At 29.4% G+C, this 60,710-nt stretch overlaps 4 protein-coding genes and 1 non-coding gene across 11 annotated transcripts; 2 read left to right on the top strand and 3 right to left on the bottom strand.

The window, feature by feature from the left end:
* Window positions 1–2,140: 2,140 nt before the first annotated feature.
* LOC145191155 (U2 small nuclear ribonucleoprotein auxiliary factor 35 kDa subunit-related protein 2-like) lies at window positions 2,141–15,933 on the bottom strand. 5 transcript variants are annotated; one of them, XR_016444870.1, is made up of 16 exons: window positions 15,755–15,933; window positions 13,890–13,981; window positions 13,064–13,097; window positions 12,240–12,302; window positions 11,759–11,867; window positions 11,489–11,563; window positions 7,658–7,705; window positions 6,810–6,932; window positions 6,281–6,336; window positions 6,040–6,160; window positions 5,405–5,497; window positions 5,180–5,235; window positions 4,975–5,084; window positions 3,552–4,864; window positions 2,721–3,462; window positions 2,141–2,637 (listed from the first exon to the last, which is right to left on the bottom strand). XR_016444870.1 is itself a non-coding variant. In XM_090066361.1 (16 exons), the coding sequence occupies exons 1-16, from the start codon at window positions 15,871–15,873 to the stop codon at window positions 2,373–2,375; spliced, it is 1,728 nt and encodes a 575-aa protein (XP_089922487.1). In that variant the 5' UTR covers window positions 15,874–15,932; the 3' UTR covers window positions 2,141–2,372. The 5 variants fall into 5 exon arrangements, 4 of the variants coding, with proteins under 4 accessions (XP_089922487.1, XP_089922489.1, XP_089922490.1 ...); XM_090066361.1 differs by having other exon boundaries at window positions 2,721–2,849; window positions 4,630–4,864; window positions 15,755–15,932; XM_090066363.1 differs by lacking the exon at window positions 15,755–15,933 and adding an exon at window positions 15,193–15,483 and having other exon boundaries at window positions 2,721–2,849; window positions 4,630–4,864; window positions 13,890–13,983.
* A 3,414-nt stretch (window positions 15,934–19,347) lies between these two features.
* On the top strand, window positions 19,348–24,379 carry LOC145191313 (uncharacterized). The gene is made up of 7 exons (XM_090065828.1): window positions 19,348–20,049; window positions 20,689–20,782; window positions 21,034–21,273; window positions 21,585–21,708; window positions 22,068–22,241; window positions 22,540–23,657; window positions 23,871–24,379. Exons 1-7 carry the CDS (start codon window positions 19,889–19,891, stop codon window positions 23,907–23,909), a joined length of 1,950 nt encoding a protein of 649 aa, XP_089921954.1. The 5' UTR covers window positions 19,348–19,888; the 3' UTR covers window positions 23,910–24,379.
* A 309-nt stretch (window positions 24,380–24,688) lies between these two features.
* On the bottom strand, window positions 24,689–41,825 carry LOC145191255 (mediator of RNA polymerase II transcription subunit 14-like). 3 transcript variants are annotated; one of them, XM_090065826.1, is made up of 36 exons: window positions 41,583–41,825; window positions 41,290–41,461; window positions 40,814–40,840; window positions 40,593–40,698; window positions 40,333–40,427; window positions 39,969–40,047; window positions 39,627–39,756; window positions 39,510–39,550; window positions 39,009–39,096; window positions 38,821–38,849; window positions 38,600–38,678; window positions 38,275–38,318; window positions 38,021–38,109; window positions 37,689–37,717; window positions 37,141–37,497; window positions 36,921–37,002; window positions 36,140–36,299; window positions 35,381–35,596; window positions 34,665–34,820; window positions 33,266–33,611; window positions 32,757–32,851; window positions 32,409–32,552; window positions 32,122–32,196; window positions 31,892–31,968; window positions 31,695–31,741; window positions 31,532–31,599; window positions 31,260–31,374; window positions 30,989–31,120; window positions 30,798–30,903; window positions 30,400–30,598; window positions 29,913–30,060; window positions 29,102–29,157; window positions 28,852–28,959; window positions 28,606–28,731; window positions 28,191–28,389; window positions 24,689–25,008 (listed from the first exon to the last, which is right to left on the bottom strand). In XM_090065826.1, exons 2-36 carry the CDS (start codon window positions 41,403–41,405, stop codon window positions 24,953–24,955), a joined length of 4,020 nt encoding a protein of 1,339 aa, XP_089921952.1. In that variant the 5' UTR covers window positions 41,406–41,461; window positions 41,583–41,825; the 3' UTR covers window positions 24,689–24,952. The 3 variants fall into 3 exon arrangements, 2 of the variants coding, with proteins under 2 accessions (XP_089921952.1, XP_089921953.1); XM_090065827.1 differs by having other exon boundaries at window positions 41,674–41,825; XR_016444748.1 differs by having other exon boundaries at window positions 31,532–31,617; window positions 41,290–41,822.
* Window positions 41,826–41,855: 30 nt separating this feature from the next.
* Window positions 41,856–41,927, bottom strand: Trnag-ucc (transfer RNA glycine (anticodon UCC)). The gene has a single exon. It is a non-coding gene; the product is annotated as a tRNA-Gly (tRNA).
* Window positions 41,928–46,415: 4,488 nt separating this feature from the next.
* LOC145191405 (uncharacterized) lies at window positions 46,416–47,732 on the top strand. The gene has a single exon (XM_080068495.2). The coding sequence runs from the start codon at window positions 46,528–46,530 to the stop codon at window positions 47,281–47,283; it is 756 nt and encodes a 251-aa protein (XP_079924621.2). The 5' UTR covers window positions 46,416–46,527; the 3' UTR covers window positions 47,284–47,732.
* Window positions 47,733–60,710: the final 12,978 nt, after the last annotated feature.

Here is a 60,710-nt window from a genome sequence, read left to right as displayed (position 1 = left end):
ATTTATATTTGGTGCTTTTTTTAAACTTGCATCCAACAGACTGTCCTTTTCTAATAAATCATGAAATATTTTCCATGATATTTCTCCTGATTGAACATGAATTTCATCTTTGAAAGCTGAAAAATTAAATTCTGGAAAAATTAATCTTTTTTTATTAAGTAAGTTGTTTCGAATATTTTTAATCAGATGCACTGTGTCAAAGAATAAGTAAACTTTTTGTGATAGTACATTAATAAACAAACCATCTTTTTTTTCACCATGCGTATCAAGTAATTTTGTAAAAGAAGAAACATTTGAAGCGTGATTGTCACAAACAACACCTCGAACATTAAAATTATTTTTTATTAAAAATTGAATCAGGTTAAGAATTTCAGACTTTAACCAGTCACTGTTCAATTTTACAATTGGAATTGCTTTGACAATACAGGAGATACTTTCTTTCAAACCAACTACCATGAAAGAGACAATGCTTCTATAACATTCATTTTCCTCACTAATCCCAATAACATTGCCACCAGAATATTCAGCACATTGTTGCAAATACATTTCATCAAAAATTATTATAAGATCTTTCGATAAGTTCCCATTTTCATGTAGCAACTTCAAAACTTTCATAGAATCTATTTCACCTGATTTAAGCTTGCCTAACAAAGATATAGATGGGAGTGGGAATTCCTTCAGCAGTAAATGATAAGTTTGCAGTGAAGTGTACCGCAACATTAATGCAAATTGAAGAACATTTGAAGAATAAATTTGTTTTTTTTTTATTTGGTGACTTTTGAGTTCTTCAAGAATAGAAGACAACTTTTCTTTTTCTGTACTAAAATGTGAATTGAGATTTTCCAGCATACTCCTTCTTTTTAACATACATTGGTGGGTTACTCTGAACCATGATGGTAAGGAAACTGGAAGATTTTTATAAAAAAGTTGGACATGTAAATTTTTGTCGATACGAATAGACTCAGCAACTTCAGGTATGTGTAGTTCATTTTGAATAATTCTATGGAACACAACACAATCATCAAATTTTGAAAATAAATATCCTGCTGGTGAATCAGCAGCTGAAAGGGAATCAACATCTTTAATAATATCTTTTAATAAAAATTTCTGATATTCATCTTCTTGAAATATTCTTTTAGCTGGTGATTTTCTTGGTCCAGATATAACTGGAAGAGAAGCAGTTGCTATGCTAGCAGGGTATATTGTAGGAACAGGCTTTAGGTTATACAGCAAACGAAATCGTTTTTCTGATGCTCCTTTATGTACAAACTTTTTCTCAAAGTGTTTTAAACAGATCACAGATGATTTTGTGACAGTCCAGAAATTTCTATTTACAAATCTAATCCATAACTTTCTTAAATCATCATCTTTTGGAAAACTGAAAACTGGAACTACTTCACCACCTAGATAATTGGAGGTACAACCAACAACACAGCATTTATTAACCATAATTACTATCTATTTATAAAAAGAAGCTATAATCAAGTATATGAGGTTTAGTTGATGTGAAGATATAGAAAACGCTGAAGTTTTTATCCTATGCCGGATATACTTATTTAAAATTTATAGCGCAATAATTAAAATATGTTAAGAAAGTTTGTCCATCCTACAGAATATACGTTTTTTAAACTGGCCTTCTATTTTTTTTCGATTTAAGCAGAAAAGAAGGCCGTGTATTTAAGTAGGCCATGAGAAAACTTAAAATTTCAACGCAAAGAGTTGTTTTTGTTGATCAACTATTAACAACGTAATATGACAGAAAATCCATAGTTTTCTAACCTGTAAACCAGATCTGGTATCTACATTTACTACACAAAGCTAAATAAGGAAAGATTTGGTAATGATTGAAAGGATTAATCAAAATATGATCGAAAAACTTGTAATGACGTTGTGCAATAAAGTAACGACATTGCTGAAGGTGATTGCGAATTACAGTTAAATAGAAGAAAATAAGACGCACATAAAGTATACTATGTTCAGGAGGTTAGAGCTAAACAGCGGCTAAAAGTTGGCATTTAACTTGAGAAAACACTGGGGATTTTGTTTCAATGTTAAAAATAAACATAAGCATAGCCTTAGTTACCAGGGAAAGAGTGTGATACGTACAAACATCTCAGTTTAGCTCAAAAAAAAAAAAAAAAAAAGTTTAAAAATATATTGGTTTTAAACATTTTTGAGAACATTTTTCGCCATTTCTCAGCGGCAAAAAATCTCATTAAATAATAATCTTCAAATTAAAGAGACAAACGTATCTACGATAATTTTACATATGAAGTATTCAGCATCCTTCTATTTTAAACTCGGGTTTTGATGCTACTTGATTAACACGCCTGACTCCACTGGAGTACACAGTTAATGCGCCAAATAGAAGCCTAAACTGGATCGTCACTTAAATCAGACCACTCTGTTGATGTACTAGAATTTGAGGCTCTTTTGCTTCGTTTACTTCGATTTGATTCTCTGCTACTATTTGAGCTCTTAGAATGTCCTCTTGAATCTCTTCGAGAGCGTTTATGCTCTTTACTCCGAGACCTTGATCGAGATCTTGAGCGTGTTCTGGAACGACTGTGGCTACGCTTGTGTCTTCTGGAGCGTGACCTACTCCGACTGTGAGAACGAGATGAACGTGAGCGAGACCTTGAAGAAAAAATTTTAGAGTTTAAATAAAAATAAATTTTAACCTGGAAGTTGTCATTAAAAACTTCAAAACAAAAGTTAACCTTGATCTTGACCGAGATCTTTTACTTTTCTTCTTATAATCTCTATCTCTATCTCGAGAGCGTGATCGTGATCTTGTACTATCCCAAGCACTTCGCCTATGTGATGATGAGCTTGATTTAGAAGAATAACTGAAATAAATAAAAAAGTAGTGAAATGAATGAAATCCGTCTTTGTTTCAATGACAGCTTCGATTCGAGACCTAAAACGATTTCAGACACGTCATAGATGGTTATCTATGTTGCCCATGGATGGTTATCTATATTACTGAGACAATGGATGCTTTCAGAGAACCTTTGGTGCTGTGGGGAAGTTTATTAACATCTCTCTCAATGACGCTCCACATATAATAATCCAAAGGATGCAGGTCTGAAGTGTTTTGAGGCCACAAGTTTGAGGTAATGTAATCATAAAAATCGTCCACCAACCAAAGTTTTCTTGAGTGTTTTGAACTTTATGTGATTGTGCAGAGTCTTTTTGAAAAATGTAGGGCCTTCCAATTTTTACTCTATCGATCTATAGCTTAACAACAGTACTCAATACTTCAATGTAAGCAGCAAAATTGACTCCTTAGTCCTTCTTGAAAGAAGTAGCACAACAAACCTCTTATTGTTCAAAGCCCCAAAATCACAACAGATGTTGGAAATTTTGTTTGCATAACTGTTGGAACTTCGAAAAGGTCAGCACATAGCCATCTGTCATTTCTTCTGTTCACCTTTTGTTCTTGGTCAAAGATTTTTTCGTCTAAAAAAAAAGCAAAACCTGCTTTTCTCATCAGTATATTTTGTCTAACAGCCTTTAGGGGGTTCTTGTTGACAATAGTCTGAACTTACTGAATCAACTCAGGTGTTATGGTGCAGTCAGAAAGTTCCTCGTGCTTTTTATGTTTTGTAAATTTACAAAAACCACCATCATTGTCTTCTAATTCCTTACGAGTTGTAAAAACGAAAGATCGGGCGACTTTAAGAAGCTATGCAATTTGTAAAAAAAAAAAAAAAAATTCTAGGTATTAAGAACCAGCCTCTACAAGTTTAAATTTGTTCTACTTTATCTAACTATTATATTTGAAATTTGATACAGATTGGAGAAGTCACCTAAGGTCATTTAAGGTTCAGCACTTCCCCAATATCAGCTGTAGCATTAATTGTCATGTTGTCAACTTGTCATAGTATTTAATTCAAATTTGGAGTTTTATCTTGAAGGCCATTTTGAAATTTCCAGAATAATTTCAAAAAATTCTCTTTTTTGATATTGTGATGAGTGATGCATCAAAAACCATAAAAATTGAGAAAAGTAGACAGTTTCCCATCTTCAAAAATACAGTTTTCTATCATTAAACACATCTCCTCAGAAGTCTCATCACATAGCCTTTGATGAAATATTTGATGCACATACTTCTGATCTTTGAGCATAGATGATTAATTTTTGAAAATCACTCATGGAAGAACCTCACCCAAGAGATGACTATGAGGAAAAAGCCCAAATATTGATTTTTTCTGTAAAGCATACCAAGGTTCCAAGCTGCTAGCAAAACCAAAAAGAGCAATTATGCTTTAGTAAAAACACAAGTTGCACCATTTTTTCAAAGGCCATTTAACAATTGCTTTTAAGGTTGATTATATCAAATATCTTCTTACGGCCCAATTTAAAAGTTAATTTATAATAATTTTTAGATTTTACAGAAAGAAAAAGTATTTACTATTAAAGAATCTGAAAATTAATTTTATTCATAAATTGTAAAAAACTGAAAAGCCTGTAATTTTCAGTCATTACTATTTTTTTGAAACAGCTGTAAACACATACGCACACACAATCATGATTATTCCTACATTTAAAAGCAATTCAAACTTCTTATATGCATTTATAATTATTTAGAAATTGAGATTTACTTATAATCTTAATCCCACTTACTCATGCTTCAGTGCATCTTCCCTCCTATATCCATAACCACTATCTCTTTTACTATAATATGCAAAAACAGGATGATTTGGGTTAACAAACTTTGGATCATAACCACCGGTTTTTGTGGCACGCTCAGGGTCAAAATCAGTACGATTAGGAACAGAATAAGCATTTCCTGGATTTCGAAAAACATGTAGAAAGTTGCAAGCTTTGCCACGCGGACACAACCGCTTGTCAAATAATCCTAATGTAAATGCAAGTAAAGCAAGTCTTAAAACTGAAAATCAGAATTATTATCACTGAATGAAAAATTATCAGCATTTAAAAAAATTTTCTAATTTAAAATGAACTTACCACAAATTGACGATTTCCAATTTGTAACAGGAGAAAGTTCTACTGATAGTTGTCTTCCTGCATACCACCGACCATTAAACATTTTAAGAGCTCTCATGGCACCATTATGGCTGAAAAAAATAAGAAAAAAGTATTTTAAAAATCACTACAACAGAATTTTTATATCATGGAAAAAGATAACAATTTTCTAAAAAAAAAAACTTACTCTTGATATTGTACATAAACATTTCCTCTTAAATGCGGAACATAGTTTTGACAACACTATATTAATTAGAGAACAAAGAAAGGATAAAATCAGAATGATTTTTTGAATGCTATTTTTTTAAAAAAGCACTAACACTGAGACACTCATTCATTTATGAGAACACTAATTTACAAAACACATCAAAAACAAATTTTTAAAAAAGATTCAATAGAAGAAATATATTACCTTAAACATTACAACAGTCCCTGCAGCTCGAAACTCCCCAATAACATCATCATAAAATTTCTCAAATTCATGAATCAAATCTACTTCATCATACTAAAGCAATAAAATTAAAATTTCTGTTTTTTTTTCTTACAGAAAATTTTCACAAATAATTAACAAATATCATAATTATTTTTGTTAAAGCTTGAGCATTGCTGTACACTCCCCAACCCCCTAGAATAATATGCTTTGGGTTCACATCTTCCACCTCTGAATATTTTAATTTATAAATTACTATGACCCTCTGATAAAATTTAACTTCATTTTCTTAATGCTTTTAAGGTATACAGAGTTTAATAAATATATACAGATTATTAACTGAAAAAGTTATTAAACATAAAGTAATTGTTTAATGGGTGCCTTCTTTCTTGAACAATTTTGCAATATAAAAATAAGCACAGAATAGAGCTACAAGAGCTCTATGCAGTTGAACATGTTTTTAAGCACCTTTTCTATAACAATATTTGGCCGTTCTTTAACCAAAGGTGCATTTTACCAGAACTAAGATTGTAATGAAGGTAAAAGATGTCACAATCAAACAAAAGTACATTTCATAATAGAATTGGTTCAACTATAGTAAAAGAATAAAATTATACCTCTAATCCAAAGTCATTGCCTTTCTCATTCAACATTGGTATGGCTAAGCGTGCATCAGAAAAAAAATTTTGGATCAAAATGGTGGGACTGTTTTCAAACTTTAAATGTATTCTTGAACATCTAAAACAAAACTGATATATTAGTTTTTATGCAAGAATGCAAAAGGATATTTGTGTCAAAAGAAAACAAAAACAAGAAATCATAGAAAGAGCTAAAAAGATTTAGCATTGTAAACATTACCTTGGACCAAAACGACAAGCACCAGTTTTAATGTAGAACTTACAATTGCGAGGGTCCTAAAATACTCTTTACCTTTAAAATATGTTTAAAATAAACAAGCTAAACTTAAAAAATGTTTAAATCAAATCTAGGAAATACTTTAACCTAATCAATGCTGGGCTTTAAATATTCTAATCTGTATTGTTTGGGCTATACAAGGAATTTACTCCTTCTTTTTAAAGTATTTTTAATTAAAAAATACTGTGAATTTTAAAGCCTTTGAACACATAGCTGGAGTATTTTAGTGCCTGTAAAGATAATTTCCAAATTTTGCCAAACCTGTACCATGTGTAGATATTAGTTTTGACTTAATGGTTTTGAAATTAATATAGAAGTTACAATAAAGTATTTTTAGAGATATTTAAGTGCTTTTCTTCAGGTGTTATCAACAGTAGGTGACTCATTTTATACAAACTTTAATACATAGAAATCTACACAACACATACATTAAAATGAAAATATCATGATTATAAAGAATATTTAGTTTTACCATTTCTGTTCCAAACAAATCTGAAGGCACATTATTCCAATTTGTTGGAGCAAGATTTTGATTGAAGGCTTCTGGGTTGTATCTGTCTTGATAACCGGCAGTGCGAGGTTGTTCAGGGTTTGACTGTGAATTAAAAGTTTTATATTTAGTCTTAAATTTCAAAAGCCAATTAAAAATCTGAACTAAGATATAAAAAAGGTCATTAAAATGAGATATTATACATTTGCACATTTAAAATCTAACATTTGAGAAATCATCCATTTTTACATTTTAAGAGACACTCTTTTTCTCATTGTAAAAATAGTAAATAGTAATTAAGCAATCTTAATAAAAATATGAAACTTTATATGTTTATCTTTTAAAAATGTTTAGCATTTTATCAATGAAACAGTTAGCCAATTCAACATTTGAGTGGTTTATAAAATTCTATTTGATAAGTTTACACAGTTGGTCAATAATTTAATTTCGATGAGTCCTCTAGTATTTTAATTTTACTTAAGACTTTCCAATAATAAACTTACTTTCATAATTAATGTGGATAGTTTCACTTAAAAAGTTGAAAATCCAGACCAAGAGATAAAAATCTGGTAACAGTTTTATATGAATTTTATTTGCAGTGTCTCTTCTAACATAACACCACCACCAGCAACAAATGTTGATTCTACCAGGCATTCCAAGTTTTAGCTTACTTTATATTTTATTATTTTTTTTATTTTATTTAACAGCTAATTTTGAAAGTAATGAAATTATAAATAGAAAAAAAACAAAAACAAAAAAAAAAAATTATAAAATAAAAAAAAAATACCAGAGTATAATGAGAAAAATAATAAAAAGGAAAAGAATATTACATGTGACTGCTGATGCTTCAAATTGTTCATTTCCTTGTTTAACAGTTCCTAAATAAGAATTCAAATTTCAACAGTTGTTACTTAAAAAATCAGGCAAATAAAAACAGAGAACAGTTTGCCATTTTTGCCTTGCAATTAGATGGTTGGTGTCACTTTTTGCCCGTTCAATTATTATTTACTATTTTTATCCTAAGTTAAAGAAACTAGCACTGCAAGTAATTACAAAGAGTAAAAATATATATGTAAGAGTACATTCATACATACATACATACATACATACATACATACATACATACATACATACATACATACATACATACATACATACATACATACATACATACATACATACATACATACATACATACATATATACATACATATAAATTTATGCATAAAATAATTAAAATGCAATAATAAAGAAGTAAACATCATTTGTAGGAATTGAAGAATTGTGTCTTTATTTTGCAAAGTCACTGTTGTACCATTACCCTTGAATACCATTACTCTTTATATCTTAGGGCTATTTGTAACTCAATATAGTTTACAGTTTTTGATTTTAAAAAAAGGTTTTATGAGCTATTTAGTTTTGCTACAAAATCTAAAGAAATTAAATGAAAGAGATAAAATATCAGAAAAAATAAGAAACTTTTAGTTTCTTTGTCTTTTTAAAACATGACATATAAGTGAATGGTAACAAATAAATTAATGCTTCACTTATAACCCCACCTATTTGTAATCTAAATTGGTTTCTCTGTTTGAGCTGTTATTTTAATATATAGCCTATAGACTAAATACAAGCGAATAACATTTTATTACAATGTTCAGATTTAAAAATGAATTGAAGTAAAAAAAACCTTACAAAATTTAACAAGTGGAATGGGTAGATTGAGACAAATTTCAAAGTCATTTAATTTTATAACAATCAAAGCTCTTTATTTGAAATTTTAGGTGATTATTACTTATTAACAGTTATTTAAATTTCAATGTTTCTAATTTGATTAGCACACCATTACCAGCAACTTTGCGCAATTTTCCCTTGATCCCTATCATAATGTCTTGTAAAAAAATATCATCAAATTCTTTTACCTGATTCACAACATCAACTGTATGCCTTTCAGTATGCCATCCATCCTCCCTCATACACTTTTTGAGCAGAACCTCCCCAAAAGTTTTCAATTGGTCTTGCTGGAGGAAGATATGGCAGGTTTATGTAATGAGGTACATAACTAACATCATCTAACCTGCATAAGATCTTTGTAGCATAATGGGTAATTGCTAAATTTGGCCAAAATAGATTTTTCCATTGCTGTGATACTTATCAATAAATGGCTTAAGCCTTTTTATCAAACATTCTCCAAGATATATGGCCTGATTTATTGCTGGAGCATTGACTGATTGCACAAATACCTCAAAATACAAGCATGTGCTTCAGATATTTCTCTATACATTTGTATCTCACTTCATCTGGGCATGTATTATCTGTGTATATTATTATCAGTGTAAAATCTATCATTACTATATTATATGTGTAAAATCTATCATTACTGGGTATTCTATCACAATCGAATATGAAATACTTTTCATCATCCATAAAAATCATATTATCTGACCCACATAGATGATTTACCAGCTTTCAAAATAGGTTTTTTTGACTTTTGAGCCAATTTTTCATTGTATTTAGGTTTTTTTTCCATGTGTTTTATAATGAACATCTGCTTGAGCTGAGTTAATGACAAATGGTTGTGACTTAATGAAAAATTTCGTGCTAGTTTATGCAAACTTACACCAACCTTATTTTTATGCAACTCTTTCAAAATATTGAAAGCCTTTATGTTGTTGTTTAATATCTTTGGCTTTAAAGGTGTTCTCTTGATATTATAGTAAATAGTAGCCATTTCATAACCTTCTTACTTGAAATGATTTACCACAATAACATCTGTAGCATGTGGATTTTATAGAAGAAAGTTTTTGTTTATTCTTAAAATTTTTTCTTTCTTGAAAACTAAGATAGATTTTTATTTGAATTTTTTCAAATCATTAATGCAGGTTTGGTTGGGAAAGGTGTGCGATTACACTCTAATCTTGACCACACATAAAATACTTATTTGCGAAAACTTGGCCACGACTCTTAAGATGTTTTGAGAACATTTCAAAAAATAAAAACATCTATGAAGCTATGGGCAAGTTGTCGCAACTAAATATTGTATACATGGTCAAGATTTGAATGCGATTGCACACCTTTCCTGACCAACCCTGTTAATGCATGATTTAAATGATTACAAATCATTAATACATGATTTAAATGATTACAAATCATTAATGCATGATTTAAATAGTTACAAACAATTCCACGATATTTAAAAGTGTGGCAAAAAAAAATTGTCTCAATCCACCCGCTCCACCCGCTGTTAAACAAAGACAGTTGGATTTATTAAAAAACAAAAATTTAGCACTGAAAAGATACCATCCATCTTGAGATCTCTTATGCTGCCAAGCAAACATGTATACCATCCAACAAACATATTAGCAATTTTTTTGTATTTTAAAATATTTATTCTTTAATAATTATTTTTTTAATCATTGTTTATCTGCAAAATTAGTTTAAAAGTAAAAATCTCAAATAACAAAAGCAATAACAATAGTTCATGGGAGTAATGATTTTCAGACCAAGACATGGATATAAGTACATACTCCATAATATATATGTATAAAGAATGTGGTAAAGTAAACTATCAGTCACTTTTAAAACCAACAACTCTTGTGACTTTATGCAAGTACTTACAAATATGCAGCTTTGAAAGTCAGAAAAATTTGATTTAAGTGAAAATCATTTTTAGCAATAATCTTTGAAGAATAACAAGTTAAAACTCTTCACTTGTTATTCTTCAAAAATTTTTGACTTTAAATATCTTCACTACAGTTGAATTATCAACATCTAAAGTCATATGTATGTATGTATGTATGTATGTATGTATGTATGTATGTATGTATGTATGTATGTATGTATGTATGTATGTATGTATGTATGTATGTATGTATGTATGTATGTATGTATGTATGTATGTATGTATGTATGTATGTATGTATGTACGTATGCATGCATGCATGCATGCATGCATTCAAGCAAGTATAAAAGAATGCATACCCATTTGTGTAAGTATATATATACTTACAACTTAAAAAAAAATGTATCATACTTTACCCTAAAGGAATTTAACCAGGAAAACAATTTACCAAGCCAAAAAATTTTTATTATAAGAAAAAAATACACAAAACAAGGTATTTAAGCAGGAAATTGTTATAAAACAGCATATTCTTTATGCTGCCATCAGCATGTCAAAGAAAATGCAGATCCATATCAGTTGATGACCTGTTTCCTCCACTGAAAACAATTTCTTGATCAAAAGCCAGAAAAATACTTAAAAAAACAGCTATGAAAATTATCTTAGTTAAATAGGTCTGATATTTTCTTTGAGTACAAATTATACTCTCCAAAAATATTGCACACCTCAGTACACACAATTCTCAGAAGAATCTTAAGATAAAACAATAGTTGTCAGATTAACCACTGTTGCATTTAAAATTTTAGAGAACAAATTATAAGCAAACCTAGATTGTTCTTTTATTTTAGGAGTTGTGTTATGAAAAAGTTTTAAAAGTTTCTAAAAATACTTAATTTGTGGCTTGTTGTTATACCAAAATTTACTAAACTGAATTCTAAATGTCATACTATTATAGTTAATATATTTTAAGAATCTAAATGCTTTGTTATTTTGGCTTTGATTTTTGGCACAAAAAAGACAGTAAAGAACTAAAAATATAACTTACATCTTTTTCCTCTTGACGATCCTTTGCTTCTTTCTCAGCTATTTCCTTCTCTTCCCATTCTTGTTTAATTTTTTGCTATGAACATATTAGACAAAACTCAAACAAACTAACAATCGTTTCTGTAGTTTTTTTTTGTTTTTTTTTAAATATCAAAACTTTTAACATTTTTCTTATGGAAGTAAAGTTAAGAGATACAGTTAGAAGTCATAGGTTATTTTCAGAAACTTATGTACCCACTTTTTATATAACTTATTTTAGTAAAAACCAAACCTCTCTTTCCTCTTTGATTTTCAATTTCTCTTCCTCTTCTTCTCTTTTCTTTTTTATTTCAACAATAGCATCTTTTTCTCTTACCATCCAATCTTGATGATCCTTTTCACTGTATAAGAATTTTAAATTATTTTTTTAATATAAAAATAAGAATCATATATGGACCAAAACAATGCAGGTGAGAGTCATAAATACAGGTACCAATTTTAATTAGTTTAGTTTAATTTTTATTTAGTTTTTAATTTTAGTTTAATTAATTTAGTTTAGATTCTAAACACCATGAGCACATACTTTTTTAATTGAGCAGTATTAAATCTACTTAAATATAGAAATTAACAACGTGTAATAAGTAATAGCAATTAAATTAAAAAAGCAATCCAAACATATAAACAAAGCAAAAATTATAAACCACAAATTATAAATTCTAGACATCTACTTGTACAAATATTTCTCACAAATTTAAAATATCATTTAAACATACCGCTTTAGCTCATTCTCTTTTTCTTCTTCTTCCTTTCTTTTTGCTTCAACTTTTAACTGCACCCTAGGTGTAATCAATAGTTGTTAGATAATTAACTGCACCATGGGCATAATCAACAAAACTAATACATATTAAAACAACTTCAGAGTATCACTTAAAATATCATCTTACAGCTAAATATTATTGTATATGAAGCCTAAAATTTACCTCTAACATTTATCTCACAATATAACAACTCTAAATCTTAGAAAATCATAAAGATATGATCAACCCTTAAATATCAATAAGTAAGTTGCAAGGTTCAAACTACAATAAAAAAACCTCATTATTAGAAATTTATCAGAATTCTATACCTCATTTCATGCATTTTTACAGCAAAGACATTGGAATTAATCCAAAATATTTACATTTTATTATCACAGAGTTTTTTTTTCAATGTTTCTTCATACTCAGGCTAGTTTAGTAATACATAAACTGAATTCTTTGATAAATCCATCTTACAATTTGATAATATAAGTATATCAAACAACATCAGGCAAACATTTTATTGCAATAAAGGCTTTCTAAAACCAGTTTTTCAGTCAATAAAAATTTTCTATACATTTAAATAATTAAACATATGTGAAGAAATCTAAGGTCATTGTACTAACAAATGTCACTGATTAATAAACACTCATTACTGAGTATATGGTATATGATAGTCAACAATGAGTATCTTTTAAAGGGTTTAGTTAATAGCACGTTTTAAAATGAAACTGTAATTAGAGACTTTTATCAGTACAATATTTTAGCATAAATTAAAAAGAATAATAAACAAAAAATACTTATAGTAGTCATCCTCTGCCTTTTTTCGTTCCTCTAAAAAAAAAAAGAAAATAAACCTAAATGTAGTTTTAAAATGTAATTTTAAACTAATTAATAGAGTACTTTAAATTTGCCTTGGATGAGCTGATGCTCAGGTTGAAAATCATATCATACAATAATTGAATTAAAATTTTACTTTTAACTATGTGAGTCATGCTAAAAAATTTATCTCATGTTTAGCTATATGTAACTTCTAAAAATATACATACAAAGACATACAAAGAAATTTTAGAAGTTTTCCTATTATGAACTGAAAATATATAAAGTTATAATAAACTTTCAGTGGCATGAAACTCTCTACTAAGTTTATCATTGAGGAACCTTTATTTACATGAAATGATTATGATTTTATTTATTTTTTACTTTTTTTTACTTTATGAAGATTAATACTTCATAAAGTATTAACATTTGATCAGTAATCTTGAGAATTTAAAATAATACACTGATCATTCATAACAATCAAATATTTAGACAACATGTGAACTATAATTAACAATGAAAAGAATACTCTGTGGTATTCAATTATTAAAAATTTGCTAACCAACTTTACTTATGCCACCATAGAAATTAGGCTACCTAAAAGTCACCTACAAATCAACTCAAAGAATGTAAATGTAGCCGTTTTTTCTAACTTTCATGTGTCTAGAATTGTAATCATTATTATATAAAGTATAATTTAGTATAAAAAAAAAAATAAATCATCTAATGTGGTGCTAAATAACTGACTATTGCAACTGATATTCAAACAACTGTCAAACAATCAGGGTAGACTCAATGAAATTATACCTTCTGCCTCTTCTTTTTCTTTTTTTCTTGCATAATCTTGCCTCATGTCTCGTCTTCTCATTTTTTTCAAATGCCTTCTCCACTGCTTATGGCTGTGAAAGGGAATAGTCAAGGTAAAATTTTTAAAGAAAAATTAAAGCATTAATAACTTTAAAAAAAAGAAAAATTTGTTGTTAACAGTTAACTAAATTATTGTTAAGATATCTTGCAGTACTTTGCTGAAAAAATTGATGGCATGTTAACTACCATAGTTCAAAGGCCATAATGGAGACATGGAGCCCTGCTTTTTGATTGACTTATGAATATTCTTTTTTAATTTGTGCTTTGGTGTGTATTCTGTTGTAATTAATTTTGGCTTTTGTCACAAAATCTTTTAAAAAGTATGATTAAACAAAGAGCTAAAGGTTGGCTTCATTTCCTAACAAACTGAGCTACTATCTTCCGTTATTGGGAATAAATAGGAATTTCAAAAAAGTTATTTGATCATGTTTTGATTTCACTAGATTACTTGCATCAAAACTAGTGAAAAAACAGTTTTAATCACAAACTGATCTTTTAATGATGCATAACCTTTAAAATTAATGAAAATTTATGATAAGTTTATGAAAGCTAATTTGTAATCATACATTTAAACCATGTGATTATTTTTCTAAACTTTTTTAATCTTTTAATATCAATTAGTAAAATTGAAAACTTTTCATATACTTATTAAGAAGATTCTTAAAGAGTATCTAAAATAAATTACCTACATAACTAGATTTTTAAGAAAATTAGTTTAAAGGAATTTCTATACAACTTACTTTAAAGCAATATTTTAAAACTTACTTTATTTTATACTTAGAGTAACTTCAGTATATAAAATTTAAGTGCATAATGCTATTAGAAAAATTACAATACTGAAACTGCTTACAACAAAAGCAAACCAGGTTTTTTAAATTTAAAAATAAAAAAAACCTCATGATCTTTTTAAAAAATATCACTCAGTTTTCTTTACAAGAATAAGGAGAAAATTTGAATTTTCATTTTTATAACACAAATTTGTACCAGAATTCAACATCACTCATAAGAAAGTAGGAAAAATTACTTATAAATTTAATTCATGTCAGGAGGATAATTATTGCTTAATTAACTCTTATCAAAACTAAACTGAATAAAGGGAAAAAAAAATTATTTTCTATTGACTAGTTAACGTGACCAGTTAAATTTATACTGAAAAGAGTAAGAACAGTATCACAAGCTAAAGGTATTTTATTTTTAAGGATTAAATGCCATATTTATAATATACCATACAATGAAAAGATATTGTTTACAACTAGATAATGTTGCATACAGCAGACTTTTCACAAGTTTCCACTGAATATTTGCCCAAAATAACTTTGTTCCTTGATTTTTTATTTCCTTCTTCAAAGATACCTTGTTCCAAATCTTTATACTCCTTTGATTTTAGATGGAAATCTTTATAAACAACCTGAAAAGTATCTTTATATCGCAAAGTAATACTTTTGTTATTATTTGAGGCACATGCCCATTCCATTCAACATCAGATAGTGTAGTTTTTTTTTTTAAAAAAGCGATAAGGATTCTGACTCAATGTAATTATTTTTTAAAATATTAATTCAGTTTGTGCCCCTTTAAGAAATTATAATATTAATATGAATTGTTATATACACGTCTGTTATATTATACATTATGAATCCTTTGATAACAACTATAATTATATGGGTTTAATAAATATAATTTAATATCAGTGTGAACAATTGTTAACACTATTCAATTAAAAAAATAGCTTATATCGGTAATAAAATAGGATGGTTTACCAAATGCCAAAACTAAGATGAAAAATCCACAAAATCTCGAAAAATCACCTTAATTTTTTAGTAACAATAGTAGATATCTTAGAAGCTGATGCTGGTGAATTGTGAAGAGAAAGAGAAATAGTTGCTAAATTTTCAGCTGATGAAACAGTTATTGGATCATCATCCATAACAGTAACTCCATTACGGTAAACGTGACTGTTTAGTATCTCGGGTTTTAGCGAGAAGTTGAATAGGTTTTATTCCGGTCTGTTCTTTACTCTTAACAAACATCCTCTTTGGGTAGAGAAAGGGGGAAGAGATTAATCTAAGAAGGAAATATTAAAAAAAGCGCAAAAATAAGCATGTTTTTTCTGGGAGTTTCTAAAGATTATTTTTTTAATTAAAAAATAAAGATCTTGCCTAGTTTTGCCATTCTTCATGTGTTATAATTCCTTTTTGAAGAATACTGCGGAGAAAGACTCACAATCCTTAATTTATCAAATTAAGGAATTCAGGAAATAAAATGAAAACAATGAAAAAATTTGTATCATATTATCAATATAAAATTATCGCTACCAAATCACTTGAACAGTGGATAAATCTTCAATGAAACCACTGATGACTGAAAAACTAATGAATCATTTCTATTTCCAAGACTTTCCTGACTTTTTATAAAATTGGCCTTTTGAAAATTTTTCTATGGTCATTATTATGCTTTTTATAACATCTCTAAATACCCTTGTTATTATCTGAATATATACTTCAAAACCTGCATAAAACATAATATATAGAAATAAAAAGTAATAAATACAAAATTCAAAAAAAAAAAATGTAATACTTATTTTCTTTATCTTACGATGTTATCTTACGATTAAACACATTTTCTTTATCTTTTTAACAAAAAAATACTTCATTATGTACAAATGTAAATCAGGAATTTTATAGTTAGTTAAACATTAATCGTCAATGTCCATATTGCAATTAATGCGAACATGTTCTTGTCGCCAAATGTCTTATTCTTTAAACGCGTCACTCGTCACAGTTAAACGTGGCTAAGTATAACGCATACTTCACATAAAACAGCTGATAATGCACTGAAGCAAGTTGTATATAATATCATCACTTTTGCGGTTTTAAAATACCCAACCCAGGGCTGATTATATGGAGTTTTTTGAATTAGTAACAATCTTTTTGGGTTTCCGTCAAATGAAGTTTAAAAAACCTGGGGCGACATATCATGCGATGGCTAAAGCTACTTACTGTTTCAAAATATGGATATTCTGTAAAAAGTTTTAGAATTACAAACCACGAGGAAAATGTGCTCTGTGACATCTGCATTTTAAATGTTCAGGTATATGTTAAGGCGTAACTCACAGCAAATTAAAAAAGCTGTCCGTTAAATAACCTACTTTGATGAAGGTTTTAGTTGAATATGAAATGGAAAGTCTGACGATACTGAAAGTAGCCATCATATAGTCTTCAAGGCACTCTTGCTAAGAACATTACCGATCAAAAGTTATAGTCTGTGATTTATTCAAACAGAGAAAGAAAATATTATTTTATTCAGTTTAAACACTTCTTGCAAAATTTCTAAATATATTTAAAATATTTAAATGCTGAAGCTAAGTTTTATACAATAATATAACAAACTATACTATATGCACATTTGTGTTAATTTTTGGTATTAACACTTTCATATTTTGTGTCGTTTCTTTATCTAAATAATTAATAAAAGTTTTTTGGAAAAAAAAGGTTTAGTTAACAGATAATATATTAAAATTTCTTTAAAAATTTCAATTTCTTAAATGATATAATATATTATCATACATACTTTTAGAAGTATAATAAAATCAAAGTAGATAAAAATATCAAAGAGAAGTGCAATATTAGACAAATAGCAAAAAAAACTGAAAAATATCCTACAAACATTGCCGCAGAGAGGGGGTGGGGGGGGGAGGGGGTGGACGGGGAAGATTCCCGGAGCCCCGTGAGTGTACAAACAAATTTTTTAAAATAATTTTCAAAAGATTTAAATAGTTTTGACTTTTAAAAGATTTGATTAACTTTTATTTTTACTTTTCAATGCCCAGAGCACGCTTCTTTTGGTCCTGGGTATATAATTGATCATAATGAGGGCCCCTTAAGAAAACTTCCCAGGGGCCCGAAATTTCTCTCGGCTGCTATACCTACAAACGAGATCAAGAGGTTTTAAAGAGATCTTCTTCCCATGGTACTTTCAGTGGCCTGTCAAGATCAGGAAGGACTTCAGTAACATCTAAGGCAGATGTTTTACGCAAAAAAGTTATTTTTAAGTGAAATAGGTGCTTGACTGCTCCTCAGATAGAAGTTGAATTTAACGACGTCCAAAACGCAGAAGTCTATTTAATGACTGTAAAACGATGCCTTTAATATGCTAATCTAAATAGATGCGTTGTTGTAAAAAAACCTCTGCCAAAGAAAATAAATTGCATAAAGAGATTAACGAAGGCAAAGATGTATTGGGATTGGAGCCTGATTTGTCTAAGGTCCTTTGAACAGATGAATCTTAGTTTCAGGTCTTTTGCTTAAATAGACAAGTATGTGTATGGTATACATCTGAAAAAAAAAAGATACCATCCTGTATTCCTCCAACAGCAAAACACCTGGTAGCTCAATTATGGTCTAAGGATGTTTCTCATCAAATGGGACTTATAAAAACACAAGGATCCATGTCATGTTGAAGAAGTAGGGTTATAGAGTAATTTTGAGGAATAATTCAACTCCATTAGGGCTACATTTAATTGAGAATGGCTTTGTTCTGCAACAATATAATGACTCAAAACATATTGCAATAGTATATGGGAAAAATATATATATATATATAAAAAAAAGAACGCGAGGGCTTGCTAAAAATATGATATTGCCGCCTCAAATCCCGGATTTGTACTCCATAGAGTTGCTGTAAGAAGAGTTTGACTAAAAAATCCGAAGTTATAAATAATATTTGGGACTTTCAACAGATGCCTGGTAGAATCAAAAAACGGCTGTACTGAAAAAAGTGACATTAAGAGTGGCAAGATTTTGTGAGGCAGTTATTATAAGAAACGGAGGTTTCTTTGATGAAAAAAAGATTTAGTAGCCACTATCCATATAACAAATATTATGTATTTTTGTATAAATAAAAACAGATTTTTAATACCAATATATTCATTATATTTTGTTATTGCAATTTATTTACAAAATGTCATCAAAGTTTTACTAAACTTATTTAAACTTTTTTTGTGTTATTTTTTGTTAAATGTAACTAAAAGAGGGAAGGCCATGAAAATTTAGGGATTTGAAGTTTAGCGTGTTTTTTGAATATATATACATATGTTCTTTTGAAATAAGTGGTGAATGGCTCAATCTTCGATACTGTTTGTTTCATTAACAGGAGTGAAACAGTTATTTCTCTTTTATACAAATAGAAAAGAACTCATCACAAATGTTTTTTCACAGGAAAAATGAATTCCTATTCAACCCTGCTATTAATTTATAACGCATCTTCAATGAATTGTTATTTACATAGAATAATCATTGTGCATGCAAAAACAATTTCTTTTGTTTTTCTATTTGGCTATTACAACTTTAAAGTAAATTATTTATCATTAGTACTAACAGCCTGTTTAACTTGTAGCAATGCTGTTCTGTGTTTGTATTGAACAAAACTGCAAAGTTCGATTAAGTGTTTTTCTTGATTTCAAAAATATGTAAAAAAAAACCATTTCTTTTTTCTCAAATATTTTTTTTTTTACTTATCAAAATTTAACTGAACCCAAAGTCCATGTCTCAGGTCAGATGAAGATATCATAGCTGCTTTGCTATATATTAATCCAGCTTCTTGACCGAATTAGAAATATGCTTTGGAGTTGTTGTTATTTGATCTGCGATATTTAATATAACACTATACTTTATTGAAAAAATGCAAGGGGTGAACAAAACCATGAAGATAGATTTTTATTTAAATGGAATAATTGTTGAGGCGTACATTTTAATTAAACGACGGAATTTATTCAAGTAATGAATGTTATTGGTGGGGTCTAGTTATCAAGGTGACAAGATGTCAAGACATAACGAGACATCCAAACTGTGAAGGCTAATGGTATTGCGCATTTTTTTATTTTTAGATAATATTCTTACCCATGGAACGCCGTTACACCGTTTTTTCTTCATCAATATTTCAAGATGGCTTCCAAGAAAAAGCAGGAAGACAGACATCTGCAAATACTAAGACAATTAGTAGCAGAACAGCACAACAAAAGATGCTTTGATTGTGGGCAAAGAGGACCAACATATGTAAATATGACAATTGGAGCCTTTGTTTGCACTTCATGCAGTGGTTTATTGTATGTGAACATATTGGTTACATTTGTGATCAAAAATTTTTATTATCGCTTTATACACACACGCACACACACTTACATACAAGCCTTTTATTTTGGCTAAAAGTATAAATGTTTCTATAGTTTATTGTTATTTTTGTAAAGCAATCTTTATAATCTTCTCCATACTGATTCAGCAGCTTTTATATTAGGTTTCACATTTTTCAGTAACCTCTGTGATATACGGAGAGTGATATCTATAGTAGACTGAGTTGTTTCGACCTACCCCATTATGTTGCCTTACTTACTATACCCTGGGTAGAAATGTACAGAGGTAGGATTTTTCTAGTGAGCTTCTGTCAGACAAACAGATCCATTTAACTGTCATGAACAAAATTTAGTTTTGAGGTATACCCACTATCCAATTAACAAACCAGTTTCTGGTTTCACTCATCTTAGTGTTCTTTACAACTATGAGATCATTTGTATACTATCCTATTACTTTTTTCTTCACTTTTTACAAATTTATCTCCTACTTTCTTATCAATATTCCTCTACCTCTGAGGATCAAGACAACTGCAAATATATAAGTTTCCTTATATATTGGGCTCTATGGTTAGATGTGGTCTGTAGTAATTTACTGTATGAAAATTTGGAATTTAGGAGAGGGATTAATCCACCCCATCGTGTTAAATCAATATCTATGGCTAGCTTCACCGCACCAGAAATTGATTTTTTGCAAAAACATGGAAATGAGGTAAAATCTTTTTTGTGTAAATGCAAGTGTGTTTATTTTGTGCATACATGTATGGAGTATTCTCTTGATAAAGGTTTTTTTAGGCTAAATATCAGTATATTTAAAAACGTGATGTTAGTGAATAATCTTAAAATTCTAAAATTTAATATATAGGTAGAATAGAAAATCCACCAGCTAGATATGCAATAAGTTGAAAGTTTTTACTTTTACAAAAAACTAAATGAAAGCCATTAATTTTCTTTGAACTTTAGGTGTGTCGTAGCATATGGCTAGCATTATGGAATTCTGCTTCTCCCCCAGAACCAGAAACACGAGATGAGCAAAAATTAAAAGATCTTATTAGTCGTAAGTATGAAAGAAAGATGTGGTATAGCAGTCAGCCTGTTGTTCGTGAGCCTGAACTTCAAGAACCAGAAGCCAAACCCCTAAAATCACTTTTAGGTGAAAATGCACCACAAGTGGTAATGTCTACCCAAAAAGAGCAAAAATCTGTAAGTTGTGAATGTAGAGTTTTTGATATGCATATTTGTAAGTGACTAACTATAACTACCATTGCAAAACTACTTACTAATACTAGTTCTAGATGTGTTATGCCTTGTCACCAAAAACACAAAGATTACAAATTTTTTTACTTAATATTCATGAGCATCACATCTCACAATTTTTTTCATTTTACAACCTAACTTTAGTTTAAAGGTATTTTTTTCCCAATCTTTAGGTAATTTTTTTTGCTTTCATAAAATTCCAGTTTTATTCATGCCTCCTGACAAAGTATATATTTGCAGTATGTTTCTTTTCTTAGCAAAGAGCTGCCTCAATTACAAGCTTAAACAAACCTGCACAATCTCCAGCATTAAAGAATTCAGATTTATTAGGAGATCTAGGAAGTGACCCATTTGGTGCATCTGCTTCTATTTCAAGTACAAGTAAGATTGTGCTTTCCTCCTTTTCACATAAATATTTTAAATTGGTATGATTATTTGTGATTATGTGATTTTTTTTTTTATTGTTATTTTTATTTTTATTTTTTGAAATTTTAATTTTTAAATATTTATAGTATTGAGCATTTTATATAGTATAATTTTAATCATCTATCATAAGTAATCTGATGCATAAAACGCTAAAAAACAAAATAATTGAACTTAATATAAAAATCATTAGTAAACTAAGAATATTTTTAGGGTTTTCTTGTTTCAGATTTCATTTTCTTTATTACAGTTCAAAGCAATTTTGTTGTTCTAACTCATTATACAGAACAAGGTAAATTTATAAGATTTTTTTACAGACCAAAACTCATTTGGGATATATAATCATCCATCAACTACTCAAGATCAATTTGCTACTAACAATTCAGGAAGTGCGTTATCTGCACCTTTTGATTTTTTTGCAAGCAATACATCTGGTCAATCACAGCAAACAACAGGAGACTTTTTTTCTTCACAACCAATGAACTTAGCTGGTTTGTTTTTTCAAATAGCTTCCTTGTTTAAAATGTTTTTAAATCAAATTATGCTTTTATCTCTAAAATGCCAATAACTTTTACTGTAGAACTGTTTCTTGTTTTTACTTATTTTCTTGTATTTCTATATTTTGTTTTTTGTATTTTGTTAGTTTTTTTGTTCTTGTCAATATTTAACTTTTATGTAAAAGGTTACATAAAAGTTAAATATTTACTGTATAAATTTATACACCAAACATGCACAAGTAAGCATACAGCCAGTGCAATAACCTAAGGTTATCTTTTTATATTTTTTTAGCCCCTGCTTCTGATAAGTATGCAGCTTTATCAAATACAGATCTTTTTAAAGACAATGATTCACATGCTGGTTTCACTGGGTCATCTATTTTTAGTAGCTTGCCTTCTGAAAATAAGGGTTTAGGCACCCAGCCTAATCCATTCATGTCATCAACTGCAAGTGCTGCTGGTACCATTGTTGGGCAACAGCAACTTCAGCAGCAGCTGACAAAAGCCAATCCATTTTTAACACAAACACAGGTTTCAACCCAAAATCCTTCTGTCAATTTTTCTGCTAATCAAATTCATGAGAACCAAGTTTTTCAGTCTCAAAGTCAATTTCAACAGCAATATCAGTTTTTGAATCAGCAAAATTTAAATGGTTTCCCTAACCAAACTGCAGGTTTTGGAAGCCAATCAGCCAATTTTGGAAATCAATCTGCAAGTTTTGGAAACCAACCTGCAGTTTATGGAAGTCATTCTGCTGCTTTGGGCAGCAAACCTGTAACCTTTGGGAGCCAACCTGCAACCTTTGGGAGCCAACCTGCAGCCTTTGGGAGCCAACCTGCAGCCTTTGGAAGCCAACCTGCAGTCTTTGGAAGCCAACCTGCAGCCTTTGCAAGCCAACCTGCAACCTTTGGAAATCAGTCTACAGCCTTTGGAAACCAACCTGCAGCTTACAATCAAAATATTTTCAAGGCTCAACAAAAAGACTTGAATGTTATGTCACAACTGAATGCATTTGGTTCAAGTGCAATGTCTAGTTCAACTCAGCCTAACACTTATTCTAATAGTGGAAGTATTATCCAACCTAATGATCCATTCGGACAATCTAGTCAGTTTAATACCTGGAATACTAACCAAAATCCTGGTAACCAGTTTAAAAACACTACAAACAACTTGAATCAACAAAGTGCATTTCCAGGACATTCTAACAACCAAGGGTTTCAAGTAAATACAACAAAAGCTTTTCAAACTAACTTAAATGCACAATCAAGCCTGTTTGACAGCCAATTTTCACAGCAACAGCATTCTCTCAACCAGAATCAGATAGTTAATCATCAAAATCAAACTCCAGGTAACCAATCAAATTTCTCATCATTAAGCAATGCTCAGCAACATCAGCAGTTTTGGCCGCAGGTATAGATTTAAACAAATTTTTCTCTGAAATTTTGTTCATTTGTTAGTGTTTATCATGTTCTAGCACTAAACTGCCACGCAATCTTAAGTGTCCACATCTATTCGCTAAAAGTTTTGTTTGCTTATTTTTTTATAGATGGTGTACACGTATTTAAATGTTCTGAGATTTTAGACATTTCTTAATTTTTTTTCTTTTTAATTGAATGTTTTTAGCCTCAGCCTTCATCGAAATCCATGAACCCCTTTATGTAACTTCGACTTTTGCGTTATGATCAAGCAAATATTTTAAAGCGAAAGTTTAATTAGTACTAGAATTCAATGTGATTTAAAACAAATTGTGCGTTATTTAGAGATTAAAGATTTTTTTTTTTGATTGTTTTTAAAACTTTAAAAGTTATTTTTCTATTACTCACTGTTATAAATGCTTCTTGCTTTAATGTTGCATTTAATGTCTTATAGACTGCCAATATTCATAATTTTTTTTTCTTAAAACATTCTCGAAAATTAAAATGAAAAAAAAAAAAAACCCCTTAAAGACAATAATCGGACGGAGAAAAAAAAGATTGCGTTGTTCGCGTATTTAATCTTAAACTTGTATATGGAAGATTGTATTATATTTGAGAATTAATTTTATATATTCTTACTTTAGTTTTTTTGTTAGCAATTTATACTTTTCTGCCTGTATTTTTATTTAGTAAGTAGATTAAAAAATCGGTCACTAATATTTCCTGTATCTGATGAACGAAAAAACATTAAGATCGACGAAAAATTTCATCCCTCTTTAATTAATTTTTCCCATCATTTATATTTTTCTTTTAACTTTTGCTTAAAACCCAACAGATGCGTTAGGCAAAAAAAATACTAGATCATGATAAATACAGATAGCCTTACACGGTCTTGAGTCGCAGTGGTTAATGGTTTAATATTACAATTACTTTCAAACGATATCGAAAGAGAAAGAAAACCACAGCACTAAAACAAGGGACAAACAAAAGGAATTTTCTTAACATCGAAATAATAGAAAAAAAGTACTTAAACTTAATTTTCAATATAAATAATAAGTACAAATAATTGTTCACAAATAATTTGATTTAATGATAGCTTTCACTTAAAAGAGAACAAAATTTTCAGACTTTTCTCATTTCATTGCTCTTTGTTGAAAAGAAGACACGATGTTTGCATCGAACAATCTTCTCTACGATTGTTTTTAAATCCAAGGTGTATAAACAACGTTCCACATAATTAGTCGCAACCGAGAAACTTTTTCATAATCCAGATAAAGCAATAATCAGACTTCATTTGACATGCATATGTTTAAGAATAGTAATTATCGTACAGTATATCGGAGAGTCTAAAACGGAAAATAAGAAAAAAAAGTCTAAGTAATACAAATTTAATGGGTTATATTCTCGAGCTTAATGTAAGATTTTGGCATTAAAGTTTTTTAAGACTCTCTGTAGACATTTTTTTTACTTAAAATCCTGCTTGATCGGCTTTGTAATATCGCGACTCCACCAAAATTAAATATTGAAAAAAGCGCGACGACATTCTTTCCTTCTCAACATTAGAATCTTTTTGTACTTGTACAGTTAGTAAAATTACGTCATAACTTTAACATAAAATCATGAAACCTTAACTAATAAACGTCATAAAATCATAAACCCCTAACTCAGACTTAAAAATGTAGGAAATGTCGAGTCTTATTTGATTGAAAAATGAAGTTCTATTCTTATAGATCGATGCAAAACAACTGCTAGCAATTAGAATTTGCTTAATCTCAGCACTGCTCTCTCTCTCTCTATTTTGATCTTTCACTCTGATTTAGAACCAAAACAGAGGTTAATTATCGTGGAATATTCCTCAAGGTCTACATTAACATTATAGACATATTTTCATTAATTTAAGAGACCTATTCTCAAACATTACGGTTGGTTACATTATGGTAGTAAACTTTAAGTTATTGTTTGAAAAAATGTTGGACCCGTAAAAGAATCTCACTAAAACTCCAAATAAACTTTCGATATGCTTAGCTTTGAAAGTAACGCTTTTAGAACTGCAGCAGACAAAACTTACAAATGGCGTTCTTCGATTAGGCTCTGCTTCGATATATACCGTATTCTTGGTATGAAATATCAAAGAATAACTTCGTAAATCCCAATTGGCATTTAAGTTCATTGGGAATGATTAGATAAAATACGTTCAAACATTTTTTTAAAAGTCAAAGCCTTCAGCAGGCAATTTTAGGAGCTACAGTATTGGACAAAACATTTGCAACCAAGTAATGCTAATTTAGTTTCTTTATATAACAGTGCTGCATTTTTTCAATTTAGAGAAATAACTATGTAACTGCTTAGAGACAAAGTTCTTCAAGTTTTATTCATCACAAAGTTCATTATTTGTACACGAAAATTAATAAATTAATCAAAAGTATTAAAAAAAAGTTGATATCCTTCTGGACAAAACAAGTGCAACTCGACAAAATGTTGACCAAGCTGTATTTCGCTGTCAATATTTCGTGGCGAATCCTTTGTTGTCGATCACAGCCTTGCATCTTCGAGGAATAGATTCGATCAGGTGATCAATGAAACTTTGTGGAATCGCTGCCCAGGCCTTTTGGATTTGTTCAAACAGTTGATCCTTATTACGAACACCTTCACGATCAATTCTGCGGTTGACGATCTCCCACAGGTTTTCGATAGGGTTGAGATCCGGAGATTGAGGCGGCCAATCCATCACCGATAGGTGGTTGTCTTGAAACCACTGCTTGACTACTTTTGCAGTGTGTTTCGGATCGTTGTCTTGCTGAAAATCCCATTTTATTGGCATATTCCATTCAGCATGAGGTAACATAAGATCTTTCAGGATATTCTTATACATGAAACGGTCCATTATTCAATCGTTTCGATGTATTGAACCTAGACCGTTAGCAGAAAAACACCCCCAGACCATTACATTGCCTCCACCATGCTTCACGGTCTTATGGCAGTAACGTAAATCGAGGCGTTTTCCGGCCGGTCGACGTACACGGCAAATGCTATCGCTCCCAATGATGTTGAACTTCGATTCATCACTGAACAGGACAGTTCGCCATTTCTGCACATTCCAGTCAATATGAGATGTAGCAAACAGGAGTCTTTTCTTCTGGTTTTTTAGTGAAATCAGCGGTTTCTTTGCAGGGCGTCGAGAAAACAATCCGGCTTCAACAGCACGTCGTCTGATTGTTCGGTCCGATACAGGCAGCTCTAATTGCTTTTTTATCTCGACTGATGATATCCAGGGATCCTTCTTGACGGATCTGACGATCATAGAATCCTCTCTAGAAGTGGTGGAACGCGGTCTTCCACTTTTGTTATTTGCTGCCAACTTCCCCGTAGAACGATAATTGGAACATAGTCTTGATACGGTCCATTTTTTCACGCGATATTTATCACAAATACTTTTTTGTGACATTCCACTTACGTAATCGCCAATAATTTTCTTTCTTAGTTCCAATCCAAGACTGTCGGGAGCCATTTTTGCACTTGAAGTCATAAAAACAATAAATATTTCTGGATGCTACTAGATGCTTCCAGTTGCTTCTTCTGGAAACTTCTGGAAGCTTCTGCATACTTCTGGAAACTTCTGGATACTTCCTTTAATTATTAAAAAACTTCTGTGACGTTGACAGGGACCAGACTGAAGAAAATGAAACAAACCAAAAAAGTTGCACTTGTTTTGTCCGCTGCAAACTGGCACTTGTCAACGAAATTCTGCCTGTGTGCTGTCACCTGTCAGCTGATAGCTCATGTCATGGCATGCTATGACTCCAGACTCCTGAACTGTTTGCTGTGGTAGTATAGTTCGTTTCGTTTTCAAGACATGTAAAATTAGGAACCCTTTTTAGCATTGTTCAATGTTGGTTGCAAATGTTTTGTCCAATACTGTATGTTCTCGATTTCCTTTTTACCTTACCGGCTTTTAGACGGTTAGTTATTTTTACCGAAATAATTAACCGTCTTATAATTCTTTTGATGCAAACAGTTCTATATTTTGTGCAACATCCTATTATATATTATATATTATATATTGATTAGATGCAACAGCTCTGCTTATCCAAGAGCTTTTCTGGAAGTGACCTTCTGTTGAAGACATTTCAGTAAGTGAATAATAAACATTGAACCAATAGTAAATATTGTAAGTAGTAAGTTCAAATAGTAGATATTGAGCCAATTATACATTCAACTTTATGCACTTCATCATTTAATATATTTTCCTGGCATAAAAACTAGTTTTAACTTGAAAAGCGCATCCCATTTTTGTCAGTACTTTAAGACTACTCTAATATTTTAACTTCAAATCTTAAGTAATTTAACGCATTGATTTTAAACAATTGCTATTATTAAATATTCATCAAAACTACTGACCTAAAACACTTTTTAAATTGCGCATTTTTCCGCTAATTTATTGTTTAGATTACCTCTGCAAAAAAACCGACGAATCTATTTGAAACATACGACGGTCAAAATAAAGATAAGAGAATGATTACATACAAACCTTTTTTAGATATTTCACCAGAGATTTTTTGTAAAAGTGATTGTAAGCTTGCCACTGCACGAACAGCCCACGTGACTGGTTCTTGAGGACCTTTTTCAGGTTTAGGAAGCTCTACGTATTGAACAGTGTTAGCTTTAACATCGTGAACAATTGGAACTGTAAACGTGTTGTTCTCATTCTTCACCTCGGTGAGCTGGAGCTGCAAATAGCAAAAATCCTTTTACCATAAGACAACTTAGTATTCTTAAAATGTTTTATTGGATGAGAGGAGTTCAGCTTATTTAACAAAACTAAAGAGAGACAATTAACGGCCTTTTTAAAAAGAAACTCGGTTATTTTTTCGGTCGATTTATAAAATTTGTTCGGAAAATATTTCCACCGAGTAAAAATACGTTAATAAAAAATGTTTACTTACAAATATCAGGTTTTTATTCTTCAACACGACAGCAGGAGTGCCTGGAACAGCAATAGAAGGAATATTCCCGGGGGGAACAGTTAGACGCCATTCAACTTTAAACAAAAAATCATTCCAGTTGGTTTGCTGAAAAAATTTAGAGGCTGCTCTATATTTTTATTGCAAATTTATTTACATAAACTGATTTATAATTATAGACAAGCTTCATCCAAATAAGTCATAATTAAAATTAAAGTTGTAAATAACCATTTCCAGCTTCATAATTTTAATGAAATCTTTCATAATTTTAGATTGAGTTCCTAGTATCCTCGCAAAAGCAGTCAAGGCAGGAACTTTATACGGCGTGCATACAACCTAAAAATAGACAATTTAAACCAGGTACACATAAATTTTTTTAAGTAAAACAGAACACCAACCCCTCACCCCCATCAAAAAAAAGAAAAAAATTAAAACTATTAGCTCCCACCGTTTAAAAAAAAGTCTCTTGATAACTTACTTTGTATTCAAAAAATTGCTCCAATGTTTTCAGCTCATCTGCTGTCCATAAACTCTCTGCAAAACCAAAAAAAAAGATGAACGTGTCATGTTAAACAGAGTCAAATACTAGGAGTATGCAAAAAACAAATGTAATCTGATGGTGCTAAGTCTGGTAAGTAAACAGAATGTGGCATGATCTTCCAGCCTTGTTTAAATATTTTACTTTGTGTTTTCATAGCAACGTGTGGACCAGTGTTGTCATGTTTAGGTTACAATAACTCAAAATACAATATAACTTTCATACCCTACCAAATGCATAACATCACTTTATTACAGTGTTAGTCTCTTTTTACACCTATTGCTTAACCACAACTTAACTACTGTTTTTTGTTATTAGTGTTCTTAAAATAAATCCATTTCCCAGTAACTATTTTCCATTAAAAAAAAAAAGCTTCAAGAGCATATTTACCTTGTTCAAACTCATAAAGCATGCAATGTCTTAAATGAATATTTTCTACTTCCATTGTTTTAGAGAAAGTATTTTAAAAACAAACTTTTTTCACTCAAAGTAAATAGTCATATTAAACAAGAAAAAAATACTCTTTTAATTCAGACTCTTTTAATGTGTAAAGGATAGTGATTAACTTGGATAATTAACTTAATTTACTTAATTAACTTATAATTAAACTTTGACGACTTATAACTTTTGCATACTCCTATTATATACGTAAATAGCTGCAACATCCTTACCATGGCCTTTTATATACGTAAATAAGTGCAGCATCCTTACCATGGCCTTTTATATACGTAAATAGCTGCAGCATCCTTACCATGGCCTTTATTGGGTGTAACTTTAAGCACTAGTGAATCCATCGTGTGCGGATTTAAACGAACACTGTACTGCAATCCTGTATCTGGTCCATTTTTTCCGCTTCCCGAAAATATAAGGACTCCATTTTCAAACTTCTCCTGCTTTAGCTGATTAAGAAGAGTATTACGTCACAAATAAAAAAGCAAAACTTTTCAAACAATTATTTTCTTTTTAACACAAATTACAAATTTACTTAATAAATTAAATAAATATAAAGTAATAATATATTACTGCATACAAAAATAAAAAGTAAAAAAAAAGGTTGTTTTTTTTAATATAGAAAACTGATTGATGAGAATATTTTTTGAACAGTTTCCCTATTTTAACAGAGTTCACTTAACTTTTAACAGAACTCACTTAACTGTCTGATTCTTGTACACAAATATTTTGACAATAAAGAAAAAACTAAAAAAAAAAAAAGAAAAAAGATGAAAGTGCAAACTTACTGTATCATCAACTCTCATCACACGAATTAATTCATAACGTAGCAATATAGAACCAAAGAATCTTTCTAAAGGACACAACTTTACTGTTTGCTTGGATGTTGCAACAGGAAAAAGAAGCTTTTTAAATCCGGCATGATTTAACACAACGGGAACAGGAGCATTAGAGATATTGATACTAGTAAGTAACTGACGCGAGAGGCTACAAAAATTAAACAAAATTCTTACCATGAAAAAAAATAAAAAAAGATTTTTTAATGATTCTTTTTTAGTAAAAAATTCATAAATTTGAAAATCCTAAAAATTAATCAAATGAAAATTGTTGCATAACCAAAAAACCAAACAAATAAAAAATCGAATCGTCATCCATATATAATTTATAAAACTATGGAATTTCTAACTTTGATTTTCCTGGTCTTGGTGAACCTTGAACAAGAGGAGGTGAACCAGGCCAGGCATTTGGTGACATTGCCGGTAAATAAGCTGGCGAGGGTTGGATAAATGTACCTTCATAAAAATATAAAAAACAGTATGTATAATTCTATTTAACCAGACTTCTTATACATTAAACCTTAACTATGTTTAAATATACCTGGAGAAGGAGCAGAGTAAGGATTTCCTGGACTCTGCATTGAATGTTGGTTATATGGCGAAGAAATAGCTGGTGATTTCATAGAGCGGTCTTTGTAAGATCCAGATGAATCCTGTGAGACAGGACCAAAAGCTAAAAATGCACGATGGTGTAAAATATGAATGCTGTAATATTAATCAGAATGGATATTAATTAATACATACCAAGTATTACATTATTTAAACAATTTACTCAAACTTACACAAGAAAAAAAAACAACAAATATTTGTACCCTCATTTTGCTGATCAAAGTCTGTTGCTCCTCCTGGAGTAAAAGGAAAGTCTGTGTTTCCACGACAAATGTTATTATTCAAGTGACCTTGATCCATAAATAAATGAAGAAAGCTCTAAAAAAAAATGTTATCAATATTTAGTTAAATAATTAACACAAAAAGAACACTAAATAAAAAATCAATAACTTATTAAGTTAAATCTGCATAGAGCATCTTATTGAAAATACATAAACTCAAAAAAAAAATTCAAATAATACGCAAATAACATTACTGTTAATTGTGAAATTGGAGAAAAACCTCGCATCGCTTTTGTGGAATCAGTCATGTAAAGTGTCCCATCTTAATGTAAAAGAAAAACTTTTGAAGTGACATAATTACAACTAAAACATAAAAATTTTGTCTACAAACCTTTTTTAAATTTATAAAAAATTTACCTCGTATCAGTACTGAATCTTGAAGGAAATAGATATCTAAAATATACCTGTAAAAGACAGCTGAGGAAAAACAAACTATTCTAGTAAAACCAACATGACTATAAATGATTTAAAAGAAAACATGAAAAAAAGTAATTTAAAAAATATAAAACAAAGTTAAAACTTTTTTAAAAAACCAAACAAACTAAAAAAGATACTGATTTCGGTAAATAATTTTCATATGTGTGGATGAATGCGTTATAAAAGTAAAATTGTTCACCATTGAAAGCACCCTCTAAACATAATATAACTAAATATCAGACTAAAAAACTAAAAGTTGACCCATGATAAATAAGATAACTAGTGTAGTAACAACTTTAAAATCATATTATTAATCATGATACAAGAGCATTCTTCTAATTGAGATCATCATGCCAAAGAAACTTACACTAGATCTGCCACAAGCTGGTAAAATTGGAACACTGGCAATAGAACTCAAAGGAATAAATGTGTCATGAACAATCTAAGGAAAACAGAGAATTTAAATGATAAAAAAAAATTAGGTATTTAAATCAAACCATTTTCGAAAAAACTTAATCAAAGTTAAAAATGTTTCTTTAACAGTGTCCTTTCAAATATCAAACATTTAAAAAAACTTCAAATAACCTTTAGATTTTTAAACAAATAAAAATTGGATAAAGAGAATATAAAAGACAAAAAAAAAGGTTCTCTAACTTTTAAAATATATTGAAAATTTTCATGCTTGTTAAACTCCTGAGTAAGATGATCTTGTATCAGGTAGTGAGGACATCTCTCACGTAGATTCCCATTCTCCACAAAACATAGCTTATAGTTCCCATTACAAAATGACAATTCAACCTGTGATTAAGGAAAAAATAGCTTAAAACTGATAAGTTAGTCTTTTTTTCCGAACAGATGTAAAAGAAAACACCAGAAAATAAAAATAAATAAAAACAAGAACTTCACCAAAATCTGAACTTAAAAAAAAACAAAAAAAAAAACAGTTGAAATGTTTGAACACAAAATAATGAAAAATTTTATTTAAAAAAAGGTTTTGCTTACATTAAAACATTTTCCTGGAGAATAGGTGACAACTAATGTTTTCATATTGTAGCTTGATACCATAAAGTCATCAATGCCGTAAACAACTTGTAATGCTATATAAAAAGTGCAAAATATTCTGAGGCTTTAAAAAAATTTTTTTTAAATTATGATTTATCTGTCATAAACAGTCACCAAATGATCCAAGTTTAAAACTATTTTTTTAAGAATTTATTGACACTCTCATTTTGCTGGAGGCTTTTAAATCAACTTTGGCCATTCTAGTTTAAAAAAAAAATCTTGCCATTTCATAAAGCCTGGTGACACTGCTAACAATATTTTCATTAAAAAAGAAAGCACAATCAACAAAAAAAGTTTAGACTGAACACAATTTACTAAATTATTAAAATAGCAACCTATAAATTTACTTTTTGTTACAATAACTCAGGGCACTGTAAAGCTCTTAATCTTAAAAGCAAAGTTCAAATTAAAAACAAAAGAACCAATATTAGACAATTTAGAGTACTTACAGTTCAAAACATCATCAATATCTTGGGCATGCTGGAAAACCTTTACCATACCTCTATAATCTTCAAGGAGTTGGGGGACAACACTTTCAGCTACATTATCATAAGTAAACTCAACAAAATCAACATTTGAAAAATATTCTACATTTGGCTTGTGAAACTGATAAACTACTACCCATTTTGTTGCTTCATGGTCCATGAAAAGATTACATGACAGTATAAGCTCTTTAAAGTTTTTGGTATCAATTTTATTACAGGACTCAGGCAGAGGGAAATCTAATAAACTCAAAGTATAATGATGATCATCGCTTGCATGAACTCCATCAAATACAACTTTATAAGTTGCTAGCTAAAAAAAAAAGAAATTGATCTTTGAGCACAATTTTAGGAAAATTATTAGAACAACTCACTTATGCTTTTTGTTCCAAAATTTTTAGAATAATCTATATAGTGCAGCAGCAATTTGCAGACATTTTTTGTACAAGAATTGCTTTTCAAACTTTTTGAAAAAATTTGAGCTCATAATGCACTAAAGCCTTTGCATTTAACCAAATACAAAGCAAGACTTTAAGACCATGGATATTTAGTTTTGCCACTGGTATTCAAGTTAATGGATCAAATTGGTTTTTTTTTTTGCATGAATTTTTCTGCCCTTAACATTATCTCAGCTCATTACTTTTTATAATAAGTCACTTTTTATAATTAGTGCAAAAACCTTTTTTGCTTTTAAAATACATGTTCACATGTCTCAAGATGTTTTTCATCATTTCATGGATCAGCTGATAAGAAAACCAATTTCCTTGCTTTAAAACCATTCTCATTGCTTAAAAAAATACTAATGGCTGCTGGGGTTACATTTTATGTTTCTGTCAATTGGTGAAGCATTGGAGAAGAATCTTCATCATGCCTTGCTTCCAACTCTTCAAAATCTTTCGGTCTTTTTGAAGGTTATTTGATTTCCATGTCAATACTCAAACTTTAGAAGCATGCAAATCTTGACAAATGGTTTTGAATAGAGCAATTCTGAATATAGATTTCTTATAATGACATTCAGCAGCAGTTTAATTTAATTTGAAGCAAAAAACTAATGCTTACCACAGATGCTGTTTTTTTGGCACAAAATTCTACATTTTTAAATCATTAAAAATTTTTTTTGTAAGTGTTAATTACTGTTAAAAGTTCTTAAAAATATTTTCACATTTATTGGTAGTCATTTTTAAGCATGTTGCAGAAACACTATTTATAACATTTAAACCAGCTAGAAATAATAATTGATGCTGCACTCTGTTTGCTTAATCACTAAACTATAGGAATAAACCAATGATCACAACATCAAGAAACTTAAAGAACTAAAAAACAAACTCAAATGTTACAATGCACATTGCAAAAAAAAAAAATACACCTGTTTAGATATTTCAATAAAAGGAATCCGCAGCATAGTTTGTAGAAGCATCAAATGTAATGTATTGTTAAATGTGAGTTTTTCACATGCTTCAACATACTCGCATATTGAAGTTTTTTTTCTCTTTGTACTTGATGCAGAATCTTCATTTAAATTCTATATTAAAGGATATATCTAAAAATGATTTCTACATCAAAATATATCTAAAAATGAAATCTGGATCAAAGTATATACTTAAAAAAAAATTCAAATATCAAAAAGTATATTAAAAACCTTAATAGAGAACAAGAGAAAAAAATATACTAAAAGTAGAAAATCATATTTTGCAATTTTTATACTATTTTATCTAGACACTTTTTCTCAGACTTTTATTTAAGTTTGTGAACAAAAGTGAACAATAATTTTAAAATAATTTGATTTTAATGATGCTGTCCTTGTAAATTACTCTAATGAGAAGAATTACAGATTCTGATATAAAATTTTTTTGAATAAAATTAGAAATGTTTATGAAAAAGTCAAAATAAAAAGTTTTCAAACCCTTCTTTTTTAGCCTATTTAAAAGTCTAGTAGTTTTTCTTATTCATAATATTTAATTTTTTTTTTTCTTAAAATAATTAACAAAAATATGAAAAGAAAAAAAAAAAAATTAGAAAAATTCATTTGTAAATTTGCTCATTTTTTAAAGCAAAACTTACCAAACATAAAAAAACACTTACTGGTCGCTTTGAAGGAATCTTTAAAGTGCTTTTTGAGTTTACTATTTTATGGTTTAACTGACAACAATACTCCACAGAGTAAATAAGTGTTGAATCTTCTGCTTTTTGTTCATGCTCTGATTTAACAATACTTTTTGGTGGCAAAAGTTTAATTAGATAAAAGTGTTCTACAATTTCTTTTTCCTTCGACTCAAGATCAACTTGCAAAGTGATTAACTAAAAATTTGAAAGCAAATATTTGGCTAATCAAAAACTATTAAATTAGTTTAGATTAATACATGCCATATGAAATTGTCACTAAAATTGCATAACATACTTGAAAAACATGTATTCTTTAATAATTTAAATGTTGACATGCAAATATTTAAACTTTTTTTAAAGCCAGATGGGTTTAAAAAGCTTCAAGTCATCATTAAATGAAGAGAATGACAAGATCAAATAAGCTTTGAAAAAAAACAAGAAATTTATGATTTATCAAAGTATTTTTCAAATTACAGGTTTATTTTAGATATCTATTTCTCTTCTAATTGGATATATTATTTATATTTGTTAATCTTTTTATCATGTACCTTATAAAAAATGTATGAAATTTTAACTCTTTTCTTAGAAAATTTTGTATTGCTTTAGGTAATTCATCTTTCATTTTAATGAGCACAATCAATGATAACCAAACACATTGCTAATTGGAAAAAAACAAGGCAAAAAAAATGAACATTACTTTAACCTATAGGAATTAAATTTACCGAACTTAACACTTACTAAAACATAGTCACAATAGCTTTTAAATTTGAAGAATAATCTATGAGGTGGTATCTTGGATAAAATACCAAACTGAGGATTCAATAATGGAAGTTGGTTAAAAGTGAGGACTGGTAAAGATAAAACTGAACCACGACATCGCTCTAGATACAGAGAACACCTAAAATTAAAAATACATTAACTTAATATAAAATAAAATATATTAACTTAACTTAAATTGTTTAAACTGTAGTGCACATTCCATGTATTAATATTTTAAAATCAATTTTTAGCATCCGATCGAAACTCTGATTTTTTGTCAACACAATTAAAATTGAATTTCTGATTTTACTTTTCAATGCTTTCAAAAATTTCACTCACCTTTATTGGTGAAAAACTTTTGCGCATGTTTGTGGATGTTATATTTGTAAATTATATCAAATTTTCAAGCAAAAAAAACTTATTAGGTATTAATCAGCTCCTTCTTACATTAAATTTTAAGAGCTATAGAATAATTAGCTCTTTCTTATGTTAATTTTTAAGAGTTTAATCAGTAAATGGCAGTAAATAAACAACAAACAGTTGAGTATTAATGTTAACCAACTCTTCTCTTCCCATAAACAAAATATTGACTTACCATTACAAATTCAATCATTTTAAAATTTGTAAATGTAAATTTAAAAAGTACATTTTGTTAAACTATAAAATTGAAAATAAGAAAAACAGGATTTACCTGTGTATATAGCACAGGGATATCTACTATAAATTCACTGACTAAAAACAATCAAAGTAACAACAATACCTAATTCTGTGGAAATCTTGAGGAAACATACTTATATTTGTCCAAAGTGTTGTTTGAAGTTGCTTTATATGAATATTCATTACTAAAATTAAAAAGGACAACACTATTATTGAATTTCTATCTAAGAAAATTAATACTAGATAAAAAAAAACAAAAACTGATCAATTTATTAACTTTAGAAAAATGAAAATGATAATAGTAGGAGATTTTTAGCAGCTACCTTTTTCACTTATATTAAACATCCCAGTTCGAAAGTCTAAGACAATTACTAACTGCTCACTAAAAGAGCATTGTGGATAAGGCTGCAACCGCAAACATGGTGTTTTCTCATCTAAACTGGAGTTACTCTGAAAGTATGCATCTTTAAGTAAATCATCTCTTAACTTGAGCAGTCTTAGATAGGAGAACTTTTTCAATGAAGCAAAATAAATATTTTCAATTGAAGAACAACCAGTGGGGAGAAACTTCCCTTCAATATGTTCTTTTTCACTGTACAAAGTTGGATTGTGGGTTAAAACTAGCAAGTTCTGATTCACATTTGGAGCTTGAATGATAATTTGAGGAAAAACTCGCGGTTCTAAAATGAAGTTATAGTTCTGATTGCTTGATCTGAGAAAAGCATATTAAAGCTGATAATACAACATGTTTACACTAGCCTGAGATAATTTAAAATAACATAAATTTCGATCTGAAATAGGTGGTTTTGCTGAACCACCTATTTCAGATTGAAATTTATAACCAATTTTAGAAAATCTATTTTCTACATACCACTTAGCTGCACATTACTTGGGTTTAATCTGAAACATTAACAAAAACAAACACTAACAAAATACTATAATACTAATTTAAAAAAAAAAAAAATTAACAAAAACAACTAATGAAAACTAATTCATACTTATATTTTGTACTTTATTTCATGACAACCTAGTTATTATACCCATTTACTTCTATATTTATAGTACTACTATACATTTAATGTATAATGAATATTTTGATCAATAATCTAACATATAGACCATAAGAGTTAAAAACATTAATCAGGAATGCTTTTGAATATCAAAAAATGAAAAATAAAAAATCGCTAACTATGACCTACTGACCTGCAATAAGAAATTACAAGCATTTTTCCTGGAACATACTCATGAATATTTACACAATCCCCCCAACGCTCTGCTATCAATCTTTTACACTGAAAAGGATTTTAGATGAAAAAAAGATAATATAGACAATACAAATTTAATGTTGCTGCTTTTTTCTGTTTTTTTGAATATTTCAGATTATAAATTTCTTTAAAGAGATTTATCACAGCTTTTTATCTCAATAATTTTTAGTAGTAGAATAATGTCCAATTCACCTGTGTGTGAAAAACTTCCAACTGAAGTGATAAGCAAAAATGATCTTAAACTTTATGTTAAAGAAAACACAATATTCAAATTATTTTAGACAAAAAATAAATTTTACTGATACTAATAATCATAACTATTTGAAAGGCAAATGTTTTATGCTCATGAATATATATACAAAAAGAACAAAAGTAATCATCAAAATAAGAGATTTTGAAGGTCATTAACTAAACAGAAAAGAGTTATAACATTCATATACATATTTTATCTGCCATTTACAAAATTCATTTATGTTGAACAATCGAATCTTTAAATATTTTAATGACAAAAAGATACGTAAAGTATTATAAAGATCAACCAGTGGATTTTCTTCTACCATAAGTCGTGATTGAATGATTTGATGAATATAATTGATCTGTAGATAAAATCATTAAAATCATAAAAAATGATGATAATGTAATGATTGAAACTATAAATAAAATACTTATTGTGATTGCTATGATTTTTAACTCATGTCAAAAGTTACAATATCAAAAGAAAAGAAAACAACAAAAAACCTGCATTTCGTGCACAAGATCTTGTCCATCTAAATGAATCATTTTTCTTTGATTAAATAACCACAATAAATTTATATAGGAAAAGCAAAATAAGCCCAAAGAAATTCAACTTAAATTTATTTTAAGTGATTTTTTTGTTTTTATAATTTTGTTTTGTAAAAAATACAACAATGCATGCTACAACTTACCGCCAAGCTCATGATCTTGTAATAGAAACTTTATTGTAAGTAATCTCCATGGTACTTCGTCTCCATCACCCATTAGCATCAATGTTGCCTAAAATAGAGTGTCAATGTTTAAAAATTTTCAGTTTGAGTTTTAGTTTAAAACTACATAGTAGCAAAGGTTATTATTAAAATAGGCTATTTCTTGAGTTAAGTATTTCGCTTTGCTGAAGAGTTAAAAACATGATTACTTTATTTCTAAAAAAAGTTTTAAAAACTGCAGATTAAGCAAACATGAAAAACTGTGAGCTAGATAATAATATTGATAAAACACCATATTCTATGAAAATGTGTCTATGTATGATATATGATGTAAAGTAATGAACCATGTTTTAGCTACAACTTTAAAAGCTACTCTAAAAGAATACACAAAATAGGTTAAAAACAGTTTTTTATGTGTTTACACACAGAAAAAAGAAATTTTTTTTTGTTTAAGTTTATGAAGTTCAGCACATGATTCCCTACCTCAAACTCATTTTGTACAGACAGTGTTACTTTACCATCACCTAAAAAAAGAACAAACAAATAAAAACTCATGTTATTCAAAACAAATATAAATTAACAAAAAGCATCCTTTCTTACAAATTTTGATATGGTTAAAATGTTTTGGTATTTCAGAAACACACAATCTGCATTGTATCACTTCATCAAGCCGTTTCAGTGTTTTTATTTTCTCTTCAGTGCTAATAGGGTCAATTGGAACAATCTTTGTCTGAAATTTACAAAAATGCATAAATACAGTTAACCATAAAATCTTACTTTAACAAATTTGATAAACAGAAATGCCACAACTACTCATATTAAAAATAGAATTTTACTTTGAATTTTTAATAAGCTGATTAAGTAAAATTAAAATCATAACAGTTTAAAAAACATATGGCAGATTATGAGTCAATAATTAACATAAGAATGTCTCATTCGTACCTTAATGCACTTGGGGAGCCTGTTAAAACTACCTGTTGTAAGAACATCAACAGCAGTAGGTAAGGAAAAGTTAGGAAGCCTATAAAGATAGTCCATAAGAGTTCTATATCCCTAATTTTAACATATACAACGATGCAAAAAAAATATATAAGAAGTTATAAGAATTATTATACTTTAATTTTTGTAATGTCCTGACAAGAAACACACGCTATTTTCTAAATGTTACAAAACTAATTAAAATACAAAGATTGTCTTATATATTTTTAATAGCTGAATCATATGAGCCTATTGATAGAATATCTGCTTATTGTATTTAAAAAGTAGAAACAAGAAAATCTAAAAGTGCTCTTATATTCATACAGACCGAGCTTGAACAAGGGTTTCTCTTGCCATCTTGGCCAGTGCATCTGCAGTATCAATGAAATATGCATTTTGCTGGTCTAATAGTGTTGAGATTGCCTGGAAAAAGTAAAAAAAAAAAAAAAAAAAAAAAAAAAAATTTATGCATTATTTTTAAACATTTATAAATAACACTGAGATTTTTCTATATTGGTGAAAAACATTTCACATGCATCTTCAGGTAAATATTAATATATATATATAATTAGTACATCTCCTTTATACCTGGCACTTATCTACTCTTTCAGCACCAGATGCCCATTTAACAAGAGCTAATAATCGAATAAACTGCTGTCTAGCTTTAGTGACAAACTTTATGATTTCAACTTTTCTATGATAACAATTATTGATTTATTTCTCTTCACTTAAAAATAAAGTTACTAAAAAAAGTAAATAAATTCATTTATATACATTTTCTAGATGTTAAGAAGTAAGAATTGACTAACCTCTCAATATCTGACTTTCTTGGTAACCTTTGATAAGAAATAAAAAAATTCAATAACATTGAATTTTTAAAATTTAGTCTTACTTTTAAAAAATGTAACATACTATGCTCAGAAACTAAAACATGATATATTTTTTTTCAAATAAACTCTATGAAACTTAAATATACAAAATTACACACGTATGCATCTAAACATACCATGTCTTATTATTTTTCAGTTTACAGATTTCTCATGAATCTTAAATTAAAGTTTATGAGTAATCTGTGAGCTATAGTTGCATTAATGATGAGTAAAGTTTTTTATTAACTATTATCAGTTTACCTATGACTTCAAGAGTCATAATTCCGTTTTTATTTCTTTTGTTTTCTATTTCTTTTATTTTGATTTACTTTGCATTCATTTATGTAAATATAAAAGGTACTTAAGGTACCATATGCCTAGTGCAAAAATACAGCCAGAATAAACGAAAAACTTACAGTTCAGATAAAACAGTCAGATCATGATATGTTTTTTGCAATAAAAAATCAATTAACATAGATAAATTAAATCCTCTGCGAGAGGCCGCTGTGTGATGTTGTTGGATGCTCGCCATTAATATTATATTACTGCATGAGTTAACGACTGTGAAGAACTAACTTTGACTTGGACCTAAAAAGTTTTAAAAAATGGTCCTTGTTGTGCGTAAGTCCTCATGATTTACATCATTATTAAAAAATGCAGAAAACTTTTAAAAGAATAGTGGATATGATAGGCGCAATGTACAACGTACTTTCCGCATATCCAAAATTGTTATAAGACAGCATTGTTTGTTCATTAAAGAAAAAAAAGCCGAAATATTTGCAACATTTCATCAGCATTACATTTATTAAGCGGACTTTCTTTCGCTTCGGTTTTAATTGCCTTGATTTCGTTTGAATGATTCTCAACTGTTTTCTTCGTGATGAAAATGAGTAAAGTGAAAATGAGTAAAGATGCAATCCAAGCCACTTTATAGCCGAGCTTTAAGCGTAATAAATATATATTTAACTGTTTAAACAAAAGTTGCGTCAGCCGGGAATCGAACCCGGATCTATTGCTTGGAAGGCAACAATGCTAACCGTTACACCACCGACGCCCATGCATGCCCTTGGTAAATATTTGTAAATTTAAGGTTTTTTAACATTTCCATTAATTACTACAAAACATAGCAATAACCAAAACTTGTAAAAGAAAAATAAAAACGCATTTCAACAAAGTTTTTTAAATCATGCAAAATTTAAAAATTCTATGTGCCCTAGTTCAATTTCTTCTATTATCGTTCCTTTTTTTAAAGTTTAATCCATGTGATTTTATGGCAATTCAAAGCTGCCAACTGGGATCAAATGTGCATCTCTCATTTTGATTTAAGCTAAAATATTATTAGACTTTTAAATGTTTATAATACCAGGTAGCCCAAATGTCGTTAAAAAATATGAGCAGCAACTTTACTGGAACTTTGAGTACAAAAAAGGCATCTTACAACTAAACCGGTTTTATCTAGATGAATCAATCTTTGTATTTTATCTAAATTGGTTGAACACAAAGTAGCATTACTATATTACAATTGATCGGGAGTGGCAGAATGGTTGCAACCAGCTCAAATTGTTCATCTGTAGGAATGGGTGTGGTCCATTCCTTTTTGTCAGCCCTGGAGCACACAGCACACTTCGGAGATGGTTGATGTCTAGGAGCATCATCTGGACAGAGTTCCATCTGGTAGCACAAGAAGCAGTGATCTTTCTGAAGGGCACTGAAACAAAAACTAAAATAAAAATTCGCAAAAAACTTCGCATGAAATCGTAAAGTCTTAGAAAACTTACTTTGAAATTAAAAAAATTTGTAAAAATTTCACATTAAGTTGTAAAACTTCATATTCGTATCTACTTAAAAAGTTAAAAATATAACCATTCATTTTGAGGCACTTCTATCTCAACACCCATTCAGCACCCCTTAATTATTTTTTTTAATTTTTGAAGACAATATATTTCTTGTGTTATTTATCTTAAATGAAAATATTGTTAAACCATTTTCAGAAAGAAGATGTCAAAATAAGTTAGGCGGTAAAATAAGGGCGTATCATCTTGAAGAAGAGGAATTTAAGGAGATTCTACTAGAAGTAATGTTCAAAAAATTGAAAAAATTTTCTCCACTTCCTGTTTAGATGATCGAGGGACAATATAACTTCAAAACAAATGATTATAACTTGTGCATTGAATGCAGTAATAGAGCAAATAAAGACAAATGTAAATGTCTTTCTTGCACTCCTATCTATATTTTATGTCTCCATCCCTCTCTGTTAAACTTACTTTAATGTTAGAAACCCTTAGTGTTGCGCGCAATCGCGCATTTTTTCAAGCCTCTCACGCTACTTTTTTGTTATGTAAAACATGCACTTAAAACCAGGGCCGCCGAGAGGGGGGATCCAAAGGGACAGTTTGTCCCAGGCGGCAGATGTCGATGGGGCGCCAGATGCCGAAGTAAAATAAAAATAGTTTTTTTTAATCTTAAAATGCCATAATTGAAATGTATATATTACTCGCGTTATATCATTATTTTTAATTCCTCGAAAAAATTTTAAAATATGAACTCATCATTGATTTCGTACTCTATACGCTTATAAATTAAAAATGTCCCTTGAGATTTTCGCATTCATCAGACTAAAGTAAAAAAAACGTAAACGTTGATAATTAGCAATAACAAACTGTGAATACAATTTAGAAATAATTCTATTTAGAATTTACAGGGTAAAAGAATGTGAAAAATATAGGTCTCCCTCTCTCTCTCTCTCTCTCTCTCTCTCTCTCTCTCTCTCTCTCTCTATATATATATATATATATATATATATATATATATATATATATATATATATATATATATATATATATATATATATATATATATATATATATATATATATATATATATATATATATATATATATATATATATATATATGTATATACACACGCACATATATATATATATTATTTTCGAAGAAATTTACAAATATTTTCGAAATTAATCATTTTTCACACAATGCCAATATCCGTTGCAGAGGGTGAAAGATCCTAAGATTATAAAAAACCATTTCAGAGCCACAATGGGACAAGAGCGATTTTCAAATCTTATGATGTTGTCTATAGAAAATGATCTCGCGAAATCATTGTAATATGATGAAGTAATTTATAATTTTGCCTCGAAAAAAGCTCGAAAATTTTATTTAAATTAGGAATTGGGAAATAAATGAAATAAAGTTAAAGTAGCTATAAAAGCATAATGTACTTTTTTGCTTCTGTGCTAAGTATATATATGAAGCGAAATCTAAGGGCGCCAAAAAAGGTTTTGTCCCGGGCGGCTTGAAGGCTCTCGGCGGCCTTGCTTAGAACTCCTTAGGTTTTTAACTTAAGTTTTTGTTTGAAGATTGTTTTCTTATTGTTAACTCTTTCTATACTGTATATTTTCTTTTCTATATTATTGAAGACCTCTAACAACCGTGGTCTTTTGCTGATGCGACCATCTCAAAGCTTAAAAACGTTTTTATATGTGCAGAAATTCAGAAAAAGCCATGCAACAGTACACAAATAAAAAAATCTTGGAATATCGTATTATTCTTTACTTTTATTAATGACGTATAAAGTTTCTGAAAAATGATAATTGCACTGCATTGCATTTCTTTGGAACTTGTCAATAAGAAATGTGGCAGAAAATGTTTAAATTTCTAAATCGCAAGCAGAAACCACAAAAATATCCAAAGATAACAAATACAAAATAAAATAAGAAATACAAGCAAATAAGAAAAATAAGATGTATTTATATAACGGAAGTATAAAAAGACGTTTTGTCAAAATGCAATTTTATTGCCCATCAAATTATTTTCCTAAAACTGCGAGCTGTTTATGCACGTTTTTAAAAGCATATCTACACACGCACGATTCACTCTTATCATGCTCACGTCTACACAATCACACTCAATTTCAAACAACACGCACTTATTCAGGGGGTAAGTGCGAGCTGAAGTAAGTGCGAGCTAAAGTAAGTGCGAATACGATGCGTAGATTGCGTTAAATTTGGAAAAGGTATAAACTGTTATTAGGTTTCACTTTTAATTTTTTTGAAATACATTTTATGTTAAATTTGTAAAGTATTACATATGAGTAAAATTAAATGGAGCATCTATTTATTGTTTTCCACATTTTCTCTGTTTTAACGAATTGTGTTTAAATTGCTTGAACTTTTTTATTTTATTGAAAAATTATTTAATTTTTTCATATGTTTTTGACAATAAATTTAATAATAGAGAGGAGAGATCCATAGCTTATCACTTGTAATAAAATAAAAATATTTTTTTAAAATAAATGCTTGCATTAACATAACATCTGAACAGCAACAAGGACGACGCCATTCTTAACTTGTTGTGTATACTAAGTATCTACATATCAAATCTGTTTTGATCCATTTGCCAAACAAATGACATTTGCTAAGCAACAAATGACATTTTCCAATCAAATAACATAGGATTTTGCTTGAAAATGTTCTTCAGAAGATTCTGGAAGTACATTTATTTCAAGTACTTGGTTTTCCTTTTTTTGCAGCTTCTCTTCTGTTTCATGCAGTGCGGCTGCATTTGATGATACTAATAGCATTGTTGCGCCATCTACACCTAACCGAAAAATACCGATCCGATGAACGCGCTTGACCGTTGGCGCCTGACCGATTCAAGTTCGAAAAGTTCCAAAAAGCTAAATTTTCCGTTTCTCAACTTTTCGGTTGCAGTTTTTATCCACGATCATTGAAAACATATTTCTACTTTTTTGTACGGCAAATTTAAGACCTCTTTCTTTTCTTTCGTAACTTATTTAAGTAGTTTATTCTTCCGTTCATTGTTTTGTTAATATCACTAGGTTCGTAAATAAAATAAACCCTTTTTGGTATGTTAAGTCTACGTTTCTCACTAAAACTTGTTTTTATCATACCATAAAACTCAGAAAATTTTTTCAGAAGCAATGAAGTTTAATCTGCTTTCATGATCATAATATAACAATGTCTTGAGTATAGGAATAACCTCTATGATAACCATAATTCGCTCAGCAGTCCAGAATTCTACGATAAAAACTTTCACACAAGTTTTAGATATTATGAACAGGTATGTTCTCCCATTCATTTTTAATCCTGGCAAATAGCTAGTCCTTTGTTCGAACTCTCGGTTCTTTATATACCTTATCCTTTAAATAAGACTAGTAATTTTCCAAAGGATTTAGGTCTGAAAAGTTTCCTGGTCAATCTGTTCAAACATTTGTTCTCATTAATCCATGCAATTGCATGATGTATAGCACTTCGCATAATCTTGCTTCAAAATCGCATTTTTAGGTAAAGGAAATAACTTTTTATTATTCATAGCTTTTTTTATAAACTGATACTTTTAATACTTTTAATATAATAATCCTTGTTTACAGAGGTGAGTTTTTCTAGTGTAGAAACTTTTGTGCTACCCGTCATATGGAAACATATAAACATATTTTTGTAACGGTCAAAACATCTTTGATTTTAACTGCGAGCTTAACTTTTATGAAAAAGTTTTTTTTAACACGCTGTAATCAAATGTAAATACATATTGAGTCAAAGTTAAATAAATGTTTTAGTCAATCGTAAAGTAAGTTTATAAAACATTGAAAAAAAACAACAACAAACATTTCGGTATGTCAAAATGTCTTGGCGTTCTTGTCTGTGACGACAGTGTAGAATCGGGTGGCGAAGATGCTTTTGGGAAATTCGTTATCAATCTTTTCAAAAAAAATGAATATGAAAACTGGGAATACTTTAAAGTGGTATCGGGACATCTTCCTGATAAACGAAAAATCGACAACTATATTGGGTTTATTCTTACAGGATCTTGTTGGTCTGTGAACGATCAAGCGAAATGGATATGCGATCTAACTGAATTTGTTCAGCAAGTTTTTGAGTACCAACAGATAACCCATAATGCACCAAAACTGTTTGGAACTTGTTTTGGGCATCAAATAATCAGCAAAGCGTTAGGTGCACGTGTAATCAAAAACGAAGTAGGTAGGTTTATTATATCTGTAACAGATGTAGAAGTTCTAAATAATCTTCAAAGCAAGGAGTTTTATCGCAGTGCGTTTGGCGATCATAAATATATACGCCTAGTAAAGTGTCACGAAGAGGAAGTCACTGACTTGCCATCAAACGCTGTTCTATTAGGCACTTCAGAATACTGTAAAAACGAAATAGTTTCATTCGGAGACAAAATCTTAACCATGCAAGGCCATATGGATATTTCAGAGGAAGAACTAGTTGGGCCATACCTTTCGACTCTTAAAAAACTTGGGATGGTGTATGAAGAAGGAGAAGTTATTCTCTTAAACAGCCTGAACGGAAAGCAAAACGATTGTTCAAAAGTTATAGAAATGGTTCGACAATTTTTTAACCTTTAGTTAAAACAAAAACATATAACAATTGGGAAAAATTTTTTTTATATACCCGCTTACTTTCCTATTATTTAATTTGTTTTAAGCTGTATAGCTTTGGTGGAGAGGACTACTATTCTAACCAAAGACCAACGTCGTCATTCTTTTAAATAATTCGGATTTAAAAGTGGAAGAAGGATACTTGTAAGTGATTCACGAAGACGTTTTGTTGTTTTTTGTTGATTCTATTAGTGCCATAACCTTTATTTAATAGTTTCTTGACAAATTAAATTCCATTGTTTGCGATTCTTAAAAGAGCAGGGCCACCTTAACCCAGGGTGCATACTTTTGAGCACCACGAGAAAATACTCATAACATTTTATACAAAATATAAACACATTCACTCGTGGAAAACGCTGAAAATGAAAATAAGACAAATATTTGTTGATATCATTTAAATTGATAAAAATTAAAAATCATAAAATAACTGATTGAAAAAAAAAAAAAAAGTTTCCATAACAAATTAATATAAATACGAAATAAAAGATTGCTTTAAGTTTTAAAACGTTAACAACTTAATTCCAAAAAAGGGGCTCTCGTTACTCAGCAAAATCTCCTTCATCTGCTGATTAAGTGAGCGCAATGGTTTTCCGATTATACAACTCTTAAAGATGCAGTTAAAGTTTAACTCACTGGCAACTCCTTTTCTGTCCGTACATCATGTCTGTTCGTACATCACGTCCGTACATCATGTCTGTCTCGCCCGTAAATCATCAAAAAAAAAGTTCTGCGGAATCCGAAAAGATCAATTAGAAATATTGCTCATGACATCTGAATGGCTCGCGAAACACTACAATTGATTGCTACGGAAGATTTGGGATTAAAGCCTTACAAAACCATTTCTTAGTTTTAGTGCCAGTATGCTTGGGATCATTATCGTGTTGAAATTTAAAATCAGATCTTAGCCGAAATTTTCTAGCAGATCACTTCAAATTCTTGATTGACTAGATCGACAGCTAATTCGTCTGAGCAACAGTCCAGTGACGTTTCCAGCCATTTTACTAAAAAAACATAGTTCAAGTTTTTTATTATGCAATTTCTTTAATTCTATAATAGTTTGCTAAAAATTTCAAGAAATTTAACATAAAATTGATCAAACTTACCTAAATATCAATAAATATTTTACAAGAGTATTGAATACTAAGTTTGTTTTAGAAAAAATAATAAACTAAATGAAGCGTGAAACAAAAGACACGCACGCTATATATATATATATATATATATATATATATATATATATATATATATATATATATATATATATATATATATATATATATATATATATATATATATATATTAAATGACGACACCTTGTATGAGAGTTTAACATATGAACATCAATAAATACGAATTCTCTCAATATTAATTTTTTACTGTATCTAAGAAATTTTCGCTAGATTATTGATACTAGCATCTTCAGCTTTAATTACAAATTTGTTATTATTAAATTTTTAATTATTAAATTCGAATTTATTGATATTCCTATATGAAATATATATATATATATATATATATATATATATATATATATATATATATATATATATATATATATATATATATATATATATATATATATATATATTAATTCCGCTAGATTATATAAAAAACAAATTTATTTTTTAAAAGCATCTAAAAACGTTCAAATATCTTCTATCTAATTAAAGTTGTTTAAAAAAAATATTATCGACGGGCCAGTCAAGTAAAAGAAGTAAACAATGTTTTACTCAAAAGTAAATAATAATGAACTGTTAAAAGTATTTTACACTGAGAGCAATTGAGCTAACAAAGGCTTTTAAGAAATATTAATTTATTTAAGAAATTTATTGCTGAACTTAAAGCTTGCTTTAATTTTTAAGCGTGAGAAAAGTTAAATATGCTCTCAGTATAATTAAATGAAAAGAAAGCACAGAATTATACCAAAGTTTTATTTCGTGGTTTTAGATGTTAATTATTGCAGTAAGTCATTTTTTTTGTATTGCAAGGGAGAGTTTGACCCCTTAAAACTAATTTCAGACTTAAATATCAAGTATTAAAGTGATAGAACCGCTTCTTTAATATTCAAACATAAAAAGTTTGTTTGAAATTTATTTCAACAATTTTAATAGCGAGACAAATTTTATAAGCGAGACAAGTTTAAACAAATAATACACTAAAAATAAATTGAGTTTATTAATTGAAAAAGAAAACTTATTCGTATTTCTTCTATGTGTGTTGGACCAGGATACTATTTGGAATAATTATATTTAATTACATACTTACATTCACACACACACACACACACAAACACACACACATATGTATATATATATTTATATATGTATGTATAAAAGAAGAAAAGTAATTTAAGTTAAAACAATTTAATTTTTATTAAATAAAAAGTTGCCAAAAAAATATTAAAAAAATACTGCAAAAAAATTGTATTAGTAAAATATTATAAGACCTTCGTCATTTATTACATTGATAGTTTTTTAAGCCTATCGTTTTTAAGAAATTTCTTAACAAATCACTTTTTAAACAGAGGAACTTTCCAGAACTTTTTTCTAGAACTAACCCAAGATGTAACCTATGGAAACCAATTAGAAATAACATGAAAAAAAAAAAAATCGCTTAAAGTACGATTCAAATGGTTTATGGTACAATAATTGTAGAAGCTGTAGTTATATTCCACATAAGAAATTTTATTCCTTTTAAAGTAATTCAGGATTTTATGTAGTAAAATTAACTTCTCTCAGTTGTGGTATTTTGATCGCTGAGCAAACTTTTGACTTTATTTTTGAAAGCCAATCGAACTTGGGGAGAAACAAATATGTAGATCAGCGCGTCAGTCCAAAACGTTATAGGATAAGTTAACCACACATACCAGTACAATGCATTAGAGTTAATGTGAATGTAAATTTTAATCGCTAAGGTTATATCAGGGATAGCAACCAATACAGCAAATGTTGTCAAGATAATAATCGAGAGCAGCAACCCTTTAAATATACCTCTTTGACGCTGGGTTACACGCACCATTATCTTTTGTTTATGTGATAATAACAAGGCGTAGGTGTACACAAAGGCAGAAAAACTGAGTATGATTAAATCTACAACAGCGTAAATGAGGACTTCGTAAAGTGGTACAAAAAATACAATCAAACTTCCGCTCAGCGTTGAAATGCACCACAACACTGTTGTTGCAACTATAGTCTTCTTTTTTGACCAGTAGACCACGTACTTAATATTCAGTTTTATATGTAGAAATCTGTCGAATATAAGCCAAAATGTTGCAATATAAAAGCCAGTGTTTAAAATTACTTTGCACACATTTAAAATTTGTATAATTAAAACAGAATTCACTCCAATTTTCAGTTTATTTTCAGCCAACGATTTATGGATTGGAAGAATTATGCTTAAAAAAAGGTCTGTGATACATAGGTTGATGATTATGTACCGTTGAGTTAAGTCCATTTTTGAATTTTTCCACTTCAGCAAAAGATACAAACCTATTCCATTCAAAATAGATCCAACTGCGCATAATGTGAAGTATGCAATCAAGAATGAATTAGCCATTCTATAAATAAAAGCAAGTCTTAAAAAAAACATCCTGCACAACTTTTTTTTGTAACGTTTATAAGTGCAATAAAATCTTAGAAGCTCTATTTAAAATATTTTAGTGAAATAGGGGGGAAAGCTATGAATACTCAGGTAGCACATTAACCACCGGGCTATTTCATTTCCTTTTGGATATTGTAATCAATACACTTTTGAAATATCTTTCAAAATTTTTGTCGTAATTTTAAAAGAATTCGATAACCGCATTCTTTTAATGCCATCGAATATCTTTCGTTCATCGTTTCGTTTATTGATTGTATTTAATATTATCGATTACATTCTTAATGTATTCGTACAAAAAGAAAAATGTTTACTGTTTTGGTAAAAAGTATTCCCCTCATCTCCCGCCCTCCCCCCTCCCCCTCGATTGAAGCGGTTTCTAAAAATTTAAAGTAGATTGAAGTTTTAGTTACCTCTTTTTTATAAATCAATATACATATATATTAAAAAAAACTTCTTTGCTTCGTAAGTATAACACTAAATCTTCATCAAAAACTTGCCTTCATTAAAAACTAATCTTCACAAAGAGCAATTATCATATCACCTGGTTGATTCTAAGATCTTCTGTATTTTGTGTGAACATCTTTTTAATAATGCAGAGCAGCATGTTAATTAGATTAAACAACTTTTGTTTCAAATCTATTATATATGTTTATCTGTAACGAAAATAACAATTGTTATTTAAGCGAATGCAAATTACCATAGAAACTCTTTGAGCTAAAAACTTTAAACTTTTTTTTTCGCACCCATCAAAAATCTTCTCAAATAATAGAGTAGGGATCTCGCAGATATATATATATATATATATATATATATATATATATATATATATATATATATGTCTGCGAGATAGAACTCAGTTAAGATCTACTATCTGGTAACTTCTCCGTTTTTTTAGATTTTTTTACCACCGGAGTCCCGATTGAAAAGCCCTATCTTTACCTTCTGCAACACTTTAACGTTTTCAAAACTCTGTTAATCGAAGTTTTTTTACAATTTTTATCAAAATACAAATAGAAGTCGTGTTATAAAAGAAAAAGGAGGAATTGCTATAAAAACTTTTTGATATGATTTAGGAAAACTCAGCTTCAAATTTTCATTTCAACATTAAAAATCAGTTGAAGCAATTAAGTTTTCTGCCAAACACTAGGTAAACACAAGGTAAATTAACATTAACAGAGTACTAAGAGACAAATCCTATTTTTCTGAAGACCTTTCTAATCGTTGGTCGAACCTGACCGACAACTCTATATAGTTTTACTGTTTGATAAAAAGCAAGAACTTTTAATTTCGGAAAATCATCTCTAGACGAGACGACTCCTAAACTGGCATAGAAGGTCATACTTTTAACTGGAATACCTTACAATCACTTTAAAAAAAGTTTTAAATTTACATCGTTTTATAAGTGTTAACTTTATTTAAATACATTCTTTCCACACCATTTGCAAATCTCTCCATCTGTTTATTAGGCAGTAAAATTGATAGAAGGGTTTGTTGTTATTCTTTCAAATCACATAGCAGAGTTGTCTCATGGTTGAAACCAGGACTGTGGAGTCGGTAAGCTGCTGTTCCGACTCCGACTCCTTGATTTTATCATGGACCGACTCCGACTCCGACTCCTTCATAAGTAACCAATTTTTAACAACAAACTTACTGTATTAAAATGTTAACATTGGCTATTTCATCACCATGATACAAATAATCCAACCACTTAGTGCTTTAAACAGTATTTATTAGAAAATAATTACTGAAAACGCAAATTTTTTAAACTCTTGTTATCCAATAAAGTCTAATGTAGTCACTAATAAAATTATGAATTTGTCAAAATCAAGTTTGAAATATTGTCAGTTGGACAGAAAGAACTTGTTCTTCTTTAAGTTCATATTCTTGAAGAATCTTTTCCACCAAGACCTGGAGAAATTCACTGGTGCTCTCCAGTTGTTGCAAACTACAATTCCCATTATGTCTGGACATCCTACAGCTATCAGAGCATCATGGAACTTGTAGTTTTGTTACAACTGGAGGGCTAGAGTTTGATACTTGTGCTTTAGATTGACGGAACATAAAATATTTTAATGAGTAACATCTATAAAATCCATAGTAAAATTATGAAACTTTGAAAGATTTTTTTTAGGCTGGAGTCGGAGTCAGTACAATTTTTCCAACTCCGACTCCAGCCAAAATGAGCTCCGACTCCGACTCCACGACTCCGACTCAGACTGCCCAGCCCTGGTTGAAACATGACTTTTTTTAAGACAGTGCTGTGTTACGTTAGGCGTTTCAAGATGGGACAAATTAGAAGATGGGACAAATTAGAAGATGGAACAAATTAGAAGATGGGACAAATTAGAAGATGGAACAAATTAGAAGATGGGATAAATTAGAAGATGGAACAAATTGGAAGATGGGACAAATTAGAAGATGGAACAAATTGGAAGATGGGACAAATTAGAAGATGGAACAAATTGGAAGATGGGACAAATTAGAAGATGGGACAAATTAGAAGATGGGACAAATTAGAAGATGGGACAAATTAGAAGATAGGATAAATTAAAAGGGCTGGAAAAATTCTGTTAACTGTTAGCCTAATATTGTTTTTATATATTTTTAAAGACGCCTAAGTGCTCGTACCCAGTACTCGTACTGTTACAAAAAAACAACTTTTCCTGCTTTCAATGGTAAATACTTTAAAAAGGAATTGACAAATAAAAAAGGAATCGATAAATGCAAAAGGAATCGAAAAGTATATATAGAAAAGTATCCCGTCCTAGGAAATATTTACCGCGATTCTTCCGTATGTTTACGAAGTTTATTTAGTCAGACGACATTCAGATGGATTTGGCGTGTTGTCAACTTTTGCAACAAAATTAATGTAATTTTCATGAAGGTACAAAACCAAGCTCTTTGTGTAGTTTGTTGTTTGATGGTTAAGCTATAAAGGGATATTTATTATCAAAAGGATTATAGGTTTTTTAAAATTTCTCAATGGATAATGACAGTCAGACGAACAACTTAGGTTTAAAAATTGAATTCGGTCAAAACTTTACACTGGCAGTTTGGCAAACACCAAAAAAATTCGTTTTCCCTAGTTATTTATTAATAGTGGAATATTCTTCTTCCTGTGTGCTAATCTTCCTTATCAACGGCAAGACAAAGTCAAACTAAGATAACTCAAATTTAAGGAGAAGAATGTTTATGATTGTTATTTTCCAAAACAAATCCTTGTAGAATAAAAAATTGCCCTGAACCTTAAAGAAAGAGATAACTGCAGAACTTTGTTAGTTTAGGGCATCAAATTATGAATCACCAAATTTCAAATTATAATATATGCACGGGACCCTAGGTTTTGTGGTCAATAACCCGTGCACAAGTTATGCGAAAGTTGCAGATTGGACTATTTTACTATCTGCATTTTATCATTTTCCTAAAACTCAAATAAAAATTATATTGCTTATCTTCATTTAAAAATGAAGATAAGCAATTTAAAAAATAGAACGAAGATGAACGCCGAACACGTGTGTATGAGTTTTATTTGGAAAATATGAATCTTCGAAAAATATACACAATAAACCATTTCCAAACTGAAAATGTACCAAGTAGGAAAATTTATGATATATTTAATGTACTGAAAACAAATTTGGACATCAGAGAGTGACTGGAAGTGGTTGTACACCCAAAGAAATGCCTAATAAGTAAGGTTACGAAGTTAAAAACCATTTTTGATAATCAAGATGGTACTTCTCAAAGGCAAATAGCTCTTAAACTCAGTATTTCGCAATCAAATGTGAATAAATAACTTAAAAATAGGTCTGTTATCAAGTGCTATAAAACTCTGAAGCAAGATGATCAAATGATGCATCGAACGTGTTGAAACAGACCAAAATTTCCTGGACTTTGAAATGATGAGTCGTATGTTGAATCAATGATGAATCGTATTTCACTTTAGATTACAGTTCGATTAATGAAAAGGCCAATTTTTACTCAAGCAATAACTTATTGACTCCATCAAATGTGAAATAAAACCAAAAAAAAAGTTACCAAAATAAAATACTCGTCTGATTCTAGTATTTTATTTTGTTAACAAGTATTTTGGTAATTTTTTTTTTGGTAACCAATATTTTGGTAACTTTTAAATGACTAGTCCAAAGGTATTTTAGAGAATCTAATAACGCGACCAACCAACTTATATACCTGGAAATTGCATTCAAGAGACTCATCCCGTTTATAGAAGAGCATCATCACAATAACAACTTTGTATTCTGACCAGATCTTGCATTTTCTCATTATGCCAAAAGCCTATAGGACTATCTGAAGACTGAAAGAATTAAAATTGTATCAAAAAAAGATACTCCGTCTATGTATTTTTTTTTTTTTATCATACTTTTTTTTTACGTATTTACCACAAATATAACAAATACGATCTGGTGAATTTAAACATTTGCGCGATGATATCTTTAAGATAAGGTTAGAAGTTGCACGTACCTACAGAACAAGAAAAAAATATATTGGTAATTACACAAAATATATTTTTCTACATTTATCAATACTTTTGCAGTAAAATAAATAGATCTTAGACACTTAAAAAAAAAAGAATATCCGATTATGAACCCGTTAACAAATGACCTAATGGTTCACCTTTTTTTCATACACAAAAAAATATGTTAATTAACTAAAAACATTCTTACAAAATATTTGTTAAAATTTTTTCACAGAAACTATTATTTATTATTTATTCAATGACTTATGTTGGTTGGAAAACTGTGCGTAATCAACGAAGGCCAAAGAAGTCGTGAAGTCTTACTTGTACAGCGTGGCTTTCGAAAAATTTGAGAGCAAAAGTTGAGATTGGATTTGATGATTGGTGTTTTAAATTAATTAAATACAAAATTCAGCTGATGAAGGTTACGAAGAGTTTATCTCTTTTCATTTTGCAATATATATTAAAGACATGTAGAATTTATTAGATAAATAGCGATGAATTTGATTAAAATTATTTTTTTCCTTTTAGCGAACGATAAAGAATCAAATCGAAAAAGGCTAATGGGTAAATTTCTTGTTTGAACTGATATTACCCAACTGTATTTTGTCAGTGTTTGGCTAAGCATGATTCATATCCAAGCAGTAGCACATCATGGAGGAAAAACCTTAAATAACTTTATGACTGTATTTGAGGGACTTTTATGGATTTTGAGAAGCATAAATTGTGGGAGGGAGAAGAGAAGATATAGAATTTAAACGTTGTGATCGCTGCGAGAAAGCTTCAAAATAATTGGTAGAGACCTGATCAAAAGTATGTATCGGGAACAACACTTTACATTTGAGGAGGGAGTGGGGAATCTGGAAGGGGAGGTATGCTAACAGAAATTTAGAAAGGGAGGAGGGCTCATCTGAGTAGATAAACTCTTTTGTACTTTTTTTCTAATTCTGAAGTTAAAGATAAAAATGATAGGGCAGTTTTTAAAGGGTTAAGGGAACCTTACTTTCCTTAAACTCTACGCAGATGAAACAAATCTGCACAGATGAAACAAAGAATTTTCATTGGGGATGGGGAAGACATTAACAAACGTATGCTTAATGAATGGAGGATGCAATCTGACTGAAGAGATCACGTGTTTTTGCTTTTTGTTACATTAACATAATTGTAAATTTAAGTTGCTTTTTTTTCTTTTTTTTTTAATTACTACGTTTAGTGATAAAATACGCAAAGTAAAATCAATGCGAAGAGGGAAAGATTGAGCGTTTTTTTATCTACTCATAAGGCGTTTCCGAGTAAGTCCATATATGACGGTTAAATGATTTAATCTTTTATTTCAAGCGTCGAATATTGAATTTTGAATTTTGTGTAGTTTTTTTTATTTAACTTCTATTTGAATTTTGATTTAATTTTTGTTATCCTTATATTAGAAAATTATAGTTATATATATTTATATACACAAATATTTTGATTTGTTGCTTTTATTTTTCTCAAGTCTTATCAAACTATCGCATTTCGTTGAAAACCGTTGATTTTTAAAAATCCACAAATAGATTTGGATACTTATTAGTGTTGGTATATGCTGATAGTGTTGGTATATGCTGAGGTGGTTACAAAGGTTAACATGATATTTATCAAACCCTTTTCTTCAAAGCACTGCGAACTTCTAATTCGAAAAATCCAATTATTCCTAGATTTTACATATACTAAAATTTTACTCTCTTTGAAAATAGAAGCAGATGTTACAAATTTATAAATTGAAAAATAAAAGAAGCCAAACCGGTAAGACCTGCATTTTGAATTTCTTTACAGTTAAGCGTCAAACCACTTGATCGAGTCCAAAACTTTTTATAATACTTCATTTATTTCATTAATGATAAGAAGTTGCGACACTAAATGAAGTTTAAAAGCTAATACATATCAAAATATAAAAACTAAATTTATATTTTAGGCGGAATATTAGAAAACGATGCACTTTATTCTATCAGATATTTTCATTTGTTGTCTAATGAAGTTAATCCATTTGACATGTTATAGGCTCATATTTTACATGACCATTGATCCTAATCTCAGCTGTGACTTATCTATTAACCGCTCTCAATATCAAAGAGGCTTTTCTAGACATAATAAATAGATTGTCCACAGGGACCATTCACAAAGTTACCTGCTGAATACCGCATAACTGAGTTCCTTCACAAACATATAAAAAAAAAAAAAAAAAAAGAAAAAGAAAAACGATTAGCCTAAAAAATATGAGTAAAAAAGAAAATCACTTCTATGTCATTAAAAAGGCACCGGTCAACTATTAGGCATGTGTGTGCAACAAATTGGGAAAGTCGTTCGAAATCGTTGCGCTTATTGAAATGAAGAAGTTAAGCAGTTTTAACAGAGTAAAACTTCATCTAGTCTCTAACTTATTTTTAAAATGACCTTATTTTAATTTACTTTTAAAATGGTTTTCAATGCTGTTATTATAGACACTTCATTTGTTCCTGTTTTTTTTCCAAAATTGATCAAGCACTCAAAGTTTATTGAATATGCAATTGGAAACATACTGCCAGCTATATAACTATTTTTTTTTTATTTATTTAGTAATATATTTACCCAATATGACAATTAGCAATATACATTAACTAGACTACAAAGTAAATAAAATGTAAGTCAATTAGAACGAAAAATAATTAACAAAGTCAAAAAAAACAACATAAAACATCTCAAAAACTTACAAAAGGACGGAAATTTTATGTCTCAGAAGAACAAACAGAAGCCGCTTTTATGAAAGAGAGACTTTGAAAAATGGCATACAAGAATACTTTCCTGACCATATACAAGAATGGCTGGCGAGCCGAAAACCGAGTGTAAAATTACTTTCCAAAACAGTACGTCCTTCGGTCGGTGAATTCAAAAATGACATTATCGAAAAAGATTAACGATTTTAAGTAATAGAGAATAACTATTTTTGGTGACAAAGTAAAAAGTCGTAAACTGTCCACAATAATGACTATGCATTTATTTCAGAAATAAAGAATTTAAAGAAACACGAAAGATCATTTTTTGAAAAATCAAATGCTGTAATTCACTGAGCTCGAAATATTAAAAGTTAAAATACCGGCACAATATTTAAATATGCGACAAATAGATTTTAAAAAAATTAGCATTGGGTACAGTACAATTTTTACTGCTGAGGAACTTTACAGAGATTATTTTTTCGAAATTATCGTTTGGCTGTGCATGCCGCAAAATCTATGAAAATCTCTTTAACATTCCAGGTTAAAGAGTTTTTCATAGATTTTGAGGCAACAACCAAGCGGTGCACAACCAAACGGTACATCTCTTATATATAAAAACTGGTACGGTATACCTAATATACACAAAAGTACATGGTTTTCGAAAGATTTAAGTTTTTTGCAGTTTCTCTTTTCAGTAAATTCTACTTTAAGTTGACTGACACAAATTTGAAGAAAAGGCCTTAGATATTTAAACAAGCCCATGTGGCAAATTCTTTGCGTTCATTTCAGTACCCTAAAATATCTGGGTTTCAAAGTTCATCTATGTTTAATTTTTTGAAATCATGTGATTAAATTAGTTCAGGAAGTTATCTTTTTGTTCAAATTCTTAAACTCATAAAATCACATTGGATACTTCTAAATAATGTGTCCTCATTTTGTCGATTCATATTCGACTTCAGTAATATAATTCAATTTTTAATAGTAAAACAATATAATCTACCGGTATTAGTGCACACAGTTGCAAGTGATACTTGAATTATCACAATATAATGGCGAAACTGTTGGTTAAGCATGTGTTAATATCAATTACCCCTTAAATAAGGCATAGTCATTAGAAATTTCTGATGGTAATTAGGCGCAAGTTATAAAATCAAAAAAGTCAAAACATGGCTTCATTTCTAGAATTTAAGTCTGTTAATAAAATTCAAACTAGAATATGGTGTATGTGACATTTTACTCGCACAAATCTATGCCTTAAGAGATTTCTTAAGGGGAGTATTGTACTATATTGTTAGATCAGGTTGTTGAAATTATCGACCGCAATGGTATTACAAGTAGCATATATTATAAATGTTAAATTTATGGTAAAGATATAAATAGTATTTTTCATTAATAATTTTCAACTAGATACTTTTAAAAAAAGTTATTAACCACCTCACTTGTATTTTATTTCGCTTGTGGTTATTTCATGAAACGTTGTTTTGATTTCATTTTTGAAATGAACTGTCGATTTCCCGTCAACGTCGACGTTGTTTCAAATTTAATCATTTTACTCAGAAAAAAACAGCAATCAAAATGAGATGCGATTCAAGTTGGTTTTAATAACAGTTACCAAGAAGTAAAATTGATTCATGTTTAATTTACTGAAAAGAAAATTAAATATGAGTCAGTTTTACTTTTTGATTACTGTTGCTATATATTAATATATAAGAAAATTTTCTACAAAATTTTGCATTCTAGTTACCAATCCAGGGTTAAATAAGTTTTCATTTATTTTATCTGCACATGCGTAAATTTAAGATATCGGGTAATTCAAAATAAAAGATATACCAATGCTAATTGAATTCTAAAAGTTTAAACTTTATGGTTTAAAAGGGTTTTCTTGTTGGCAAATTTCAAGGAGTTAAATCATTAACGCGTTAAATTTCTCGTAAGAAAAACGAAAGTTCAACGAGAAATTATCTTGAAACTATAACCTAAAAATTAAAATGGTTTCCGATAACGCATGTGCTATTCAGTATTTCCAAGCTTAAGGTGAAAAAGGGCTGCTTTAATAATGTTAAACCTTTTTTTTTTAATATTAAACGTGTTTATAAGAAGCTAGTACTAGAAGCCCCGAAATTTCAGGGAACTATTAGTACTAAGTTACTCATCGATAAGAAGCTTATTTCATTAAGAGTTCGAGGAATATTTCCTAATTTTTGTTCTGTTCAGAGACAAACCTGAGGATTACATTGCATTAAATGATTTGATGGAATTCAATTATTTTTAAATGACTGCAAAGTATTTTATCTTACTTGTTGACGTGATTTCAAGTTGCAATTTATTTACTTTTTCTCTCTTTTTGATAAAATGTGAAACTTAAGAAACTGTTAAAAAAACTTTTAGTACTAAAGTTTTATAAAGTACCCATGAAATAAGAAACTTTCCAGGACGAGCCCATTTGCATGGTTTCTTATAAAAAAGAAAAAAGTATTATACAACGAATGCGCAGATTGTTCTTGTCTACTTATTTAACGAATTACTTAATGCGTATAGTTGTTAACTCAGAATATGATGCATGCGTAGATAACTTGCTAGTTTAATTTCTGTGA

This window comes from Hydra viridissima, unplaced genomic scaffold (genome assembly GCF_058129835.1).
Source record: "Hydra viridissima isolate aposymbiotic clone 2 unplaced genomic scaffold, HvirCarnegie_v1 scaffold_11, whole genome shotgun sequence".
NCBI lineage: Eukaryota > Metazoa > Cnidaria > Hydrozoa > Anthoathecata > Hydridae > Hydra > Hydra viridissima.
The sequence above is the reverse complement of the archived record's forward strand: the minus strand, read 5'-3'. Positions and strand labels throughout refer to the sequence as shown.

Coding starts and splice junctions, on each gene's coding strand:
- LOC145191155 (XM_090066361.1), bottom strand. CDS start 15,873: ATGGATGATGATCCAATAACTGTTTCATCAGCTGAAAATTTAGCAACT. Junction 7,706..11,488: donor ATCGTCAAGAGGAAAAAGAT/GTAAGTTATATT, acceptor ATTCTTATTTAG/GAACTGTTAAACAAGGAAAT. Junction 2,638..2,720: donor AGATCTCGGTCAAGATCAAG/GTTAACTTTTGT, acceptor TTTTTCTTCAAG/GTCTCGCTCACGTTCATCTC.
- LOC145191255 (XM_090065826.1), bottom strand. CDS start 41,405: ATGGCGAGCATCCAACAACATCACACAGCGGCCTCTCGCAGAGGATTT. Junction 40,699..40,813: donor AGAAAGTCAGATATTGAGAG/GTTAGTCAATTC, acceptor TTGTTATCATAG/AAAAGTTGAAATCATAAAGT. Junction 32,553..32,756: donor CTCCAGGAAAATGTTTTAAT/GTAAGCAAAACC, acceptor CCTTAATCACAG/GTTGAATTGTCATTTTGTAA.
- LOC145191405 (XM_080068495.2), top strand. CDS start 46,528: ATGTCAAAATGTCTTGGCGTTCTTGTCTGTGACGACAGTGTAGAATCG.
- LOC145191313 (XM_090065828.1), top strand. CDS start 19,889: ATGGCTTCCAAGAAAAAGCAGGAAGACAGACATCTGCAAATACTAAGA. Junction 20,050..20,688: donor ACTTCATGCAGTGGTTTATT/GTATGTGAACAT, acceptor TTTGGAATTTAG/GAGAGGGATTAATCCACCCC. Junction 21,709..22,067: donor TGCTTCTATTTCAAGTACAA/GTAAGATTGTGC, acceptor ATTTTTTTACAG/ACCAAAACTCATTTGGGATA.